Below are 72,089 nucleotides of genomic sequence, written 5' to 3' on the forward strand. Positions count from 1 at the left end.
ATCTTTATACCAATTGCTTCCAAAAACTCTTCATAGTTCGTCTGAGTCTCAAGCTGGTATTTCCCTGCAAATGCCATTCTGCTGACTGAGAACAGAGGAGCCGTGGAAAGAGTTTATGAGTCAACAAAGGAGGGGCAGACCTTTTTCAGCCTGCCTCTTCCTCTCCTGTGACATTTTGGGAGTTGCATGAAAAAAAAAAAATTTCGCAAGAGATGAGTGTCTTGCTGTGTTAAGTGAAGGGACGTCCTTGCTTTGGTTGGAATCCGGTTGTTCAACCATTTCATGATGGAGATCTGGGGAGCAAGTTAAAGCTTGCTTGGAGTTGTGAAAGTGGCAAAGCGGAACTGCTATGGTCATTTGGCACATCTCCACTTTGAGCGTTAGGTGACAGGATTTTACTATAGAGTGGGGGTTTGTCATGTTTTAAATTAAGCACTACATTAAGCACTGATGAGGATAATGGGTTGTGATTCCTTTTTGTGCATTGACTTACTGGCTGTTTGTAATGGGTTGATAAAAAAAACATCTATTAGTCATGAAAAAGAGCGAAGCAGTCCACCCCCCTATTTACAGCCACACGGTCACTTCGTTGTTGGCTTATTAAGTCAATATTGAATTATGATCAAAAAGGTTGAAGTTACGGTTGAGATTGATGATTGGTGGTGGATAAACCGTCAAACAATCATCCAATTCTAGTCAATTAACCAATTTTCAAAATATGTAACTGAATCAATGTTGTTTTGTGGTTGAATTCTAATGACTGAAATGTCAACGTTTAATCCTGTGTTGCTCAACGCTGGTCCTCACTGCCCTGCAAGTTTCAGGCATTTTCCTAATTCAGCACTCATGATTTCAATTGATGGCTGATAAACTGGGTTTTGTGAAACACAATCATCTGAAAACATGCAGGTCAATTTGACTTGAGGACCAGGGTTGTGAAAAACTGGTAATCAAGCACTATGTTGAGATCAGTGGATTGTTATTCCTTTCTGTACATTTTCTTGTCTGTAAATATTATAACTGACTGTGTGCGATTGTGTTGACACTTGCCTTTTGGTATGGGAGAGCATGTGGTGGATAAGGATGTTTAGGGCTAGCTGCTGCAGATGGGTTAAAATGACTTAAGTCATTTTAAGTCTTTTTTTTTTTTTTTTTTTGTGATGTGCTTCTACTCCAAAACAGCTAATTAACAGCCTTCTGCAGCAGTCAAGTACTGCAGAAGACTGTTAATCACCCACAGATCGTTTCTGGTGTGTTGGATACAACCGATTTCTTCCCTGAATTGCATCTTCAGCTGTTGATTCGCTCTGTTGGTTCAGAGTTCTGCATCCCGACCTTTGACAGGAACCTCATAAGCAGAAACAGTATTGTTAATAGCTCTCCAGTGACTTCCTGTTTGCGGTACAAAATGAAATGTATTTAAAATAATGTTTGTGAGACTGGTGAGGTCTAAGTGGAAAGAAACGGATCTGTATTTTAAAAAAGGTTTAGAAAATTATTATTTGAAGAGCCATTTTCAGTTACAGTACAGCTTCAAGTCTTTTAGTGTTTGACCAGTTTCACACAAATCAACAAAAATGTCTGCCCATTTTTCTTTAGTTCCTCCAGATCAGTCAGTTAATATACTTTGAAACTATACTGACTACTTCAGTATTGATATATTTCAGGTCAAAAAGATGCAAGATAATGAGTTGTGATTTCTTTTTGTGCATTGACTTACTTGTCCATCTGACTAGGACATGTTTTCCAAAATCTGGCTTTCTGTCCATTTAGCTTATATTGTACTCATCTGACCTTAGATTTCTTCAAAGATCTCTAAAGATTACTGCTACTTCACTTAAATCAATGCATATCATGTGTAAGACTGGTCTTGTCGAAGTACAGACACAAATCTTTTTGAAAATCTATGAGAATGCATAAAAATGCTAGTTACGAATGCTCTCCATCCAACGTGATTGAGCTTAGGCTATTTTACAAAATAAATTATTAAAATTTCAGTAGATTTTAACAACTTATAGAGACGTATCAAAATAGAAATGGAGCAAAACCTGGTATTTAGTCAAGACGACTGAAAACAAAAGCATACTTGACTTTCTTCGGAAAAAAAAAAAAAACTTCCCACTTTAGTTATTCACAACTTTTGTTGGCTTGTTATTAATGAGGCAATGAAACGATTGCTTGGTTGTCTGATCTGGAAAATGTGAAGGAGGGTGTTGATGTGTGTTCATCCACCAAATTACTTTTGATTTAAAGTTCCTCATGAGAAAAGTGTCTGACGGGGTTAAACTTTGTTCTTGTAGGGTATTCTTAGGGCTTGAACTTCCTGTTTTATGCGACAAGGAAATGTTTTTGTAGGAGGGAGAAGGGCGCCTCTCAGTGGCAACCTAGAAGAAGTACATCTATTGTGCTTTATTTATTCATTAAACTTTAACTTGAATTTTTCTAATAAAAAATGAGTTATGAATTATGTTAAGGTCATTAAACCACTAGTAGAAAGATAGCTTACTGGTTTTGAGCACACTGATTAAATGAGGACCTTCTCTGCAGAGTTTGTCAGATGAAATGAAATGATAAAATATTTTTGGAACTTTTATAGAACAAGAATATTTCATTTTGCCTTCTGTCCATTTTATTTGAGTCAAAATGAGGCATTACAGTACAACTAGTTTTTAAAGTCACACTCGTCCCGAAAACAACTTTTTTGCTGATAAACTGTTTAGATAGGTCATTTAGGGTTTTATCTTTGTTTCTGTTGCAAATTTGGATATTTTGATGCCATTTGTTTAGGGATAGGGTTACTTAGCCTAAAACTGTCTCACTTTATTGGCCTTCCTTGGTGGAACACTGTTTTCTATAGGAGTTACACAAGTCTGAACCGTGTACATGGTGGAATACAGAAAATAAAGAGAGTCTGGGGTTATTTTATGACAAACTATAACTCACATTCTGATCAAGTGTACGCTACTTTTGTATTTTGTGTGTTGTTGAAGAACAACACACAAACTATTTGACAAGGAGAGAAATAAAGTAGCTGGAAGGTCCACGATGATTCTGGAGGAGCTGCAAAAATCCACAGTTCAAAAGAATGTGTTGACATGACTTCTTGCCTTTAAGGAAGAGACTCAAGAAAAGGTGTTTTCTTGAAAGAAAGCCAATGGTTATCCTTAAAAAGGCACGTACACTCACAGAGTCTGGTGAGAAATATTTCAATAAATGCCCTGCTGATTGACTAGGAGTACATGATCTTCCCCATTACTCATGGTAAAGGCATCATCATAGTGTGGGAAAGTTGTTCTTCAGAATGAAAGCTGTCCAGAGTTGTTGCAACAATGAACAGCTGCAGGTACACTGCTGTACCTGCACTGGCTCTTGCTCTGAGTCAATACTCAGAATACAAAGATAAATGGAAACTTTTCTTTGGATATTTATTTGTTAAAAAAAAACAGTTTCACTGGTTAGTTTTGTGTTGGTTTATTATCATATGAAATTATCATATAAAATCTCAATAGAAACACACCAAGCTATTAAAAGTGACAAACTATTAAAATGTCTCTGGCGTGTAAATACTCGTATAAGGCCATAGTCATACCAAAGGTTCTCTCTCATGCACATGAATTTACTATTTGAGCATTTAAGCTTTTTCATTAGGAAAACTCAATGACACTTTTATTGAGTGGGTTAAATACATTTATTCTTTGTCAGCACAAATGTTTAGTTCACTTGTTGTAAGCTCTTTTCTCAGCTTTGGTTTGGGAACATTAATACTTGTGTATTTTACTGGTTTCTTACCTTCCATGACCCCTGGAGATCTGCCCAGACAAAAGATGGTGGCCAGGGCTCAGAGCAACTAATTACATGAAGGGGATAATTGGACAGCACCGCCAGCTCCCGTTGAAGAGGGAGAATTTGTATTTTCTTCCTCTTGTAGCTTTTTGTATTTGACTACAGATTTATATTCTAAGTTTAATTTAGACTTTGAATACAAATGATTCTTATGTTCTTCTGAACAAAGTTTCGTCTTTGTTCAGGGGAAACTCAGATTTAAAAAATGTTTCTAGCAAGAGTCATTACAGGTGGATTTGGTATGAAACAAAGAATCACTATGTGGAGAAACAACTCCTCCTGTGTTATCGTGTTTGATCTGTCCTCATTCGTTTGATGAGTTTTCCAGAGAATAATCATCTGACTCGTATCTTAATTAATTAAAACAAAAGTGCAAAGTTTATATGTTCAGTTTTAGTTTCAGAATGCATTTGTGATGACATAAATTTATGCTCATACTTTAAAAAATATTTGCCAGACTACCAAAAATTGTGAAGGTTGCTGTTACCTTTAAGTAAGAGTGTCTGCTACATCACCTTCAGTCTTAAAGTTACAAAATAACTTTTCCAAACATGATAAAAGTAAAAATTGCATTACAGATCCAAAGCTTTATGAATTTTGTCCAAGCCAATTTTTTTCCAGCTCTAATCCTGGAGGTTCAGTTTAACATCCATATTATTGCAAACATTACAGCTTTTGTCCAACAGAGAAATCAATATGTTGTTACACATCAAATTGGAATTGCATATTTTATTTTCTCCATCACATTTCTACAAACACACACAATATATTTGAAGATTGTGCGCACAGCAGAAAAATTCACACAATATTTTATTTTCACAAAATACCACAATACCAGACAACTGCAACAAGAAAGGTTGTCTAATGCCTCGTCGCTCTTTGTTTTACAAGAGGTTGCTTTGATTTTACAAATCAGGTTCAGTTTTTTTTTTTTACAGGAAAAATGATGAGTCAAAGCTAAAAGTGTTTCAAATGGTTTAGCTTAGGTTTCTCCAAAGTACATCTAAAACGACATGCAGTTCTCCTTTTGATTCAAGCAGGGGAGAAAAAAACAGGTGTATTTGAACATCTTAGTGGTCACTGCTCACTGAGAGAAACCTTTCACCAATTACAAACACAGAAATGAAGAGTAAATGAACAGATCAGCTCGTCAAACTAACCGCTGAAGACATGCCACCGACAGATGAAGCAACACAAACCATGTACAGTGAAACCTGCAAAGCCTGTAGTCCATTAATCTGTAAATCAGAAGCTGCCTGCAGTCACACCTTGTCATCAGGCATGATGATGTCCCTGTTGAGCCCTCGCTTGTTTTTAATGTTCCCAAAGGAGAAAGAAAACACACCTCCAGAGGTCCCCTCTGCCCGTTTCCCCTCTCTGCCGTCCCCTCTCCCGCCTCCCTGCTCGCAGTCTGCGGGGCTGCCGGGCAGCAGGTTGGGTGTGGAGGGCGCTGAGGTGGCGGCTCCCCAAATGTACAATGTTTCTCCCTCTGGGCATGGAGGAAGGCCCTGGCTCAGGTAGCTGGGGCTGGGGCTGGGGCTGGCAGAGGACGGCAGGGTGCGCTGACTCCCGTTCAGCCAGTTGGAGGTGTGATCCGTTGAGCTCTTCCGTGAGTTTCCAGAGGAGCGGAAGGTGGAGGAGCGGTAGTTGTACGTTCTCCAGCCGGGGCGTTTCTGCTGATGGCAGTGGCACCTCAGTATCCGGATGAAGGCCAGCTTGAACTCGCGGCTGTAACAGGGGTAAATAATGGGATTCAGGCAGCTGTTGAAGTAGCCCAGCCAAAAGATGACTTTGAAGAGGGTGTCAGGAGGCCGCAGATGCACATTAAAGGACCCTGAGGACAACAGATAAAAGGAGATGGATAAGTGGAAAACAGCAGACTATTTTGTACTGAAAATCTTATTCTCTACAGGCCAATCTTTTCTTCAAAAAGAACCTCAAAATAAATAATGACTCAGTGTTTTGGTTATTCAACATAAACACTCTTTTTATTGGTCTTAAATGAGTCAGACCAGTCTCATGCTTCTGGACACTTGGTGATAAAATCAGAGATGCAACACGGTTTTGTGCTGATGTTGACAACTCGGTGAACTGCAGTCAAACTGTACTCCTCCAGTTCAGATAAACCACTCCAACAAGGCTTTAGGTTGTTAAACTACACACAAACTTAACAGCATGATAAAATAATAATAATAATAATAATAATAATAATAATAATAATAATAATAATAAAAACAATCCCTAAGAATATTGTTACTTTCTTAGAAAAAGAAGGCAACCATAAGAAATAAACCATAAACATCAAGCATTTTGTGATGAAATGCTTAAAAAGGAAGAGTCCAGAGATTCATTTTATAAATTTTTTGTTTGCAAAAATTGCACACTTAAATGAAGAACTTTTATTCTAAACCTCTTTGACTGAAAATGCTGAGTCTCGATTATGTAAAATGACAAAGGCAGAAGACATAACTTAGTAAATAGGATAAAAACATAACTGGACTGAGTGTAACTCTTGATTTCATGTTTAGGATTGATCCATATTTATCCAGCAGGTGGCAGCATTGATTAAAACGTTTTGCACAGAGTGAGTCAAAACATCACCACTACGAAACATTAACCATCAAAAGACAGATTTTGTGTTTAGAAACACCGTTTATAAACGGGTTGTGTGCTTATCTAAATAAAACATTGTAAAATATTTTTTAAAAGTACAAAGATTGATGCAATCTTGGATTCCTCTTTAATTTTGTGGGAGAGTTTTATTTCTTTGAGACGCAATCATTAAATGAAATGGTTGGTTTTAAGGAGAGGTCATGAAGCTTAAAGGCCAGTGACACATAAACTAACACAGGTTAATGTTGCGTGTATCGCTCAGGAAGACAGTCCTGAGCGTAACGTGTTGAAGCAGGCTTATAATGTTTAAAAATTAACGACTTCTGCACTTGTATCAATCTACACTTGATGACACTCGTTCCCCGATGTGGTTGAGATTTAATAGACGAGAATAACAGACACAAGTGCAGAGGAGATGAGAGGAAGTAGATAACAAAAGTCCATTAATACGCACAGCAAGAGCAGGATTAGTGTGAAACAGAGACATTATGTGTTCGCATGCAGGCAGATATGAAGAGTTCTTAAATTAAAGCGACCCACGTTCTTACATTAATGTCATGCTCCCGGAGAGGCTGAAGACGCATCGCAATTTCAGGATTTCAAGTGTGAAATTAGTTCTGGTAATGTATGACAGACGGATGAAAGCGCCTCGGTTTGACTTTTATAGGAACATCGGAAAGACGGCTTGAATGATTCCTTTTAGTACTGCATGTTTTATGTGTCACTGACTCATGTTGAGTGATGAAGGTAAGGGGTCTGCACACACATGTTCACTGTTGTTCTGGATGTTAATCCCATAAACAAAATAAAAGTCTACCTTGAGTGTTTCGGAGGCTTATGAACCAGATAGAGTTGTCTTGGCCTCTTGAGCTGCCAGAGTCTTTTCTAAGCAGCTGGGATTTTCACATGATTTTTTTTTTCCTTTTCTGGAAACCCACTTAAATGTGACTGCATGACTGTGTGAGTGATGAGGATGACTGGGATCCAGAGTATGCCTCTGCAGAGAGAGCCTGTCTTTATCCATCTCAGTTTAGGCAGCAGATCCTCATATATTAGGAAGATGATGAGTGTTGTCATCGCAAGCCCTGAAGGATCAAATGTTAACGGAAACTTTTTTCATTGGTTCTCAAGAGCATTTAATGTCTGATTTCAGAGATCAATTTTTCCAGACTGGTGTGTTGGCTTCTCATTTACCCAAGTAGGCAGGAAATTAGCCCAAATTCGCCTCTAGTGTTTCTAATGAGGTGTGCAATGGAGCCAAATGACCGAAACAACAACAGAGCAAATGATTTTTCATCACTTAAATGTGGAACTCCAAAGGATCTTAAATCAGATTGCTAAACTCCTAGTTTATGAAACCACAAATAAAAAATGTTAAATATTCCACAGACGGCGCTGCAGTGGAGTAGTACTAAAACCTGTCACAGGTTCGAGTCCCTGCCTGTTTACCTGTTTTCTCTCTGATTCACAACCCGCTGTCCGGTCTGTCACGTAAGTCACTAAAGCTGAAAATGAAACTAAAAAACTAAAAAGAACAAATACACAAATATAAAATAAATGTAATAGTTTACTCTATTTTATTTAGCTGAATTTGATGTATCAAAGTAAAGGCCATAACAAAGCTATTTACTCGGATAACTACCTTGGCACGACACCAACCAGAATAGAATTGGATGTCAAATCATGCCCCTGTGAAAGCAAAACCGCCCCTGTTAAGTATTGAAAGACTAAGTGGACGGAGCCAAGAGACACTGAGAGCCTTGGCCAAGCGTGGGGATGAGTGGCGGGGTGGGCCGGGCTGTGGTCAGAACAAAAGAAGCTCTGTTGCCAACTTGGCACTTTGTCACAATAATTAGCAACTTTTCTGACCACTTTAGCAACTGAAACACCAGCATGAACAAAAAAGTAAAGTAAATAGATAAATAAATTAACAGTGATTGGCAAATAAAGCTCCCCATTTAAAAAAAAAAAATCACATTTATTTCATCCACGCCATCTGGCTTTATCCTCAGCTTTTTAATTATTGGTCCAAAGTTCTTGCTATTCTGTCAGATATTTTTGACAAGAAATTGGAGCTTGACCACTTGACTGCATTGTTTGGAGTTGCACCTCCACAGTCCACACTGTGAGTATCAGTCATTTAGTTATGACAGCACTTATTTAGTTTTAAATTAGGGATGCACTGATATTAAAAGTTCAGCTGATATCAATACACCAAAATAATATTGCTGCTATTTGCAGTAACTTACATTTAAAGATTTTACATATATTTTAATATTCTTTCAACATCTTGGGAAAAAAAAAAAGACCACACTGGTGACCTCACCACTGCTTTTCTGCTTCAGTTCCCCAAAATCCTGTCCTGACCAGTAGCATAACCAAACCAACACCAATCTCTTCTCACAAACCAGTAAGAAGACCAAAATAAACATTGCTTAATATTAGCCCAGTATTATTTGTCAAAACTATACAGACATGTTAAAAAATGACTTAACATCAGCTGGTAGTGTTAGTGTTAGTTGCAATGTATCACACATGCCTAATTTGAATGACACGTTTCTTAAGTAGAAACAGTTGGTGGATATAATAACTAAGGTTTTAGCTTATTTTAACAGTGGTAAAAATTATTTTTTTTTTTGCTTGTTTAAACTAAAAACAGATAATTTATGTTAAATATTTCGGTTTCACATGTTTGTGGAACATAGCGAAGCTGTGTTAGATTTATTTAAGACTATTTTGCATAAATTTCATTTTATCCCATGTTTGAATAAGAGGTAGAACATTTTGGCTTAAAGTTAATTGAAAGACAGTGATTTGTTGTAAAATTTCTTTTCTTAATTTATTCAAAACAAATTGCAAAACAAATGTTCTCACAGTGCAGACCAAGCAATCAGTCATAACTCTTTCTACTACAACACACACACAAAAAAAATAGACGTTTGGTGCATTGCATATCTGTGCCTGATCAAATTTGTTCGACATTATTTAGAAGGCAGACATTTGTTTACATCAGTTGTCACGGTTTGTGATGCATTACAAACTAAACACCAGCACTGCATCAACAAGGCAATGAGATCAAGAGGGATTTGTTCTGCCAGACAGGATTACGTGAAGGTGCAGATTTTTTGGGGAGGGATGAAAGATTTCTGGAACACAGCTGCATTTGTCTTCCTAAATCTGGCCTTCAAGCCAAAAGTGCAATCAGGGAAGCAAATGGTTTGACTATCAGGATGGTAACTCACAACATGATGGTCATAAAAACCAACATTCAGAAACAATCAGGGTTTGTAGAGATGTGGGAACACTCAGGAAGGGAGTGTGTGCAGCTACAACTGTAGTTTATTGAACAGGCCTTGATTGCATTTTGGTACGAGTTTGGTGCTATGAGAAACGTATTTATTTAATATTGTGAAATTCACATGAGCTTAACTTTTAACTAATACTGGCGTCATTGCGCCAGCATTTTACAGCTGAACAAGGAGATAGTATAGTCTTGAGGGATCTTTCTCCCTCTCCCCCACAAAAGTGAGCAAAAGACCAGTCACAACTAAGAGAAGTGTAGTAATAAAATCCTCCATTTAATGCTGTTCACAGTGGACAGCCATCAAACACACATCCTCCTAAGAGCAATTTACTGCTACCTTCAAGAAAGGTAGCATGACAATACGGGAACAGCTAAGCCAAAGTTAAGATCTCAATTTATTACAGACGGAGGAAAACATCCATCAGGCATTTCTTATGAGAGACTAATACATTTTTAAAAGAAAAGTTGTACCCACAGAGATAATTAAAGAAGGCTCGTTTCTTAACATAAAATGTTTCAACTTTAATGCATTTACTTAACAGAAGAATAAAACGTCCAACGCATCAACTAACAGCACGTCCTTTCATGCAGATTGTCTTGAGTTTAACAAAACAAAAATCCTGTGGTCGTTAAGAGCTTATGTTTTGATTCAAAAGTGGAGATAGCCTCTGGATTCCTTCATTTGCTGTTCGATTACAAACTACAAATGGACTAAAATAAACTCCACCCTATTTTTCATGTTTGAAGCCTTAAATGTACCTAAAATCATTAAGTTTACTTAAAACCCTTTAAAAATGTGTCTGCTTCATAATCTTAATAAGGACCATCAGTTTTGACGGATCAGACTGAAAGAAAACTGTAAATATTATTGGAAACATGATTGAGACATTTTAGAACATATCCAGGCTTCTTTGGCTAAAAGAAAATCCAAAGGATGAATGGATGGATAGTAAAACGGACATAAAATTGGTATTAATGTGTTTTTCTTTGCTTATCCAGACCCGGAAAAAGATCCTATACTTATGTACTACTTGCAGTTTTCTGGGCCTCTAGATAAAAATATGTGTTAATCTGCTGCTTAAGGCAACAAATACTGAAATATTTTTCTGTTACAACTTGCATTATAGAGGAGAAGTATTTAGACTCAAATCCAGGGAAATGACGCATTAGATGAAAGCAAAGCGAGGCACTCTGACTCCTCACTTCATTTAAAAGCCTTTCTGATGGCCTGAGACAAACTCGGATATGCTACCTTCCTCCCAGGAGGAGCTAATAAAAATCGTGGCCTCTATCAAGAATTAAGAGGTGGGCTAAGGCCGTCACGTTCATGGATCTCCGTTACACAAACACGGGGGATAAAGGGCAGGAAACACAGGATAACGGCAGAGTGGCCTGTAGCCACATTGGGAACATATTTGTTTGTTTAATTTCTATGTGAACTTGCTCCATTTTTGTCCTTTCAGGAGTGTTTATGTTCAGAGCCTATAGTATAGGAGGATGCGATGGGCTTGAGCTGCGAGACAATGGTATAAATATACAGCAGATAACTGCGGGAGGTTTGATGTGGGTGGTGGTCTCGGGTTCTTCTGTTAAGAGGAGCGCTCGCACCTCCTTCCTGAGGACAGGCACACACACACATCTCACTCCGAAACACAGGAACATCTCAACAAAACTCTGCATCCTGTTATTCTCACTAATTGGAAGGAGCGATGCCTATTCTCTGCCATGTGAGGCACACACACGCACACGCATGCACGCACACACAGAGTGTTTTTCTATCCTCACAAAGCTCTGCAATGACTTCCTTTCATTTTCATTCATTTCCATACCCTAAACGTAACCTAAACTCAATTCACACCTTAAGCCTAAACTCTAATCTAAAAACAGAACTTCTTCTTATTGGGCCCCTGGCTTTGGGCCCATAAGGAGTTGTGGGTCCTCACATGTAGTACTTGTTGGTAAAATGGGCCTTAGAAGGTGAGAAATGCTAAAACACGCGCACACACACACGCAAGCACCCACACACACACTCGCACACACCAACTTCTCCCTCTGAAACTCACAAATCTTGTTTCATAACGCCTATAAACTTGATTAATGTGTCTCAGATTGAAAGCACTGTGGCCCTCACACAGAGCTTTCAGTCAAACCACAGTGTTGGGATATTTTTAGGAAATCACACTGACAACCCAGAGACCCCTTGCCTTCACCTTCCTCCTGCCCCAGAGACCCTACTGCTCTTCTCTGCCACCTTTTTATACATCACTTTGACATGCTGCCCTCTCATTATTTTCCCTCTTCTAAAAAAATCCCATCTGTTAACCTGGTGCACTGCTGATCATCAGCCCAATCAGAAACACACAGAAAAAAACCCTCAATAAATTTCACTTTTTCATAAAGGAGGATACGCGAGTGCTGGTTTCTGCAACATTTCGCATTTGGACGGTACAGTTTACGGCACCTTTGCAGGATATTTGTGCTCGTTCTGGGTGTTAAGGAGCTGCATGAAAATATGTGTTAGGATGTAACACAGGCAGCCCACTGATCACTCCTCTTTGTCTGAGCCGTGAGGATGAGAAACAGGGAAAAAAAAAAAAACATTGAGATGCATGACAAATGTCTCCACTGATGGGTCTCTGTTTTGCAAATTAAGTATAATCTATTAAACTCTTAATGAATGCTGTTAAATCAGTGAGGGTAGAGTTTAACAGGGTGTATCAATGAGGATGAAATGGACATCATGAAGCCAAGTCATAGTAAACTGTTCCATGTCTATAAACGGAGCTGTTTTAAACATTTCTTGACAAAAATCTTCTGTTTATGAAGTTATTGAACCCATTGATGTGACGAGTCTTGCTCTTCTTGTCATTTGGACTGATTCACTGGAGGTAATATAGAGGAGAGAACATGAACGCACTCATCCATCACTCGAAGCAGCTGCTTCTTGATTGAACGATTATTCAACTATCACAATGACGAAACGTTCTCGTAGAAATCAAAGCTCAAGATGTTCGTATGCACGACGGAGGTACATTTTTCTTTCATGGAAGACTTTTAGTCTTCCATGCATTTTGTTGACTGTTGTAGATAACAGACACAAAGTGGTGCACAACTGCTGCCCAAATGTTTCGCGAACAAAAGCGGAACACGGTGGTGTGCATCGACTGATCCAGTAGATGTTAAAACTGCTGGATCGAAACACCTTAAGTTGTTTGGATCTTGTTGGAATTTTGACACAAATCTTCTTTGCAAAATAGAAAGCATCACGTAGGTTTAGGTCTGGGATTGACTGCAGCGAAATCATCCTATTGTAGATCTGGTTGGATGTATTAGGTTCTTATTATGTTGGATAAGAAGTTTCCAGTCTTCTTCAGCCACCAGCAGGTTTTTTTTCCAGCATGTCCTTTAGCTCCATCCATCCTCCCATCAGTCCCACCTGGAGGAAATCCATCCTGCTGTATGACGCATGAGGTCAAGATGCTCTGGAGCAAGTTTTCATCCATGAATGCAGCGATGTCTATGCACATCGCTACATTCATCTTTCCCTCTGTCCTGACTTGTCTGACAGTTCTGTTGCCCCTCCCTCACCTGTTTCTGTGGTCTCTCAGATATTCCTACATAAATCCAAACAATGTACTTTCCAAGTCAAAGCATGGAAACTAAAGGAGTGTTGCTTGTAATGCTTTTTTAAAAGTATGATATTGTACAGGCCAAGCAGGCAGTTGTGAGAGAAAACTAGATCCAGTCATCATGACCTTAATGATTAATTAAAATGTCTGTACTAGTATTCACACATCTGTCCTCACTTGATCCTAACCAATTGCTTAAATTGTGTAACTCTTGTATTTTAATATAACATATTCTTGATTTAAAGCATTAAAGTAATTTATGGACTTTAAGAAATTTGTAGAATTTGTGAAGCTTTTTTTTTTACTTTAAGATGCTCATCATCATATCCTTGCTGAAATAGCGTAAAAAAAGAGCTATGCATGTTTAGTATTATGATATAACGGCATAATAAACAATGGAAGCTCAGATGGAAATCTGTGCTTTTTATGCTTACAAGGCCACCTAACTCAGCTTCTGATAGCTCGATACAAAAACTATTTATTACTCTGAGAAACACTTGTTGGCTGCATGTCAGAAGTGATATGGCCTCATAGCAAAAATTAAAAAATGAATAGAGGAAAGTCAGGAAAATAGGAAGTCGCTGGTAAAAATTGGCAGACTGAACTTGTGCTTTAAAAATAAAAAAAAGATGAGAAACTGCTCAGATGTCGGTTGGAAAATAAAAATCAAGCATGAAAGAGGATGAAATCTATTGGCCAGCAAGAGGTGGAGAATGAGTGCTACTGGTAAGTTTTTAAAAATCTAAAATGCATTTTGTATTTGGACACCTTTTACAATTTTCTTTCTAAATATTGGAATCAAGTGCCTTCAGAAATCACAAAATTAGAGTCCATCGTGTGTAATATCATCTGTGTGCAAATCAAGTTCAACTACAAAGGCTTCTGATGGACACTAGAAAACATTAGTGAAGAAACGGCTTCATGAACACCAAAGAACTGAGTGGAAAGGTCAGGGGAGAGAGGTTCAAAACAGAGTTAGATTATAAAACATTAGCTAAAGCTTTGAGCATCTCACTGAGCACAGTTCAATGTAGTATCAAAAAATGGAAAGAGATTGTGACACCACAAACCTAAAGTGGAACAGCAGTTCATCGAAACTGACAGATCACACAAAATCAGGGAATCAGCCAAGAGATCTGTGTCAGAGAGTCACATGTCAAATCTGATGACAGGACAACTGTGAGTCTTGCACTTCACAAATCTATCCTTTATCAAAGAGAGGATAAAATCTGTCTTTACGCGTAAAAAAAAAAAAGCAGTGGCAGAAGCATTTTCTTCAACAAATACCTGATAAAAATGGGTTGAACAAAGTATTGCCCTCTACTTCGGCAAAAGACTTGAGACTGGCTTCTGCTTCAGCAGGTCAACGACCCCAAACATACAGCTAGAGACACAATGGAAATGTTAGATAAAAAGCCTTTTCATGGCTTAGAATGACTTAGTCAAAGTCCAGCCCTGAATCCTACAAGAAAATGTTCCAAATACTTGAAACTTATTGTTCCCAGAATCTCTCCAGACAGCTTGATCTGTTTTGCATCGAAGAATTGGGGAAAAAAATCTTCTGTCTCTATATGTGCAAAGCTGGTATAAGCATGTAACTGCAACAAGAGGTGGTTCTCAAACTTATTGACTCAGTGGAACTGAATACACATATATGCAACACTTTTAAGATTTGTATTTGCTAAAAATAACATGTGATATAATTTACATTTGATACATTTTTGCTGTAATACAAAATGTGGGAAAGTTTGACTATAAAATAAAAAAGATATAAACATTTATAGAAATGGATGGGCATGCTGAAGACTGGTAGTTGTAGCAAGGTAGACACAACATTGATTGCTAAGAAATGTAAAACACTTTTCTTACCTGAACCAAAAGAATGAAGAAAAACTATTTAAACAGAAATAAAAATAGAACACAACCACACTTTAACATAAAGTGTAATAAGGGTTTTTCTTAATTTCAGCCTCATCCTCAATAGTTTAGAAGGTTAATATAAAAGAAAATATTTCTTGTGCATACTTAGAGAACATAGACCTAAAAGTAGACCACAGCAGTCTGGAAAAGCTCTTACTGCTTTTAATTAACACATTTTGTGTATAAAACTGCTTCTGACCTGCAGAGCAAAGCATTTACCTTGAACCGCTGACTCTGCAGCTCCTCAGGTGGTTTATTTTGAGGAATTTTCTTATTCAATTTGTAATGTTTATTTCATGTTTTGAAATAATTTCTTAATGCTGGTAATCTAACATCAAGGAGCATATAAACATGTTTCAGCATGTTTAATCTGACATGTCAAGCCAAACAGCGGAGTGTAACGTTGTGGACTGTATGGCAAAAGAAAAATGTTAAGTGACTGGAGTTTTAAACATGTAAATGTAGTTTTACTCCCGTATAATTCCTCTCCATGTCTGTAATTAGATTATTGATATTCAGCATTTTCTTTTGCATACTGAGACACAGGAATGTGACATAAGCCAACGTTAAATCCGCGTTTGTTCTGAGACTGATTGAGTTTTTTGGGGCTGCTTTTGATCAGTAGTTGAAGGCTTGGAATACTGCTAACATTATAAGAAAACTTTGAACTGTTTTCTTACAGTCTTGATATAATTTGATTCAAGTTGAGAGCGTAAAAGGCAGCACAAAAGTTTAAAAACTCAGAACAATGAGTCAACCCTGGTTGTCTGCTTGCCATTTATGTTCAATAAACCATGGTATTTACAAAATCTGAGCCAGACAGGGCAGGGCAGTAATGACAGGGGGGGAAGGGGGATGGGGATCACATAGTCTATCCAGAGGCACTCAGGGGTTGTGACCTTTCAGACCTAAGGTCACTGCAGCTCTATCTGGAAGCATGCAGCCTTACTTTCATCTGTGCAGTCTGAAAATCTACAGAGATGGACAAGAGGGAGCCATGTCCAGCGTCACAGACAAAATCCTGAGAGAAATACATGAACACACATTCAACCCATGCATTTCATGTATGGCAACCACCCGCCACCCTGACACACACACACACACACACACACTGGAAGTCAGGTCAGCACACATGGCCTATTTGTGACAGCATGCAGTTGAAGAAAGCTGGGTTAATAACGTGTGAAAACGGAAATCCCACACTGTGGGTGGAAGCTAACAAACGCTCAGGGAGCAACAGGAGAAGAGTGCTGCCTGCGATCCTATCGGACTAGGAGAATTTTAATTCAGTCTCACCAGAGCCTTGAGGTGCACAGTCAAAGAGAAAAACAGTGGAGAAAATGGGAAAAAAATGCAAAGAAAGTGTGCACCTTCTAAAAGATTCAGTCATGGCAGAGAGCTTCCACTGAAGATGAATTGTAAAGACTTTTCTGTCAGGAAAGACTTGAACTTGCCTACTATAAACGTGCATTAAGAGGCATAGTGCTTTGTTTCAGTGTATCAGTATGCTATACATGGAGAAGGCGGCAGCATTGGGAGAGGAGAGGGGCTCCTTGGCAGTTTGTCCCATGCTGTTACATAAATGGGGCCTTCCGGCTGACCCCTCTCCCTGGAAATCTACACTTTCAAGGCTCCTAAATCTGCAGCCTCTCACCAAGAATACCTTCAAGCGACAATCTCTGCATCTTTGAGGATATCAGGCTCAAAGCCTGAGGCATGCACGCTCCCTCATCTGACCACGGCAGACAAACACACACAGAGGCAGCAATGCACAGAAGCAGCAATGCAGTGCCTTGAAAAAGAAACAAGCGCGTGACATTTTGTGACATTACAACCACTAATTTTTACATGTTTCTTTGGAAATTTATGTGGTAGATCAACACAAGTTAGTGCCATATCATAAAGTGGAAGGAAAATTAAACATGATGTCGGGAATCCAGCTGAACTACATGGAGAACAATTACTAAACTGCACACAAACGGGAATATAAAAATAACAAATGCCAGTATTAAGCTATTTCTGTGACAACTTCCAGGAATAGCAATGATCTTATGGAGCTGCAAAACTTAGCACGTATTGGTGTCTACTGTCTTTTGCTTTTGCTCCCAAAAACTGATTGTGATGGACACGCATGGACGTCTTGCTGGCCGAGTAAAAAACTGGATCTTCGAAGATACCTTTGATCCAGAGTATGGCCTGCTCTCTGTGTATCTAAGATTAGCTGCCCAAAACTGTCTAACAGATTTTCTACAGTAAGAATTTGACTCAAAGATGCTCCAAGAAGAACCCGTAGGATAAAAACATTTTTCTTTTTTTTTTGTTTATTGTGATTTACTTTTTTATGTTTGGCTGCCAATTTTTTATTAATGGCACACTAAGGCACATGGGACTAATAGGAGTTGCTGAGTAGCGCAGTAGCCAATTTTCTTACCACTCCTGCCATCCACGGTGAACATGTAGTTCTTTGTTAGGTTTGAAAGCTAATTTGCTAATATTCCACGTATTGTTATTTAATACCAAACCTCACTAGGCAGGACAGAAAGCCATGACTGACAGAAACTGTGAGATTTAAGATATGGATTCCTGATAATATCTGACTTATTCATTGAGATTGCAATTAACAATTTTCCTTGGCACTTATTGATAATTATTCATGACCAAACAAAACCTATTGTTGCACATTGGCATTCATTCATTTCTTTCTTACATATAAAAACTGTACACTTTTATTAAGCTCACCAAATAAACTCCCATGAGGTTTTGTCACTGGATTTCCCTCTATTTAAATCTATCTATCTTCCCTTAACTCTGATGGCTTTCCTGCCCCTGCTGAATAAAAAAGAATCCAACAGCATAATGCTGCCACCACCATGTTTCAGCATGGTGGTGGCGTGTTCTAGGTGATGTCTATTGCCGTTTTTCCTCCACATGCAGTTAATTTGCAAGCATAGGACAAAAAGTTTTACAAAACCTTCTTCAACATATTTGCTGTGTCCCCTACATGAATTGTGGCAAGCTTTAAATGGGACTTCTTGTGGCTTTCTTTTAACTTTCTTGCATTTATCTTTCCAGTATTCCATAAAATCCAGATGTGTGGAGTGCATGAATAATCTCTGCAAGTCCTCCAGAGTTAACATGGGCCTCCTGTCTATTTATCCAAATAATGTTCTGCTTGTATTTATCCATAGTTTAATACACCAAGACAGAGAATTAGGTCAGTATTTTTGCCATTAGTGACTTGTTAAGAGTTAGTACTGCTGGATGTGTGTAGCTATATTAGATTAAAAGGGAATAAATACAAACTAATGCCACAACCTATATGCAAAAAATAGGGGAAATATGCAGTGTATCCTTTTCTGTGTAATTCCCAAATATGTAGAGAGACTTGGTGGGTTTTTCTGACCTGCTCACCACATTTTTCCTTTCTTACATTGCTTAATTCCATTTGCAGTTTCTGAAACAGACCCGTTAGTGTCTCGGCAAGATTGACGAAAACTGAGCAGATCGGAGGCCACAACCGGATTAACTAACCGAGAGTTAATACAGCAAACGATAACAGGAATTGTTTGGATAATTTCAGTAGAAATTCCTCCTCAAATTCCTAAGTGTTTCATTACTTATTGAAGTCCCTAAATTAAACGGGTAAAATCCCATGAAGTCTGTGAGTTTGTAGATCATGTCCCACAGTTTGTAGAAATATTAAGTCTCAACAAAGCGGCCCTCCTCTCTGCCTGCAACTCCTCCCACAATGTATCTATAGACAACCAGAAATGCACTAATAAGGTTGTTTCTCCTGCTTAAAATGATTAGTTATTGTTATTGTTATAATATTATCCACATTTATGCACCACAGCATAAAATGAACCCCAGTTTGATTTTGTGGTGCTCAAAAAAATACATATTAGTACCTGCTGCTGTTTTATGCGTAAATAGTGAGAAATCTAAGTCCTGATGCTTGGAATATGGTTGGGGGAAAATCAGATGTTTTTCAGACCTGCTGGTCAGAAATCAGTGGGATTGTGGGAAAACCTTTGTAAAAAAATAGAATATTGCTGAAGTACATTTAAAAAAAATTAATAAAGAGAGAATATAGTTTGTGCTTTTAATACTTGTTTGAGCTCTTTGAGCATCAATTACTCAGTGCAGAGTTCCTTGCATGTAAAGACTTTTTTCTTCCACTTAATTTTCCAATAATATATTTGGACATCTCATTTTGTTTTCCCTAGTAATTTGAATTCATAATAATTATGTAATGTCTGAATGTATATGTGACCTCTGAGTTTGAGTTTTACTATTTGAATCCAGTTACTGAAATGCACTTTTGATGATATTCTATATTTTCTTGGGATACACCTGAATGTGCTTAATTTGGACATTTGTACATTTGTTAGTCTGATCTGTGTAGAGTTTTGTTGGGGCACCACAGCACTGAGCTGTTTTCAGAAACATCAGATTGTCCCTGTTTTCATTTTTTTAAAAGTTTTTAAATTATAGGATGTTCGGGATTGTGGCTGTATTTTTGCAAACGACTACCTGTCATCATAACCGAGTATAATAGAGCGCTTTGTCAGATGTGCCCTGCTGAACCTACCTATAGGGAGGGCCAGAAAGAAAGGCAGCCAACATAGGACGAACATCCCGACCACAACTCCCAAAGTTTTAGCTGCCTTCTTCTCCCGGGAAAATTTCAGGAGCTTCACAGTGAGGGAGCTCCTGGCCTGGTTCGCACGGCCTTTCCCGGTGCCCGGTGCGCCGGGGTCCTCGTGCACCTGGGAGCCCTTGTGGATCCTGAGGGTCAGCTCGCTGTTGTTCATCCTCTCCCGCATCACGCCCGCCTCCAGGTTCTTCGTGGTCCTCTTGGCCACGATGTAAACGCGGCAGTACATGGCCAGGATGACGGCGAGCGGGATGTAGAAGGAGCCGAGAGAGGAGAAGAGCGCGTAAAACGGCTCCTCTGTGATGAGGCACACCGTGTCGTCCGGCGCCGGCGGCTGCTTCCAGCCGAACAGAGGTCCGATGGAGATGACCACCGAGAGCACCCAGACCCCGAGCATGGCCAGCAGAGCCCGCCTCTCCGTCACAATACCCGGGTACTGCAGCGGGTGGCTCACTCCGATGTAGCGGTCGATGGATATTACGCACAGGCTCATGATGGACGCCGTACAGCACAGCACGTCCAGCGCAGCCCAGATGTCACAGAAGATCCGGCCGAACACCCAGTAGTCCAGGATCTCCAGGGTGGCAGAAACCGGCAGCACCGTTGTCCCCAGCAGCAGGTCGGCCATGGCCAGGTTAAGGATGAAGTAGTTGGTGGGGGTCCGCAGGTGCCTGTTGCACACCACGGACAGAATGACGAGGATGTTGCCCGCGATGGCAAAAACGATGAAAGCCCCCAGCACCAGGCCGAGCAGGGCGGCGCGGGTGAGGTCCAGCTCGCCGAACCCGGTGTGGTTCGTCCTGGAGCTGTTGGTGGAGTTGACCTGCATAGAGTTCCACTCGAGGTCCGAGGAACCATTTTTCCAAAAGTTTGTTACATCGTCAGTGCTCAAACTCATTTTGAGTCACGACGTGCTCCATAGCAGGCTTTCTATGACTGTGACTAAAGAGTCTGTACTGCGTGCAAGTGCTCAAACTTCCGCGTGGTTCTTTTAAAAAGTGCCGAACCATGAGTCCACATTAGTCCACTGCGCAGCCGATCTGTTCGCGGGCGATTCCTCTCCCTCCACATTCACGAGGAGAAGTGAGGGCTGTGGCAGGCACCTCCTGCCTCCTCTCCTCCTCTCCCACACACAGTGCTGCCACAAACTGACCAAACATACCCAAAGCGAGCCGACAGAGTGCGCATGACGCACAGCACAAGGAGAGGTGACTCTTCGTTATTTTAACCGTGCAACTCAGTCAAACAAATTTGTATGTCGCGATGCAAATTATTGTTTTGCGCTTTCAGGACAAAATTATTATTTGTTGCAACAGCTTCGCGATTTTATGGCTAGACCTGGACAACTTAGCGGCCTTTATGGTGGCAGTGACATGTACGGGAACACCCCTTTTCCCACCAGAAGAGGTTGCCGAATTGAACACATAAAGTGTTGCGCAAAATTCGCATTAACTCCCCCCTATCCTCCCCATGGTCAGATTAAAAGCAATCAGCTGCAAACGTTTTGGGATAAGTCTCCATACCAACTTTTTTAATCTAAAAACTAACATTTTTTTTTTTTTTTACCTTTTGTTCCAAAATAACAAAGACTTAGTCAAACTGACTAACTTGTAAATATGCATTTACATTTGAAACAATTCCCTAAAGTTTTAAAATTTCCTTCTGTTATTTGTACTGAATTTTAGATAAACACTCTCATTATTAATGTGATTATTTTTCCTTAGTCTAACACCAATTTGTGGTTACAGCACAAACCTACAGTGGCTCAAAGGATTCTGTGTTGCAGTGTTGCATGTTTGTTCAGGCAGAGCTGCAATACTTTCGATGACTAGAAAGAGAGTACATCTCAAAAATCCTAATTCAGGTTCGGCTCTGGACTTCATGGTGGGCAGCTCATGTGTGAAACTGCTTCCTGAACCCAGTTGTATCCCTATGAATCCCAGCATTGTCCTCAAGAGTGACAAGGTGCAATAAACAACCCGCTCACATTGTTGCAGAAGGAATTCGTATCCTCCGACTGCATCATTTGGGGTGAAATAACGTATTGTCGACTAAAACATTTCATTCTCTGCAGTGTTTTTCCAATAACAGACTCTTAACAGTATTCTCAATTATAGCCAAATAGTAGCTTATGACATGCAGGCACTATAACTCACAGCATGTGAATTTGTGATTGTTTTATTTGTGATTGTTTTATTGACAGTAAATGCAACATGAGCGGTTTGAAATGTGAAATTGATTTTTGCATGCTTACTTGTGTAGTCCTACGCAGCTGTTTGCTCCAGTTTGACTTCTCATTAGTCAGCAGGAATGATCAGCGTCTCTGCTATTGATTAGCTGTGGGATGTGCAAGCAATGAAGGGTCATCAGGAGGATGTGTGCCTGTGTGTGTGTGTGTGTGTGTGTGTGTGTGTGTGTGTGTGGGTGTGTGTGCGTGTGTGTGTGTGTGTGTGTGTGTAAGAGAGAGAGAGAAAGAAGGAGAAAACAGGATTGTAAAAGCGGGTTTGGCAACTTTTAGTGTGATGATGATAAGAAGGTCCAACAGAAATCGTCCTCTATGTTTATACCTCTTACTCTTTTCAGTCATTTGCTTCTCTCTCCTTGTTTTGTTCATTTACGTTACCCTTTTTTTTTGGTAAGTTAGTTTTCTTCTACTAATTAAACTCCACTAAGATACAATCTTTCTATTTCCTGTCTCCTGCATTAGGGTACAGCAAACCCCGCCATGCAGTCAGATCACTGGGGGATTGTGAGGCCAAAGTGTAGTGCAGAAAATGCAAAGAAATAGACAGAAAAGTCAGGACAACTTGCTTCATAATAACCAAGTGCGTCCTCATTGCTCTATATCAGAGGAGGCTAGGTTTTATAACTTGTGTTTTAGTTCTTATAAACAAAGACGTTATTCCGCGACGTTCTGTCAGCATCGTTAAGATAAGTTAATTAATCGCTTATGGCTTTTTATTTGAAAGAGGATTCGTAGCCAATAAGAATTTTTGTTCTAGCCAAATTTCCTCTTCCACAGAGTTGATATCTATCTTGCACATACCCAAAAAGTAATTAGTGTACTTCCTGACAATATTCAATAATATAATACAAATTAAAAAATAATTAGAAAGAATAAAATTGAGTTCCTCTTGATTGTGTCTGAGAGCTGGGTGGTTTTCCTGTTGTTGTCGTTCAGAAGCGTACAGTTCATCTTGAGTTTTGTGTGACATTGTCTTAATCAGTGGGCACACTTTGACTGATGACTTTGCACCACTAAACAACTCCCTGCCAACATTCCTCTTTTCTTAATTGCAGTGACGTTTTTCTTACTTTTGTTTTCATTACCACAGTCCATTTGGTTCACTATGTCTGTTAGAAAGGTGTTTGGCTGGATGGACAACCGATTATGATGTCAGGATTCTGGGTTGTTTGGAGTTGCATTAGTGTTTCGATTATTTCATTATTTCTCTATTTCTCTATTTCTTGATTAGGTCAACCTTGTTTTTATTTTACTTTAGTATAGTCCTTCCTCAGTGACTCTAGATTATTATGTCCCTTATCTTTTGTTAATGTTAGATTTATTATCTTAGTTACCCGGTTTGTGTACCCAGCCTGGGGTGCAGAACACTGGAAAAGACTGTTGGTAAAAACAGTTTGATTTGTGAAATGAACAAAATAATCTTTTTATTATTACACTACAAAAACAGCCATTTAAAATGCTCTTAGCAGTATTCATATTGAATGAAACTAATTACATTTCAGGGAATTCATTGATCAGTAGGAGACCTCAACATTTATCTGTGTTTCATTGCTGGAAGTCAGTATTTGATTATTTGAGCTGTGAGTATGGATTATGTCCTTGCTGCATGCATAAGTATGAACTTCCTAAAGATATCAAAAATTATGATCTATTAATTCAAAGTTTGGTTTCTTTGGCTAATATCTTTTCAATTTAGTGTGTAGAACTGTTAAAAATACATTTTGCAGGGAGAAAATAATATATACCGTTCTATAACTTGCACTTTGCAGACTGATAATGTACCAGATAAAAGTTGAATTTGCATAAAACCAAACTAATTAAAGGCTCTTCACTGCTTTTAAATGACATCTTCAACATTCTGAATATTTAAAAGACTCAACTAGGTCAGTGCTGTGAAAAAGACAAAAAAAAAAAAGTACAAAGTGTTGCTTTTAAGAAGAAGAGATAAGATTTTTATAATGTCACTTTAAATAAGTTCAAAGTTCTGGTGAACACAGATAGCTGCTTGCTGTCAGACTGTAAAGGTTTCCATGATGACTGGATTATTTCTGAATATCAGTCGATCTTATGGAAGATGGGATTAATTCGCTTGACGTTCATGTTCAGAACTCTGCAGTATGAGTCCTGCACTGTTTCTGCCAATCAATTACTCTAATCGTTATTTAAAGGTCAGCAAAGGATTAATTTAAAACCCTGACAGAGCTAATTAACAGAGTCAGCCTAAATGAGAGAGGCACTTTTTGATCTCAGGAATCCTGACTGCAGTTCATGTAATCTCTTATCCCTAATTCGAACTCCTTGGATGAGAATTAGATGTCCATTCTATCTCTTAGATCCACTTAGATATGACAATACTTCTTCATACATAAATCACTGGGAATTATACTTTTCTATAACTATGACAAAATTTTAGGACAGGGATCAAATGCATTTTTCTGCCCATTGCACCTGTCTTAATGCACTGATTTTCTTTTTTCAATAAACACGAATGCCTCTGCTGCTATGGGTTCAGAAAAATGCTACAAGAGGGATAAAACTATATCAGGGCTCTTTGTGCCCATGATATAGTTTACTTTTTACTTTTAAGTTAGACAAAATTGCATTAATTCACTTTTAATGTATTGTTCAGATTTTCAAAAAGCTCTGCTAAAATGACAGTCGGATTTTATCTCTGAAAAATCCAGATTTGACAGGTTTTCTTACTCTGGCATTGCCTTTGCCCAGGACATGACCGCAGACTGATGTTATCTGTTCTACTCACTGAAAACACATGTTCGGTATTATGTTTTTAAGAAAGTAAACAAGTACTGACTTGGTCACATTGAACAGACTGGACTGATTTAGGAGCAGAGCAGCGTAACATGAGAAAATTCCACGCACGCACACACATCCACACACGCATACTCACAGTCTCCAGTTTATGTTGCAGCTCAGGAGGCTGGTACCTGTACAATTTGTCTTGTGCTTATGTAACAGAGCAACATGTCTCTTGGACTCACTGTGGATGTTTTTAGCCCTGAATTTGGCAGATAAATGAAAGTGAAACCCACACATAATCCATATAGATACCAGCCCACTTGCTGAGTGGGCTGTTGTTGGGTGGTGTCGTCAACCCCTTTGCTAAATATGGATGACGTGTAATTTTCAGGGACCCACTTTACGCTGGATTACAGCTAGAAATTCAGAAATGTGTTTAATAGCTTTGGTTTAAAAGAAATGGCTGCAACAGCAACATGTCCAAAAAACAAAAAACAAAAAGCAAGGAGTGTTGTAACGTAATCCGTAAATACCACAAAGAAAGTTTAGTGAAAGCTTGAATTGGCAAAGTAAAACACACACAAACTAAGATGAGTTCTGATGAAAACGTCTGACAACATGTACAATCAGAAATGACGACAAACCAAAGGCGGGTGCTGTAATTGGTCAATTGAATCATGGTGAGCATACAGATGAAAGAAGCACTAACGAAGAACAACTGCTTCAAAGACTTAAAAACAACAGCAAGAGCCTGAAAAAACATGAACGACAAAAAATAAAATGCATATGATAAAAAAAAAATCATTGTGAAGGTGAAATCAGTGACGTAACATAAACCTCGTTGAGTCCCACTGCGGGAGAGCAGCTTTCACCTATGAGCTTAACGTTGCGTATCGATTTAAAACGTTATCTGGCCAGTGGATCGGGTAATTACCACTGTTGTCTCGCACAGCGATGTTTTTTGCATGAATGGTGCTCTGGGCAAGCTCCTCCTTCTGCTCCCCACACACAGCCAAACACAAATCAGCTCCTCTGGTTCACCACAAACTTGTTTAACATTCATGTCTGACCTGTCTCTATAATGAGTTTTTCAAACTTGTCTGAAACTCAGGTGGTCCTAAAGCTTGGAAAACATTGCAAAATATTTATTTTCATGTGCTTTGATGAACAGAGCAAAACTTTTAAAACTGTATATACTCCTTAAACACAAAATAATGACCCATTATGAAATCAAATGTGCATCAGACACCAGCTTTTTGAGAGCTGGTGCAAGTTTAGCTATTTCATTGTTTTAGAAATTACTTAGTTGTATTGTCTGGTTGTTCTTGTGTCAGTGGAGCTGTATCTTTTTAAGCGATCAGACATTAAACAATATTATAATATAGATCTCATATCTTTGGGAATAGCTTTATGTAGACTCAAGAATGATTTTCTCTCCAAAGTTTTTGCGGGACTTCAAATTAAAATATAATTAATGTTCTCAATGTGCACTATCATTTTAGCAAGGATGTGTTGACGAGATTGTAGCAGTAAATCTAGGTTGCACATTTTGATTGTTTTGCTTGTGAAACTCAAACTTATATTCCTGTTGCTTTGTGTTCAGTTTTCTGTTTGAACAGAGATATCTGTAAGAAATTGTACAACAGAAAAGAGGCATTCATTAATCTTCCCTTTCTGGATGCCATTCATCAGTTTGAAATGACATATTTTAGAGAAAGCAGAGTGGCAAGAAAATGGGAAAAGCAGAGAGAAACAAATCCAAAATGCATCATTAGCACTTTCCCTCCAGTCAGCGTTACTGTTGTGTCTGAATATTTAACAGATGTATGGTTGAGGTTGAGCTTCGGTGTCCTCCTCAGCCAAGAAGAGACGTTTTTGAAAGGTGACTTTGAATAATCACAACGGGGAACTCGGTTTGAAACCGAAATACAATTTTTTGCTGTGGTGTACAGCTCATTCAAAGGACAGTGCTAAATCTTGTGAGAAAGGAAGAACTGACTTTGATGGATTAAAAAGCAACAAATGGCATAAAGTCCAGAGTTTTGCTGCCTCTGTCTGTCAGATCATTATTTGAGTCCAAAAGCTGGTACTTTCCATCTCCTGCACAAAGCTTTCCATGTGTATCATACTTCCAGTCAGCAGAAATGGTCTCTTTCTCAAAATTTCCCTGCCATGGAAAAACAAGAAAGTTCCCATCTGGTTATCTTCAAAAAGGCAAAAGATTCACACCTTGACTGGTGAAACCACCTGTAATACATTTCAAAGGAACAACACAGCAGCCACACTGAGACCAGCAGGGTCTCTAATTCCTCCGTTTCTCTGGAATCAGACGTCTGGGCTTGCTGCCGAATGTTTCTTTTTCAGATAACGTGAAATATTTTGGCCAAAAAGTTCTCATATCTGTCTCTATCGATTGCCTCTTCAAATGGGAAACGGGGTTAAACTGTCCTTCTGGACTTTATTAAATATAAATATGAAGAAAAAGAAGCAAAATAGGAGAAATAATAATAAGTCTGCCATTTTAAAAATTCTGATTTATTTCTTGTATTTTTCTAAAAACAGAAATGACCAACCTGTTCACAGGGACAAGCTCCAGTATATCCAGAATAAGTGAGGGAGGACGAGACCTGAGGCTTAAGGGAGCTGAAAAATGGCAGAGATGTTTATTTCCTTCCTCTCACTACAAATGAAACTGCTGATTTGACTTTTACAAATTAAGCTCCACAAATCCTTATAGCTGGAAACAGATACCTGCAGACATAGTGGAAATGTTTTGTAGACCTGCATGATTTAATAAGCTTTTCTATGAATGCACGACACATCTACATCCCAGACTATTTAGCCGTGTATTTTCAGAATTTATGTGAAAGCAGAATCCATTTTATTACCTAATAGTGTCCTTGTCCAGTTTCCAAGGACAGGAGTGCTTCAAATCTTCCTGAATTTGGATTTTGTCTTTCTGTCTGACAGTGCCAGTAACTAACTTACATCCAAAATGAAGTCCAGACATTTTTTTAAAATTGTTTTTATGATCACGTCTATTATCTACAAGGATCCAAATGGATAAAATCAAGTTCTGCAGTTCATTGACACGGACCCCAAATTGAGCTATGTATTCACATATCACACAAATTTGTTCTGGAACCATCCATCCATTCATCCATTTGTCTTCTGCCTTCCTGAGGTCTGGTTATGAGGGCAGCAGGACCAGAATGTAATCCCAGGCCTTTCAGGGTCACAATATGATGCATTTCAACTCCTCTCAGGGGCAATTTCATTATTGTTTATCTCCACAATTCACCATTACAGCTGATAATCAATAACAATAAACTCATTATGGTTCAGAATGTGAGTGGAAATGCTTTTCTTCTGGCTAGAAAAACTGAATGGGTTGGAACTGAATGGCAACAACTAAGTAAAAAACAAGTTAGAGACGGAGTGAATTGACCAGGACCACAGTATCAGCAGAAATCATAGACCTATCTGAGAATCACTTTGCCTCGAACTCACTCTGCTTTTTAATGACTTTGCAAAGACGACCAGAATAAATTAGGTAGTTTTGGGCCCAGATTGATAATTGCTGTGTCATAAGAAGTCTACAGCTTCTTGTGTGTCTGGTTGTCATGCTATACCATCAGTCTTTCACTTGAGCTCCATGTCTCTGAAGCATTGAGTTCCACCGTTCTTTGCTCTCCTGTTATCACGTCTGCCCACATTGTCACGAGGACTACGGTTACACTTTTTCCCTCTTAATAAAAATAAATACTAATGGAAAACTAAATTCAATTAGTATTGAATTAAAGTGTTGAACACGTGAATGAGATTATTAAATGTGTTTGATAATCTGAAACATTTATATAGGACAAAAGTAAAAAATCTGTTAAGGGTAAAAACTTTTTCGCGTCGCCTTAATTATCAGTCAGTAATTCCGATCAAGACTTGATTGAAAACGCTGCTGGATGACTTCATCAGGAATGCTTACAGTTGCAAAATCTGGGTGTGAGCGCACATTGTTTGACAAAGACATAAAACTGGATGAGGGCAGAAGGGAGCGTGCTGAAGACTAATGCACGATGCTGCTGTTGCAAAAGGTACGTTCATCAGAGGGGATTCTTGGCTGATGATGCCTAAAGCTGGATATGGTTTGGCAGGAGCCCAGGCTGCACAGAGTGCTGCTGAGTGGACACTTTGGCAGCGAGAGGAGCCCCCCCACTATTAGATGATTGCCTCTGAGATTTTTATGAGCAATGGTGAGGCTTGTTATGTCTTCAAAAGTTTCTCCTGAAGTTCATAAGGATGATGAGCTCTTTGATCCTCTGCAGTGGAAATTTGTGAAACTGAATTGTGCATGCTTTATTACTTGGTTGGATTACATGTGGTGGACTTAAGTGATTGCTGGGCTTAAGGCTGTTTTATGAACAGGCAGTTCTATTTCTCTATACCCAGTTTCCAGTAAAGAACCGTGCCATTTCACCTTTACTACATAGACGTTTACAGACTGGATAATGTTCATCATGATTAAACTAATTGCATTGCACTAAGCTGCACATCAACACTGCTTCCAAATACCTGCCATTTACCGTAAGGCCTCCCGTTCCACCTGAGTGTAAAAGCAAAATGTCTTTTCTGAAAAATCTCTCTGTTTTAACAGCGAATGTGTGTCTGTGTGTGCACGTGCCGCACGATGTCTTAAGAGTGATTACCACTTTGAGTTAAGTTGTGATTAAAGAGCATTCATGCTGTCACTGAGAGATTGTAGAACAGATGTCTGTCAGAAGAGGTTTGTGGAACAAAGTCAGCTGACAAACTGGTATTGACATGAGAATAAGAACAGATCAGATGAATTATAGTGTTTAGGTCTGCTTTGTTTGTCCTCCTTTGATCGCAAAGCTTTAGCTGATGTGATTGGAGTCAATGTTGCAACAAATCAAAGTCTGCTGTGAGAAACGTGTTCTGTTCTCAGGTTTATCTGAGCTTTCAAATGGTCTGAAAATGACAATTAATGAGCAAAATTGGGAATGTTACATTGATTAGAAACTATTTATTTGTATGGAAGTACCAGAATTGTTTCTCAGATTTTCTGAACCTGAGATCAGAAAAGTCTGATCTGATTTGGGGTGCTGACGTTAGCCTGGGTTTCACATAAACATTTATAACTCCGTTTAGTTTAATTTAATTTTGCTCCATTTTAATTTGATCTTGAAGGCTTTAATTAAATTTTTTTATTTTGTTTTTATCCATTATTGTAGACTTCATCCTAAGTGCAAATGAATTTTGTTTTATTTAATTTATTTGTCTTTCTCTTCATTTCATTCTCATATATTTTGTTCACTGGTGTCTGATAAATTATTATTGTTCATTTTCAATTCACAAAAAATATACTGGTGCAGGATAAGAAATTTGATTATTAAAAAGTAAATTTACTGCAGTAATTCAGTTGACTGAGTTAAACACGTTGTACAGATTGAATCCACAGACTGATGTTCTCCAGCCTTTGTTTCTTTTAATTAAGATGATTTCCTGCTTACAACTAATAAAAAACAACGTGAAATAAAAATATTATATTAGGGTGTTGAAAACAGAACATTTTTAAGATGGAAATTTGGGAGTGATGGAAAAAATATTTTAACGCAAACCTAAAAGTTTATTTCCAAAAGGTCCTTTTTTGACCTAACAAATGAATTTGAACAGATGCTCCAGTTTACTGAGATGTGCCTGTATGTTATATAATGTATTTTTTTTTTAAAACTTTAATTACTTAGAATATTGTTAGTTTTCTTGCAACTTCTTTCAACTTCTGTAAATCAAATCACACTGGATTGGATGTCACATTCTCTTTGAATGAAATGCTATTGGTTAGATGGTTAAAAAGTATACATTGACCTTCAAACAATGTCTAAAATCAGTGTGGCATTTTTTGGATATTTTATACATCACTATTGTCATTTGGGACTTTGAGTCCAATTTATTTCGTCGACACTGAAGACGCCTGTCTTGCTGTGAGAAGTCGGAGGTTGTCCTCAAAATGAAGCGTGCTGGTTGATCCAGTCACACCTGTTCGGCTTCAAGTCTGCCAAACACCAAACATGTGCAATATTATCTCCACAGGAACCTTACAGACAGATAAATCGGACGCAGATTTTATCCACTTTGTATGCAAATATACTGCATTCAAACTACATGTTGCTTTGAGAAACAAAGAAATGTTTCCCTAAACTCACCGCCACATTCAGTCGCCTTTAGTAATGTGAACCAGATTTACAGTTTCAGATGTAAATTCATTGACCAAGAAGTTCAAAGTTCAGGTCCATATCCAATATAATATGCAAATGCTGTGAGGTTTTTTACTTATTAGAAAACTCTCCAAAGACCAAGCTAATTGATGCTTTGCAAAACAAATGAAACTTGACAAACTATTGAGGATAACAAGTTGTGCTTTCTTTCACAGATTTCAATGTTTTTCTTGCGTATCAGTAGTTTTTCAGTTTTAGAAAAGTTATTTACTGATTGAAATATATTAGATGTACAGCCAACTGTTTGACATTTTAATTTTTCTGTCTTCTCTAAAACTATTAATCTCGCTGGTATTTGGCCAAAGCTTATCTGGGTTTCATTGAGAAGAAGAAAAACAAAACTCACAAGTCTTGTTATTTTCTAAGCAGTCGTGTTTGCAGCAAATATTTTAACCATAATGGCGTAACAGTGGAACATTGGAAGAAATGTCACACCATCACAAAAAAATGTTGCTCTACAAGCGGATGGAATCTGCCAAGGGCCAGGAGGTGGAGTAAAATTAGAGGTCTTTAAAATCTCTTTGTTCAAAAACCTTTGTGCACATTTTTTCCTCTGTTGAGTAACTCTTATGCACAAATTAGAAACAACATTGGTGAAGTCTAAATAGGCAAAGAGGGCTGAACACGATACCAGATGTGAAACAGGGTTTTGGGAGCAACTACCCTGCAGATTGAAACCTTTTTTCATAAAATTTAATAAGATTATATGCAACATATTCACCAAAATCTCATTAGACATCTAACAACTACCCATGTCTTCTATTCCTTTTGTTTAAATGCTTAAACTACAAACAAAAGTTTGAGCACATACCTTTTGATCATCTTTGTCCATGTTGACTTTTTGTCAACATTCACGCAGTTTGGAGTATCACTGATTTTGATTACAACATGATGTTGTATATTGTCTGCTGTTAATGCTTCTGGAGCTGCCCAAGTGAACCAACCAGTAAGAATTGGTCAAATTATCTGACTATAGTGGAACTATAGTGGTCACATGGCCCTGGCTTCCCTGTAGCCTCTACCACTGTTGTGCTATTGGAATCCAAGGTACTTTTGGCATTCATTCTATATATCCTGATGATGTAACTCATCTGTGTGCACACAAAGGAGATTTTGGGTACGTTTGTGCCTGCTGCTTTTGGCAAGAGAGTCTGCACAAACGTTTTTACAAGTTACAGTGATGAATGTGACCAAAGAAATAACATTCTTCACAAAATGTCCGCTAGATCTTCAAAAACACCTAAAACTAAGGTCAGAATGTGAGTAACATGAGGAATACAGCCGTTCAGCGCTGATGTGAGAAATGTCTTAGACCCGAGGTGGGACTGCAACAGGCAATGCTATTCACATCGAAGCCAGAACTGACTCACTATAAAGTTGATCCTGAGCGTTGTCGATTGGTGCTTCGCTCCTCTGGTGTTACAATAAAGTCTCAACTTATGCTCACAAACTGAGCCATGTGCCTCATCATCTGGGCTGTTATGATCCCTAACCGGATCTGGCTTTTGGTGAAGTGACATGTTACTGACCATTAGTTCTTTCTTGGTTCAGTCCAATTTTCCATGCTTCACATCAATTTGACTCTTACTGGTTCCTGTAGTTGGAGATTGCTGTGACCAGGCGCTACATCCTCCAGGGATAAGGCATGGATGTGATGTCACAACCTCCTTTCCGTATGTTATTCTGCTGCAGTTTTTAGTGTGCCGTCAACGTATCGACACGCTGATGAAGCAAACAATTTTTGACCTTCAAATGTCGTACCAGTTTTCCTCTTAGTGGCAACACAACAAAGAACCATTGAAGCCTGGATTTCACTAGCATCAGACTCCTGAAGTTGTGCTGTGGTACCTGGCACCAAAATTGGCACCAGATTATTTTAAGTTTTGTAAGTTGCAAGGTTTGGATCAGAACTGATCCAAACCTCAAGTGGATCAAGTGGAAACTAAACATCATCTACAACTTGATGATCCTCAAAGGATTCTTCAAAAACTGCTCAGTTCATGACAGGGTGCATTATCAAGGTCAAACATATCACAACTATTTCAGCATGACAGTGATTGATCTGTATGCTCAGTCTTTCAGGGAAAAACAGATTGAACTAAATGTTCAACTATCTGTTCAGTCCTTCAGAAAAAGATTTAACATAGTTTGAAAATAATTCTTGGTTTGTAATGTTTCTGTCAATTTCCCAGAATTCACATAGCAGAAAGGTTTAAAAAATGTACTTAAGTTGGATATAAATCAACAAAGAAGAAACCAGCAAATGTAGGCAGACATTTCCAATGAGAAAACGAAGACAGATTAGGCCCGGTGTAAAAATGGTGAATCTCCAATGTCTCAGAAAATGGAACACTGTGACAGGAAGGTAACAGACAATCTGACAAGACGTTGAGAAGAGCAGTGAAAACAAAGAGAGGGAGGTGCAAGTGATGTTAATTAGCAGAATGAGGTGAGTGGGAGGACGCATTCAAGGCAGAGCAGGCATAAAGTTTGACAATGCTACTTGTCAAGTAATTCCAAAATAGATGGCAGGACTCATAGTTTTCCTATATTGTGCTTCCTGGTACCATTTTCTTCCACTGCTTTTTGTCCAGTTCAGCCATGCCTTATGTGGATTACAACTCAAAGGCCAGCCTTTGCTCCCCATGTAAAGTGTGCATTTATGAACCTGTTGTCAATTCACCACTATTTCATCCTTGTTTTCTTCCTTGAATCTTTTTTAAACCCCTGGCAAAGCAGAAATAACCTAAAAAGGCTGAAATTTAGAAGATGTTCCAACCTGGTCGTCTATATATTTATATATTATCATAGTTGCCAATTTTTCCAGCTTCTTACACATCAAATTTGAGAATAAAAGTTCCACTTTGTCACCAAATGACAAGTGTAATGATGACATAAACAGCCATCATCGTAAATCATTCTGTTGCCTGTTGTATTTTGTTTCTTTTGCAAAGCAGAAGCAAAGAGGCAGTCTGATTTTTGTGACCAAACTATCCCAGACACAGACTATCCACTCATTTCTAGACAAGAGGCTATTGAGTTTGTGTGTCGTTTGATGGCTAGTCAATGAGCAGAATGATCCCATTTTCTCAGAAGATCTCATTAAAGTTGTTCTAAATACATCCCTTTGCCTGGGGATTGGTATAAAACCCACCTGAACAAATAAATGTGAAAAAGTAGTTCTTTTGCTTGAGGCAAAAACGTGAAAACAGATAAGAAATTGCCCAATGGTTGTCTGATCAAATCGATTTCCTTTGCAAAAGATAAACATGTTTTCCTTCAGGTCAAGCTGCACTTTGCTCATCATACACTTTTCTGATCTCATCAAAATGTACTTAGATCTGTTAAAACTGAAACAATCCCCAGTCCGTCTAAATGATAAGCACACCATGATAAAAATCATAATATAAAATCTAAAAGAAGACCCTCTGAAATGTAAAAGCAAAAGTCAAGATAGGAAGTGTGGACAGTGAATTTCTGTATGGGAAGAAAAAATGTCTTCACATTTGTTTTGCTAGACTCAGCATGTGAAACTAAAATGGTACTTTGAAACCAGCAGGACATCGTTGATGACCTGACCTCAGCCTTCCACTCTATGTAGCCGCAGCAGCCCTCCACTGAAGAAACACAAGCTGTCGGTGTACAAAACTCGTGTTCTTTCATAAAAATGTGATCCCCTGCTGGGTTCGCGAGACTTAAATATACCCAGGACTAGCACAGCTGTGGTTTACATGGTATGTGCGTGAATCAAAGGTCATTACCTCTGAACGATTTTCCATCACATCCTCAAAAAACATGAACTGACATATCGGAGCTCTACAGTGTCGACGAGATCTGAGTCAACTTTTATTACACTGCAGTCATTTAATCTGAGGTGCATGTCTGGCATTAGTAGACCTTCACTACTTGTTCCATTTTCTGCTGCCTGGCCAAAGAAAAGAAACTGTTTGAGATTTTTCTTTTCTATGAAAATGTACAACATGTGCTTTACTATACCTTGTTAACAGCATGAAAAACGACAAATAAACATAACTGCTGAACAACTTTTGGTTGAAGGTCAGGGCAAAAGTTGTGGCAGGTGACAAAAAACTTGAGAAAAAAGAAAGAACTGAATAAGTTAGTGTAAAAAGAATTGTTTTTATTTTTGATATGTCCAATTTTTTCTTATGTGTCTTCTACTGAAACAGACAAATTATGGCTGATTATGTCATCATTACACTTGTCATTGGGTAACAAAGTTGATCCTTTATTTTTATGTTATTGGCCATTTTAGTCATGTATGTTACATCATCCATCTTTTTATATCAGCCAATTGTGGGATTCTTTTTGTTTATAAAGGAAAAACAATTTTTCCTCACTTTAGTTTTTCTGTAATTTCATAACAAAGTGGTGCATATATAATTTTGATACTTTTTCAAACAAAATATTTTGCAAATGCTTTTATCTCTCCAACTCTTTCACGTGATGAAAGAGTTTATTTTATTGCGATTTTATTTCATAGATCTAAACAGAGATCCTGAGATTGAAATCTCAAGCGGAAGAATCTTTACACAAAAAAACTGCAAAAAGGAAAAAAAAGCCAAATGTGATACCTTCCATTTGTAGTTTGACTCGGCAAATATTTGTTTTGCCTGCAAAAATTTAAATATGGCGGCAAACAAACACTGCTTATCAAACTGCACACATAATCCCCACAGTAAAGCATGGCAGTTGTAGCATCATGCTGTGGTCAAACTATTCTTTAGAGAGGTGGAGAAATTGGTCAGAGTTAATGGAATGTGGAGACTTTAGCACAGGGTGTTAATAGAAAAAATACTGCAGTGGAGGTTTAACGTCAAGCATGATTTGTGCAACTGTTGCTTAGGGGCTTGAATACAAATGCACACAGTAACATCCTCTTTTTTCCACTTCAAAAATATCTGCCACGTTGTATTGTTTAATCACAAAACAAAATCCCAAATATTACGCTGAAGTCTATGTTTCATCAAAAGTTTGATGGTTTGAAATATTTTACTTTATCTTTTGCACATTTTCAGTCTGAGCCTGAATAATTATTTCTGACAAAATCAAAAACAGTTAATAACAGAGATGTGTGAGAGGCTGATCAGTAGTTGGCCTTTTGAGATTTTCTTTCTTTTTTTTTTTTTGGCCAGGAATAAATCTGAAGAGGCTGTTCTGATGCTCCCTTTGTGCCTGCATAAAGGTCTCATCCCATGGAGTCTCAGAAGAGAAATGCTTTTATTGCTGGACAGTTTTATAATTTAGAAGGTATATTAATAGGATTACATGTTTTTACAGTCATAAATCCAAAGCCCTTTCCAGAACCTAAGAGTGACGTCCATCTTGAAAAGGTTAACATGAATTTACAACCAAAGGACATCACAAACCTCTGTAACAAACTGGAAAATATCAATCTCTTTGTTTTGGTTTGCTTATGTAATATGTGCAGGAACATGTGAACGCTTCACATAAACCTAAGCACCACAAAAGTTTGTTTGAGGCATTGTGATCATCTGAGTCTTCCAGGAGGACTTGCCAAAAGGGGAAAAAGTACATGAGTCTAAATAAACTTCACATGGAAGTTTGTAAATAAGTCCCAAAATAAGGCCTAACAGATAGCTCTCTTGACGCTGACCATGGCCAAAGTTCTGCGAGGAGGGACATATTTTCATCCTGAGAATTGTTCTATACTATGAAATGGTCAGGAAGCGAGGAGAAGCAGGGACTTTCTGCTAATGATTGAAAAATTGGTCTGGAGACGTTTAGACACAGAGAGGAAGATGGATGATCGGATTGCTGTTTGCTAAATTCCAAATGAGATGTGCAGAGAAGCATCCAAGTTTGAGGGAAAACTACTTTCAGGTGCTCGACCTCTCTGGTCATCAAACAATGATATCAAAACCACTTTTGTTTACTATCATTCATCACTTCCAGCGCTGTTTTTGTTACTGGTCTCACTCTAAGGGTTAGGTTATCCTGAACTGTCTCTATTGGTACGCTGCTATAAACTTGCGCCGCAGGAGGACAAATTGACCCACTTCCTCACTCTGTTACTTTCTGGTTCTACTCGAAAACTTGCATTTTTTCTGATATTTTAACTGTCAACTTTGTTTTCTGGGTTTTTTTTATTTTTCTTTTTTTATTATTATTTTTTGCTCCACAGAAGCTACACCAGGTCTGGCGTTCTGTTTGACTGTGACACCTTCCAGAATAAAGGCATCAGCTGAGACATGCTTCCAACAACTAAACATTTCTTCCCTCATGCTATTGATTTTTTAAATTTTCTTTAAAGCACTGGTTCATCAGTTTCTGTTTCTTTTCTATTTGCTTCGTCTCCTCAAACCCTCAGTTGATTGTAGCAGATGTCTGCCAGGCTTTCCTGTTGAAGAGGACATTTTCCTCTCCACTGTTGCGACATGCATGCTCAGTATGAGGTTAGATGTAAATTAATAACACAATGCAAGCGATTGTCCACTGTTGCTCTGTGTTCGTCCAGGAGGGTTGAATGCTTTTCAATCAAGTCAATAACTTAACCTTTTTTCTAAGGTTAGCTTAGAAAAAGTTAGAAAACTAATCTGAACTGAACTTGATGTAGAAAACACATGTACTTGTTGATAACTGAGATCAGTTATCTCAGTTATCACTGAACTGAAATTAGTGATTTTTGTGAAGTGCTGGAGACAAAGTGGAGTTCATGAACTTTATTGGAAACTTCTCAGTTTTGGATCTCTAAAATACAAATAGAGTCTTATGACCACTCTACTTTTGGCCATTCTTTTTTTTTACAAATTACTAAATGTTCTTTTGACAACACAAACAGCATAACCTGTTGGTTTTATATATATTTTTTGCTATCTCATCAGAAATGTTATGCATAAAGAGATTTTCTAATGCAAATCTAAAGACCACAATGCTACTGACTGACCACTGCGAACAACTAACTTGCCCTGAAAAAGTATTTACACCCCTTGATCTTGTCACATCTTATCAAATGACCACCTCAAAGTTAAATTTTATAGGAATTTTAGGGAATGGACCAACACAAAGTAGTTCATTGTTGTGGAGTGGAAGCAATTGTTGAGTAATTTTCTGTATCTTACAACAACAACAACGATCTGAAAGATGTGGCATGTGTTTGTGTAACCCCTCTGACTTGATGCTTTGTGGAGCCACTTTTGGAGGTATATCACTACCACATTTTCTCCTTCACACACTGATATTTTTGAACATCTTTTTCTGCAAAGACTTTCACACTCAGACTGAATGAAGAGTGTTTGTGAACATCAGTGTAATCACGCTGGATTTCCGTGAGCCAATTGCTGTGTATAGCTGTTTACAACAAAGAGCAGATTTTCCGTGTTGCAAACACATGGTTGCAATTAGGTTGGGACAGACACTAAACACACATAATGACATGGGCTTGTGTATGTATGTTTTATTTATTTGAGTTTGAGTGCATCCACTGCATGTGCGTGCAGAGTGAGTGAGGAGGCGTCAAGGAAAGATGTTGAATTGGACCACAGAACGTACATGCAGCACCTATTGGCAAACAAATACCGACGGATACAGGTGGTAATTAACAGCTTCAGTCAAGCCAATTGAGAAAGTCAATTATTTTCTCAGATTCTTTCCTAAGACTAAAATAAACTGATCAATTTGCAGCCTGAGTTGGTTCCCCAAATTGCTCCATTCTGTGGATAAATTGACATGTAAACATAATTTTTCATTGCTGAATATGGATTTACTTTTTTTGAAGAAATACCTGAAATTGTGTTAACTTAGTGATCATCAGAGATGAGTTTTTTCAAATGTCTGTCGTGTGCCCTTTGAAAACGCTCATATTAAAATGAGTGAAAGCATTTTAATTCCTCTAGGGTATTTTTGCTGCAGTGTTATTTGGCTTTAAAGCTGGACCAAAATGCAGACAGGAGCTCGGGATGACCGTGGTCACGACTGAATAATAAAAACAAAAAAAAACTAACAGCACAAGCAGAGCAGGACTTGGAGCACAGACAGAAAGGGAGAATCCAGTAATAAACAATGAAAAACTAGGAAGTTAAAATAAATAAGCAGGTTGGAAAATGCCAAGAGAATCATATGATCTCGTCAGAGATGTTAAACGGCTGAGGCAGGAGACAACGAGGGAGATGAACTAGGACACAAAAGGAACTTAAACTAAAAGGTAAAGAGCAACACATATCAAGAAATATAAATCAATATTCACATAGAACAGAACATGAGAAAATAAACACAAAGAACTGAACTAATATGGGACCATATTTTTAATAACAATGAACAATTAAAAGAACTGAAAATGGCAAGACCTTCACAAAATAAATCAACAAGGAAATAACCAAAACACAACACAAAAGGAAATGAAAATATAAACTCCCCAGGACTGTGTCGAACGCAGGAAAAACAAATGCAATTTGCTTAATTTGTATCTAAAGAAATAAATAACCTTTCAGACACTTCCACATTATTTTCAATGTTCCTCTGTAAAATATTTGCCTGCTCTCTATTTTTGCATGTGTGCTTTCAAAGCTTTATTTGCTAATTGGAGTCAAAAGGTGGCGTTCAATTACTGTTCAAGTAACGGATCAGTGCTCTGCATGATGGTGAATGAGTAGCATCTAATTTCAAGGAACATTAAAGTTGGCAGAAAGAACTGGTATAACTAGAAGCTAAATTTATTATCAAGATTTGAGAAATGAATAGATCGAATGCATATACAAGTAAAATGATACAGGTGTACAATTATGTAATAATAATAATAATAATAATTTAGAATAAATTTATTAACCTGGATTTTCTTTGTGACTGTATTTATGTTATTGTTGGTATCTGTTCTCCTGCACATCTTTGCTTTCATTACTTACACCTAAAGAGAAAAGATGAAAAAAAGATAATAGAAATTTGCCTATAAATATAGGAATTATTGACACAAAAATAAATGCATATTAGAAAAAGCAAATTCCCAACACCAGGCAAATTAAAGCTAACAATTTCTCAGGTCTAAAATAAACAACCAAACAAAAAATAAAATAAAACACAGCAAGACTCCTGACCTGTACAACAGCCAAGTTTTAAACCCAGTTCTCTGACATTCAGATCACAGTTTTGGTTAGATTTAAACAAAAAAGTAATTATTCTTTGCTTGACATACAGAAAATAGATTATAAGTTCAGGTTTCTATCAGCATTTTAATGAAAGATCTGTTTTTACGTATCTTAGAAGCATGTTGTTGGTTTCTTCTGTTTGCTATTTCTATTCTAATCCTTGTCTTGCCCCATACACCTGTTTCATTTTTATCTCCCCTCTGTTTTAGGGCTTTTTTGCAATCTGCCCTTTATTTTTAATTTCTCTTTCTAAAATCTGCCACTCTGAATTACAGCCCAAAAAATGTCGCTGTTTTAGTCCACAGCCTCTTTTACCCGCATTCCAAAAATGGTTCACGGCCCAAAAGACAGAATTAGGAATGAAACAAACTTTGACAAGTCATAGCAGAAATGTAAACAAGTGCTTCACTTTCAGGGGCCTTGTACTGTCAGGCTGTCAGTGGTCTGACAGTTACATTACATTTAATTGGTGTCACCTGCTCTTTTCTTTTATCTAAGATGTCAGTGAAAGAGAAGAACCCACTTACAGCAACTTAGCTCTGGAATTACACAAATGTTGTACCGGAGAATAAGAGCCACTGGCCTTCAGGCTGCTGACTGTGATCCAAAAGAACAATTCACTCTTGGATATTTCCATTTATAGAGAAACGCTTTCCTCTAAAGGGAAGAAAACTATATATCACGTTGCGCTTTTGAGAGGAAGAACAATATGAGGAAATTTGTCAACCACTTTCACACTTAAAATCAAAAGTATTTGTTGTAGATGTCCAGCAGTTTCTTTTTCTCATATTTTAAAAATGTGAGTATGCTGTAAATTATTAGCGCCACTGAAAAACTCAAGTGATGCGAGAAAAATGGTATAAAGTATCAAAAATAAGATTCTGAAGGAGGTTTGCCTTATTTAGATCTCAGCTAGTTTGCTGCAAGATGCTTAAATGAGTCTTTAAAACTCAAAAGTATCATCGCGGGACCGTCAGCGGGTTTTTGCTGCTGTTTGTATAAAAGTGCAGGCCTCTAGAATAAGAAAAAGACCCACAAGTTTAACTTCAGTGGCAGGTGGGCAAAGAAGAAACACTTGTCAATAAAGAAAAACTGCAGACTAAAGTTTGCCAAAGAAAATACAAAGACCAGGATTTCTGGGAGGATTTTCTTCATACAAATGATTTAGTTGGAAAATAAAAGGAGGCGAGATCCAAACACAGCCTCATGCTATCTGCTAAACTTAGAGGTGGATTTGTTATGATCAGGACATAAAGGATCAGGACATAAAGGATGGCAGTACAGCATGACCTTCTCATCGTCACAAGATCCACAATGAATTTTGCTCTTTATCAGAGGGTGCTGGAAGAAAATGTGACATTATCTGTAAATGACCTGGTGCAGCAGAAATTGATGCAGCTTCATGTCAATGATCCAGAGAAGACCAAATAAAGGAACCTGAAAAGAGGATCTTGATATACAGAGGACTGAAATTAAAATGGTGGCAATGTTCCCAGATTTATTTTGCCAGTTAGAAAAAGCAATTTGCACCACCTGTAGACACTTAATGGATGAGTAACTAATCCCAAAATAAAGTGTACTACAATGACCCACCTTGGTTCAGAAAGCTGTCTCAAATCTTAAAAGGATTTGACATCAGCTGTAATCTGGCTTTAAAGTTTAAGATCTTCATCCATTTTAACTCTCAGATCAGTGATGGTGGCTCAAACGTGGAACAAAAAGCTGGTGGAGGTCTCAGACTGAACACCTTTTGTTTTTCTGCTTCTTACATTTAATAGGTTTAAAGTAATAAAAGGCTATAATGCATTTAAACAGCGACTCTACTGAGATAAATCTGGGAGTTGTCTGAATAATTATGGAAAGAAACTGTATGTTTCTTGAAATTAGAGCCATGGAGTCACAGACATAGAGAGGAAAGAAGGGCGTCTAAAACGAATCCCTGTGGAGCAACACATTAAAAAGAAGCAGTGGGATGTAAAGGAAGAGTGGGATGTTAAAGCGACGGAGTTAGCCTCCATGGACATTTTATGGAGTGTCCTAATTTTTTATGACCAAGTTTTATAGGGACAGACAGCACTGGCTACAGGTGCTGTGAGTATATAAATTATACCTTTGCACACACATGCTCTTTCACTTTTCTCTTGCCAATCCCAAAACAGTGGTAGTAGTTGTTAGTTGTTGTGAGGGAGTTGTAATTATTCCCAGCCCCCAGCAGCTCGCAGCGACTGAAATTAGCAGACCAATTGCATCTGCTGTGCGGCACCATGTTGTTTACAATGTTTTCCTCGATGGCTTGTCTCTGTGAAGTTTGATAAATGTTTGCCTGGTTGATTGTAATCATTGAAATCTTTGGCCTTGATCCCTCAGAAGAGGCTCTTATCGCTCAGCGAGTTTTAAAATGCATTTTACAATCATAATTGTCATATTTCATGGATTTGGAATGGATTCCTGTGGTGTTCTTTTGGCAAATGAATACATTTTACTAGTTATTTATCGTACATTTTAAATTTATGTGATTGCTGGTGAAATAATAAAACCTCAGGGGAAGTGAGCTTTGGTTCCCCCAGGAGCAAGCGATCCTGAAATAGCATCCGGCCCTGAAGTACGGAAATTCTTATGCTTGTTAAGCATCTGTTCAGGACATGAAACCGAACAAGAGCAAATTATGACTGATGTTGAAGATGAATTAGAATCTGTCTCTGCCCAAACCATGGAGGAAAGCACAAACTAATGCAGCTCAACATAATAGAAGATGACTATAAAAAAAGTTAAACTTTTCACAAAACAAGAATATGTTAAATTTTGTCCTTTTTTAAATGTTTTTATGTGGAAAGAGACCACCGTTTTTGATGAAGGAGGAGATAAATGTACTCCTGCTCAAGCCTTGCTAACAAACACGTTTAACATCAAAGTCACTCAGGAGCATTTCACAAATACACATGCAGACTGAAATCAAATGTCTGCAGAACTAATAAAGAAAAAATCACCTGCAGAAAGATTCAAATAAGCTTAGTTGCAATATTTTTCTTTTCTTATTTATATTTATATCGCCAGCTGTGGTCCATGACCCGAGGCCATCTGGCGACTTGTCCGGAGGGTAATCCAAACAAGTACACGGTCAGACTGGTATGTACTGAGCTTCTGTTCTTATTTGTCTCTTCCTGTCTTCTTTGTGAGACACAACCAAACTGCAGCGGCCAGCTTCCCATGTGAAAGCAGATCAGGTCTGCCAAGAAGGTTGTGGCTGTCTCACCATCTAGTGGGTCTGCAGTTATCTGGATCAACATTTATAACTCCCAACTGTACATTTGTTTGTACAGATACCCAAACTGGACCCCAGAGTTCAGTTCCAGTTGTTGTGCTTGAAGCGTCCCACCTGTTCACACAAATGTAGAAATCAGAACAACCTTCTGACTCAGGTTTCTGACATGATGCCCTGAAGGCAGATGAGGAAATGTGAGGGTGATATCAACCTCCATGCCAGCATCTTGGAAAAGCATTAGTAGTGTCCAACATCCAGCTGCAATCACAGATGCATATTTGCTTTAAGGACGATCCCATCCAGTCACCAGCCATTTAACCAAAGAAAACACAATAAATATTGTAGCACCAAAAAGCTAACGTTAGCTTAAATGTATCACATTTGCTTCAGTGATCACTTTGAAACCAGACTTAGACACAAACAACATACTTAAAATTGGAGTCACACAATCATAAATGCCACTAACAACCAAACAAATAAAGAGGCCATATGAATACATCTTGGCAATTACAGCTTGCTGTCTCTGAGATTTACAGGTTTTATCCATTAAACAACAACAACATATGTATGAAATCAAGACAAAGAGCAGCCTGAAACCTGCTTTTCTCTGCGCTCTCTACATTTACTCCAATATTGTAAGGTCAGTGAAGCCACTGAATGGACATAAGGACTGATTATTGAGAGCATTAAAGCCCTGCTGCCTGTGTAAACAATCTGTGCTTAGAGAAGGCACCATTGACCCATTAGACCAACGCTGCAGCAGCCGGGAAGGAAAACTTTGTTTGGGGAACATGCAGCGTGCCATTTATCACACATTTCTTCCACTTTTGTGTACAACATTATATTGTTTAAAAAGCGAGCAAGAGAAATGCTTTGTGATTCACAGCAGAGCTTCCCAGGGAAACTTCATGGTACACAGGAAGCATAATGATAATTACATTGACTCATATTGTTATGGTGGATCTGAACTCCTTAAGGACATTAGTGTGATTTGAAGGAACAAGAAAAAAACATAATAAACTTTCATAAAAATGAAAAATATTTGCTCATAGTTTATGACCCAGAAGACGCAATGAGAGCCTACCATAAAGCAGTAATGGCGTTCCCATCAAACGCTAATCACACATCCAGAGTCGAGCGTTAAGGTTATAACTTATCAGCTGACAGCTTTTTGTTTGAAGCTGCCATTCAAATTATAAGCTTCTTTACATTTTCTTTACAATAGTGCTTCATCAAATGAACTGGAGATAAAGGACAGCTCGGTGTGCAGCTGGAAAAGTTTTTACCTTATTGGAAAATATTTGTTTTGGTAGCATGGATCTGTTTGTCTGCCATGTCTCTGTTTTTCTTCATCAGGTAGTTTTGGACACAAAATACAAAAATGTGTCCAAAACTGCACGTCTCATTCAGTTATGAGATGTGCAGCTCTGGGTCTCCACAATTGATTAAATGCACACAGGGGGACAAATTTGCTGGTGCCTCTCTGTCAATGACTGAAAAAATCCACAATGCTCAATGAAAGCTGACAAAAGTAAATAAAAAGTACTAAAATTAATCAGTGAAAATCAGACAATCACCACAAGCAAATACTTTCTGTAACTTTCGATGAAACTGTTCATGTGAAATTTGGCCCTCTCCTCTTGGCAACCAGCTCCAGTTGTTTCGGGTGTGAAGGATGCCTTCTCCAGACAGCAAGTTTAAGCTCTCTATACAGATGTCTGGTTTTGTCTCATCTGTCCAAAGGACATTCTCCCATGTTGCTGGTTGTAAATATCCCTGTATGGGTGAGTTGATTGATGTAGAAGTTATCCTCCAAGTCCATCTGCCTCATGACTGAATCAACAAAACCCTCTGAGTTCCCTGCAGGATCAACCCTGCATCGTCTCTCAGCAAAATTATGTCAGGCTCCTACTAAAACCACAATGTGTCCCTAACTTTAACAGTGCACAATTGAAATGTCCAACTCTGACCAAATAATTAGTGATCTGCCAAATGAATTAACTTTAGAATTTTAACAGATGAATAAAATCAGTTTAGATGTGTGTTATGAAATTTTCAAATCTCTGCAACAGTGAAGTGCAGAGTGAAATGAGATAAATTACTTCTATAGATACATAAATACTGCATTTACATATGCAGGTAATTTTGAATTGTGCAACACAACGAACACATATGATGAACATATAAATAAAAAACGAATAGATTTAGATTTCAAGCTTCCCATTTTGCTGGAACATTGGCAGAGCAAATTTCATCTGTAAAAATAATACAGATGAAAGTACAGAGCAAATTGCTCCCTGCATAGAGTGGAGTGGCTGGCATCAAAGCCTTCACAATTATCTAAACACGTTAGTTCATAAAACAGAACAGGAAATGTTAACAATGCCCACAGCTGTGATAAACAGCTCACCTGGCACCGTTCCCTGAACCAATCTTCATATCCAGCTCTACTGCAGATCCTATAGAGGCTTGTTCAATATCTGTGCTATGGTAGCAATATGACAGGACACTGATCATATTTTTAGCCTTTCCCACATGAAAAAAATAAAAACAACAAATCTCACATGTAGAAGATTGATGTGGCCACATGATCAATTAGGCAGGCATTAGACGATTGAAATGATTTCATGTGAACTTTATGTTATGGGTTATAATGTCAGAAACAAAACTATCCATATAAATTACACAGAATCACAGCTAAAATATAGGACTTTGTATTACTTATATTTTTGGTGAACTAAAGTCTTTAGATTAAACATATTGTGTAGTAATTACTGACTACAGACAGTGTTATGAGCAGAGTTTTGTTCACATTCACTGAAGTGGATGAGTCACTTTTTATAAGTCCAAAGTTAAAAAGTTAGTTTTAAAAGGAGAAGCTGCTCACTTGGGCAATATTGAAAAAAATCTATTTGTGCAATTACAGAGTTTTACAATTAAAGGGGCAGTATATTTCAGGGCCAAGCAAGATTTTGTTTTAGGTCTTATGTGGTTTAGTTTATTAACATGATGCCTTGATTCATGTGATCATGTGAAGTAGAAGGAACATCATACAGGGTTTTCAACATTTTCCACTAATTCAAATGAAAAAAAGTGGAGTGTGCAGGTTCTGTTCATTCTGAGGTGTGCCTGCACCAACTTTATTTATCTACACAAATTTGTGTGTCAAATGCTATTTTTTCAAGAAAGTATCGAAATGATTGCATCAGAAATTAGTTAATTTTGTGTGTGTGGAAAAAACAAGAAAATAAATATATTTTACTATTTTCAACTCGGTTTGTAGATTACCCTCTTGTAACCCCGAAAGAAAAAATTTAAAGTGCCAGTAAAAATAAGGTGCAGTGCTCATCCTGCAGCAGCGTGATCTGGTTGTCAGCATGCATACAAATGAGAGAGCTAGCTACTCTACGTGCAAATGCAACATGTGCTTCTCTCCCAGGAGAAGTTTATATTTGGAGTTTATCTCCCGAAATATACTGAAAAAAAATGCGCCTCTAAATTTTGGCAATCTACTAAAAGAATTTTTCCACAGCTGTCTCAGTTCATTTGTCTCGACCGTCCTGTTCAGCTGCCACAATCCATAGCTGCCATTTATGTAAACATACTGCACTGGTATAGCAGGGGCATTTAGTTTGATGAAGAAAGCCTTTTTCATCCTGAAATATAAACATTACACTCCAAATGACCCACTAACTAGATTCTTTTCAAGCTTTTGGCCATGCCTTGTCAACGTCAAAGCAACGCCTGTGGCCTTTCTGTTGACTTAAAGATATGGCCGTTATTAGTGTTGAACAGTTTCATCAACAACAAGCTCAGAAAACACAGTTGACTGAGCAACATCCCCAGATAACAACACTGTCTTGGATTTCAAACAAAGGGCAGCCTCGTCTTCCAGAAATTAATTTCCTATATAGTGAAATTGCTTCTCAGTGCGACTGCAACGCAATCATTTGCTCCATTATGTTCACCAGCATTCTCAACAATACAATAACAACATGATGGCTCAGGTTAAGAAGAGAATGCTTGAATGTGAATTAATATTTCACCATTCAAGTCATGTGCCTGGTCTGCTGAACTTGATGAGATAGATCCTAAAATATGTGCATTACCTATGTGAAAACAATAATAACTTAATTGTTTGTGCTTTGAAACTAGGATATGAGGGAGATTAAATCAACATTCTCCCTATATTTCCTGTTTAAAAAGGGGAAAGAGTGCAGGAGCAAATAGAAGCTAAAGTCTACCTCACAGGAGACCTTCGGTGTAGGCTGAGAATATATAGGTAGTCCAGCATGTTATAGCTTGTGGCAGAAAATGGTGCTAGAATATCTGCTAGAAGTATAAGCTGGAAGGTTCTCAGTCCAAGTGGGAGACACTGCCAAAGCTGATGAAAAATGACATGATAAAGGTCCTGTGGGACCTCCAGGTTCATGTTGCAAAACTCAGCTTATGTTCTGAAAAACGTCATCTACAAGAAGCAACATGAGAAGAAATGAGGATTCAGGCTTATTAGTGCCAAACGGGGAGCCTGACTCCCCGTTTGGCACTAACTGGGAGTCAGGCTCCCAGTTAGTGCCAAACTAACTGGGAGCCTGGCTCAGAGAGTCAGGCTCAGAGAGTTTGGCCTGAGGAGCGTAGTCAAAGGAACATCTAAAATGCCCTGCATTGTATTATAGTTGCACAGTAAATACAATATTTTCTTGATGCACTAGCAAATGCAACCAATCTTTCACTTATACAGTTCCTTTCATAGTGTTTAAACTCCGTAAATCTTAAAGTTATGCCACAAATTCTCAACAAGATTTTTGTCTGACTTTAATCCATTGCAGCTCCTGCTGTAACATCTCTGTCCTGCTGGAAGGTGAACCTCCATCACGCTGTGCATCATAGTACCTGCTTTTACATGTACTTTGATTAAATTACACACATATGGACTCCATTTAAAAGCACATTTTCAGCAACAAGGCAGTACAACGCCACCTATTAGGTAGCCTCCTACACTGGATTTTAATTGAAGGTTTTTGAGTAAAGGGGTCAAATTCAAATATATGTAACACTTTTCAAATATTGATTAATAAAACATGTTGAAAACCAAGCAGCATTTACCTTCCATTACATTCTGTAGTACTTTATGTTGTTCTATTACATTAAATTGTAGTAAAATAGAATAGAATGGGACAAAACGGGACTGTACAGTCGACTTGGGCTTATGCACCATATTACAGCAAATACAGTGTTTAATACTCTGCTGAATAAAGCTCCCTTTCTACTCAAATCTCCCCTTAGACAGGTTGCATTTAGATCAGATACCTGTCTGGCTTGTATATGGGCTCTCACTGGCACCGTATGTTTGGGGGGGCTCGACCTTTTCTTGATTTTGACAGAAAACAATGGATGCCTCTGTTTTGCTCGGCCTGTAAGTGGGGTCCATGTTTGTGGCCAAATTTCTGAAAAACAACAGCGTGAGTGAGGCAGTGACTCAATCTTCCTGTTTCTCCAATACCTCCTTGGCGAAGGCCCCCAGAGCTGCATTATATAGAATCCAGCATAAATGTACAGCAAATCCTTAACAAAAGGATTATTTAGTTATTTTTCTGCCATTCAGCGATGGACTTGCTTTTAATCATCATCCTGCTACAAACAACAACTTTTTTTTTTTTCTACTGGATCTTTTTGTGTTTTTGATATAGCTACAAGGTTTTGTCTAAAGAAATACCCAGTGATTCTATGTGTCTCTGTGTTAATCTGTGATGGACTTGGGACCTGTCCAGAGTCAACTCTGTCTCCTATCCAATGACCTCTGGAAATAGGCATCAGACCTCTACAGGCGGCGGATGTATGCAAGCATGTATGGATCTTCATGGATGTCAGATATTAATATACTGTGAGCTACAGACATGACCTCAAGAGGTAATTTTGATTTGAAAAAAATTACAATACATATCCTTTCATATACTACCCTGACTTCACTTTAAGGAGAAATTCTGATTTTATCACTCTGTCACACCCAATGATGCTGCCTCTATGCAATTTAAGCTTCTGCAATTACAATATTATCTGTATTCAGAAATATAAGTGCGACATCGAGCCCACTTCTGGAAGTGCAAGAAGAAGATGCACCACTTGAGCATCACTTTCCACTTCGAGTCTTTCTAACTCCTGTGTTTTCTGAGGACTTTTCAGGTTACAATGACCCATAAATGACTGAACCATTCAGGTGGATGTTTTAAGGATGGTCAGAGGATTTATTCAGGGCATTTTCTGAAAACAGTTTTTTAAAGGTGCTGTATTTATGCTTTTTATGTGTGAGGTGAACATCAATGGGGAAATATGCTTATGATTTGTTCCCCACTTATTTTTTTTCTCGTATTATTATTATTATTATTATTATTATTATTATTATTATTATTATTATTATTATTATTATGCCTGTTTTGTTTTAATTTCTGAAAAGCAGCATGCATACACCTAAAAAAAGGTTTCTTGTAATTAAATATGAATCTAACGGTTTTCCCAGTGGAAGAATCATGAGCTGCAAAGTGTCTCGGTTTCCATGTGTCACAGATTCAATTGTAAATATAAAAATAAATTCTGGCCATAAAAAAATGGAGTAAAAAGTAAATCAAATGCACTGCACCACACCAAGAACACAGCAGAGCAGAGCGAGACTTGTGAAGGATTAGGTTGTAAAACAACGTCTCCAGCTTCAGTCACTTATTGAGCGCACCATCCACTGATTTTAAGGACTCAAGGATTCTTACTGTCATACCATTTCACAATTACTGGTTTGTGGTGCGAAATTTGCACTCAGGTCCCAGATCAAGACGCTTAATACTTTTTAAAACCTTTTTGTTGTTATAGATGTTAGCTCTGAGAAGAAGCCTATGCATGAAAAACAACTTGTGTGTCTCTGAGTCAGTGTGATCTCAATCTTTAAAGGAACAATCAATGACTTGTTTGCTCTCTTTGGGGCAGCAGGGCTTGTTGACGTATTTCCTCAAATGCTGATAAAGCAAACATGCTGTCAGCAACTTACTACATAAAGATGAAGCTGGGTTGGTGTTTCTGGCACAATGATGAGTATCTCTCACCTTTAACCTTTACTTGTGCTTTCTTCTTACACCCAGAGGCCTGTGAAATACTCCTGATTGATTAATTCCTAATTTGGAAACCAGCTTCTACTTAATTATGTCTGAGCAGGTAGGGTTTGGTTAGTTTTTTTATATTAAAATGCCTGCTTTAGCTTGAGAATGACAAATAAAGTAGAGGCAGCAAGTTATACCTCTCCCTAACTTCGAAACATGAACGATGAAATCGTTCACATAATGAAAGTTATTGAAAGCAACAGACAGTTGAAAAGTTTTTCAGCTGCAGAATAGCTGATCAGATTCATGTTAAGATTCACTTTGAAACTTCAGAAGAATATTTGTGAAGCAATGGAGCTAAAAATGTGAGCAGAAAGAAACAACGGGGGAGAAAACTGAATAACAGCAATAATTTTCTATGATTTTGTCTTTATTTATATACTGAACTAACATTAAGCTTAATACATGATGCACTTGGAGTAATATTGAAGTTTGATGTTAAGGTGCGAAACCCCGACCAAAATGTAATCATAATATTCAAAGATGACCAGATTTTCACAAAGAAACAAGAATACATGAATATGATTCACTAATATTTGAAGTATGTCTACTCTCCCATATTTGTATTGCGGTCCAACTTTAAACAACTCAAATGCAAACTGTCAGATCTCTAAAAAATGAGACATTCAATAAGTATCACTGAGTTTTCTTCTGGCTAATAGTCTTATGTTTTACTGACATAAAAAGTTAACTATGATAGGAATGCTTCATCAAAGGCTCCATAACATTTTGGTTCAATGGTCTGTGTGTTATACGTTTAAAGACTTATACAGATTTGCCCTTTTTTCCTCACCGGTAATTATGAGTTATGCACAGTTGATGCAACTTGACAGTTCATAGTTTAACAATTGACCCTTAGCCGTTTACTGAAGCAGGGACCACAGATCACAACCCATCAATGGTCCACACGCTTCCACAGGGACATATTAAAGTTCAAACATAATTAAGACATAATACTCTCCATAAAATAACATAAAACTAATTGTTTCTAATTGTTATTTGGCTTATTCAGAGGTTTCCAGAGCAGCATGTAGCTCTAAAATCCCATCTACCAAAGTTTTTAATGACTACATTTTTTAAAAATGGAGTTCTTAATTAGAAAGGGTAGTTTTCACATTTGTTTTAGTGCAAAATCTGTGCATAGAGATGAAACTACACACATACAGTTTATTAAAAAAACAAAAACAAAAAAACTCACCTCATTGACATTAATTCAAATGACACATTTACTTTTTTAGTTCAAAGAAAACCAAAATTATTTATATTTCCAAAATGCCAGCACTATCAGATGTATATTTTTAGAGATTTATTATTTTTTTAATCAAAGTATGGACAGAATGAATCATGCTTTAGGAAATGCTTTAGTTGCATCTATTTTTTAAAGCAGTTCTTGGCTGCACCAAAGAGTTTGACTTTGCAGATTCTTTAAATATTTGTTGAAACTTGGTAAGATAATAACAAAGTTGTGACTTTCATTAGCAGGTCCCTAAAAGAAATACCTGTTTTAATAGCAGTAGAAGTTAACATAAGCCATTGGTGAAGTGCTAATGTTCACTTTAAAAATATTTTGTATTATGTTATGCAAGTTCAGCCAATGGACTAGAAGCTGTGGCTCAATTACATCTCAGATTCTTCGATCGTCCTGTCATGTCGGAAAGCTTTGAAAGCTACACTTCGCTTCACTTTTTTGCCTTTTCATTTGTCATTAATTCCTGCCTGAAGTGGACTGACGTCTAAGCATTTATATTTCTGAGACACAATTTATTCTGAAAAATAGCAAAATTCAACACTTGTGGTGTATAAAACTTTTTTTTTTTTACACTTGAAACACAGATATTGTCTAATAACAATGCAGTGCTGGTTATAAGGCAATGAACAGAAGAGTTGGATGTAAATGATAAAGTGGTGAGAAGCAGAGAGCTGGGAAGAGATTTACCAAACACTTTGCTAGTTCGACTGGAAGACAAACAGAGAGACGATGTTTTGTCTGCTCCACTTCCTGCAATGAGTTTTTAAAACAGGAAAAGGATGAAAGTCCTGCTCAGAAATAATTAGACGATATATTTCCTCATTAAAGTTAAGCCAGTAAAGTTATAATGAAAAAAGTGATTGTGAATAGATATAGTTGAGGAAAAGAAACTTTAATGTAAGACATGACAGCAACAAAAACTGGCAAAAAATTGGCTTGAAAATTTAAAATATGTCATTTAAAAACACCAATCAGATATAACATTTTGATTTTTATTGTTAATGTTGTTAGACAAAAACAAAATTGGATTATTAGATGTGACATGACCGACTGCTTTGCTAAGTTGACCCTAAAGTGTTAAATCACAGCTCATTTAATTTAGCTTCTTCCCTGGGGAAATCAAAGTGTTGGGTCTTCTTCTATACTGTGTGTTTACACAAGTTTGTTTTTGCTGGAAATGAACATTTTGTTATCATTACATAAAGCAGCTATCATACATCCTCATACGACAGTTTTAAGAATTTTTTAAATCACTTCAGAAACTTCAGCCCCAGAAGATTAGAGCTTATAGGATTTACAGAAAACCAGTGATGAGTGAACACTTTACCTGACAGGATGATTTAGAAGCGACTCACCGTCCTGTGTGTCGCTTTATTTGCTGATGCTGCTGCTTTTTCCCCCACATTGCTGCCGTTATGTACAAAGTGAAACAAACGACAGCTTTTATCCAGTTCCGTCACACTTCAGTTATGTTAGATGCTTTTAGCTGACCGGGGCAAAAAAAAAAAAAAAAAATGCACATTTTCTCACTGTCCCAAAGACAGGGGACTTATTGTGAAAACCTGAAGAACAGAGGTATTCTGGATACTTCCTACAGAAAACAGGGGTAACTCAATTCATCACTGTAATTGACTAATCAAACCTGCGTCCAGCCAGAAAGGTTTAAATCGAAGCGAGATTAATGTGTTTGCCAGGTACGTGGTGCCAAACGCCAGAGCTTTTAATTTCGCACCGACTGCACTAATTTAGCCCGGCTGTTTACCAAGTTAATATATCCTTAGCACGTTTATAAAATGACGAATGAGCCTCTTTTTTTTGTAACTGTCTGACCTTAATTTAATCTAAACTGTTTAACACTGTTTAACAAATTCATGTCTTTATCCTTAATACTAGGAAGATTAGACAAAATAAAAAAAACAAAAGGTGCAAAAAACTGCAGCACTGGGAATCTTGTTCAAAACAATTAATTAGTTCATTTTTATTTAGTAAATTTCTCATCAGATTTGCTTTTAGAAAACATAATCATAATAAAAAACAACATTTTTTACTACTTTTAAATATATAAACCAGAGGTGACAATAACCATAAACTGTTTCAGATTTTCATTTTATTTTGTGCTAGAGAACAGAATACAGTGAATTAATATGATGATATGAAATGCTAGAGTAGCAACTCTGACATACATACAATTAGTGATAAAAATGAAGCGAGTAAGAATAGTACTCTTCCAGCTACTTAGACCTCATCCAGAACAAACAGCAATACAGTAGAAGCTCACATAACAATACTCCTTACTGGAAAGGCTTCTGGTGACTTTGGCTGAAGAGGAGATTTTGAGGAGAAATTATGAGCACAAGATGTTCGTGTTCAATCTTCATACTGTTGTATAAAAAATAAAACTTTTGAGGAGGGAAGAGACAATATTTTTTTCTGATTTTTTTTACAATTATGGTTTTCTAATGTCCTCTGCTAAGAAGAGAGAGAAGTAAAGCTGGAGGAACAGACAATCATTTGGGTTTAGGACTGATATTTTTTTGTGTGTATGGAAAATGTTTTGTCAGCTCAAAAGTCTTCACATTCCTCCCTCAAACAGCCAACTTGGTCTGAGTTACTTAGCCTAATTGAAATGCCAAATGCATCTGTGAGAAACTCTGACACTCCCATCAGACTCCAAGCCAAGTGAGCTGCACTGCTGCAGCGACAGTGTCTCCAAGGAGACTGCGGAGTGACAAAACAAGTGCCTCCATGTTTCGGAGGCGTCTGCAGCCTGTAGCCTGTAGCCTGGGAGGAATTTTACTAAAAGTTCATTCATGTTTTAGCCTTTGTAGACTTTACAGTAAATCATAAAGGCAAAAAACAAAGACATAGGGAGGACTCACAACACACACATGGTCTTTAATAAACTACTGCAACTCTTGGCAGGACAGGAAGCTTTAAATCATTTTCAGTCACCAAATATTCAGCTCTATTTTAGGTCCTGAGCAGAGACAGAGAGATATGGAGATATTTGTAAAGGCTTTTGAATTGCTGTTTTAGACTATTATAACTGTAAACAAATAACTTCTTGATCCCTTGTACAGAAACATGATCAAACTGCAACATGGTGAGGGAATATAAACAAACTCCTGCAGGGGACTTCACAGGCTTCCATAGATTTGACAAGGAGGCATATTTAATCTAATCAAACTTTTCTTTCAAATGATGCTGCTGCAGTCGATCTGAAAAGATTCACTGCATTCAATGCTTTTTGCATATTTTCATCAGCCATGCCAGCAACTGTTGAAGTTTGTATATGCTGTCTTTTGCTACTAGCATTTTGAAGAGCTGAATTTCTTTCTTAACTGTTAAAGAACAAAAAAAACAAAAACAAAAAACACATTTTCTTTAATTGTCCAAAAACGTTTCAGTAAGAAATTGGTTGCACTATATTTATTTTGACACAATGAAGCAGTTGCCATTAAAAATACATTCACCTTAAAGTACCTTGAAATTCAGGTCACATTATTTTGACTGCATGTTATATAAAATCTGGTGGAATGTCACATTTGCCCTCTCAGGTGGGCTTTTTGGTTATTTTTTTAATACTCCCTGGCTCATTGTCTTCTTTCCAGTTCCTAATTATGTTCAGCAGTGCAGGTGGTGTGTTTCCTTCCTATCTTTGTTTAGCTTTTCCATATGAATCCAATAATCGGGGATTTCTGACTGCAGATGGATGATGTACTCTTTGGACGGGAGAGCTGGAAGTGCAAAAAACGTGCAGATCGGGAATTCCTGAAATTCCTGAAAGTAGGTAAATTAATGAAGAGTAGATTCCTCCTGTGGCCTTGACTCCATAATAATAATAGCACTAGCTACAATGTGAGAGTTCACAAAACTCTTAAGACTAACAATGCTTGAGTGACATGAAGTCACTGTGAGACATTTAATTTCCTAAGAGTCGCAAGAAAAATGTCAGAGAAACCCTTTCCTGTTTAAGTGTCCTCGAAATGAGCCACTCTACTGATTGGATTGTTTTTCTTAAAAATGCTTTTGACTCTTCCAGGGAAAGTGCCTGAAGGGGATTGTCCAACTAAATAATTTAAAATAACAAAGTGACATGTTTTATAGCATGTAGATTCATAGTCAGGAATTGTTTATTGGTCTCTTTAAATATTAAAATGTTTTGCCAACAGTCATCACGAAAAAATGTTTGCTACTTACATGATCCTGATAACTACTTATAGAAAGATTTTTTTATAGCTAAGCCAGAGAGCCACAGATTCTTCAACTATGCCAAAAATATTATATCCAGCACCCAATAAATATAATTATATTTTAGATTAGATTTAGATTTAACTTTTCAATTATGTGTTAACACTCAGTCAACAATATGACCAGACGATACACTGATGATGTTCTAACCCAACTTTCTCTCTTTTGATTGCTGTAAGTTGTTTTGTATCTCATTCTCCATTAAATCACTTAATTCCCATCTCTACTGGCCTGCATTTCGGTTCCAAACGTCACTAAAACTATGACAGCGTCTTCGGTAGGAGCACACCCCTCATGTCATTACATCCACAACATGCAACAGGGACATGCCTTAAATGAAACGTTACAGATAAATGAGTGTTGATAGTTATAACACGGAACATATTTTTGGAGCTGTTGTCTCCGCTGAGCTAGAAATGGTCTTCCCTCTTGTTAAATATCTCATCGAATTCAAGTTATAACCACTGGAGCAAACATTTCTAGTGGACATTAATTAATTGACACTTTTAACTATGACCACCACTACAAAACTATTAAAATACAATTATTAACTTAAAGTGCTCAACAAATGTGTCACATCATCAGGCTGATTAAGCACAAACACACTGCATATCCGGAGAAAACTCTGTTTATTCTTCAAACTGTCAGAGACGCTGCGTGTGCTTAAATCGAACAGAGGAGAACAAATGGACTGTCAATCAAATCCTGTTATTTACATGGAAAATAATCTTTCAGCACAGCTCTTCCAATGCCAGTGCATGTTGTTTGATACATTAAATAATAAAATGACAACTGATTAAATTTACAAGCTGAGATGTTTAACAATACTGAAAATATCTTTATTTTTCCAAGCACTTTAACCTGTGTGTTCTGTTTGTTTCCTATACACTTTCATGTTTTCTGATTGCATTTTCCCAATTTTTCCTCTTTTGCTTTACATTTGCCATCATATTATGGCAAATAATATATTATCAATATTATCTTTAGCATGTAAAATGTTGTTATTGCTTTAGTTCACTAAAATATTGTATAATTTTCTTTCTCTTCTTTCATTCAAACTCATTGCATCTGCACCTCACTCACTGCTATGTTTGCTGAAACTGAAATCTCGAGTGTGGGCGCGCTCCACTTGACATGCAATACCATCAATTTGCACATTGTTAATGAACAATGAAGCAAAAGCAGAAACACCATGACCGCAACTCTCACCCTGCAGATCCCTGACAGAAAAAGATCTGAAGGTCTTGTGTTGTAATGTTCAAATACAGTGAATTATGAATAAAAGCTTTTTGTGAGAACTAAGTGGAAAGCCACTCAAATTAAATGCTATGTGTTGAATAACATCATTAAAGAAAAGCACTCCCACAGCATGACACAACCACCACCAATTATCATAATGCATGTGTTTTCCACCATGTATAACATGTTGCATGTTGGTCAAGAAGTTCAATTTTAGTCTCTTCTGACCAGAAGACTTTCTTCCACATATCTGCAGTGCGCCTTGTATGGCTGGTACAAAATGCAAATTAGATTTCTTCTTTCTTTAAACTATAAATAAATAAATAACTTTTCCATAAAAGCCAGTTTTGAAAGGTGTAAATTTGATAGTTTTCCTGTCAACATTTTCTCCTGATTGAGATGTGAATCTGAATTTCAGCTGCAATGTCATGGATTGAACATCATAACATGACCAAAGCTAGAAATCCTAATTTATGAACTTCTGACTTATATATGCTATAAATTTCTCAAAGTAAAACTGTGTGAAAACATGCACATGCCAGAATATTCAAATATTTCTTTGAGGAAACTGTTGAACACATGCATCATTTTCTCTCAACCCAAGCAAAGATATTAAAAATTGTTGGAAAATGATAAACTGTTCAAGAGGTTTTTGCTATTTTTGTCAAACGCTATATTTTCTTCCAGGGCATTCTTTAAAAAATAAAGCTATGTGTGAGAAGTTGGTCTCCTCTTTAAGGTTCTGGGAATGGATATGACCGCTTTCATCTCTACGCTGTGCTTCTGGCCTGAAGGTTTACAGTTATATGTGTTTGTTCTTCTTTGAATGACCTTTAACACACGTGTCATAACCATCACAACGGCCAAAAAGCCTGTGTGAACATGCGCCGCAGAAATGTTCTCATGATCTTTGACACCGGCAGTGTTTAGCGCAGAGGACTTGCGGCATGGCGTTGATTCATAACGTCGATTATGAGCGGGGCTCTTTGTCTCGCAGCTATGCTGAGGTGGTCTGACAGGAAAAAACACTGATAGAAGCTGCAGGCAATAAGTCAGCAGTAGGACAACTGATTTTTTTTTTTTTTTTGTGAGCTTCATTTTGAGTTTTTTGGGTTCTTCTTATATTTTAATCTAGTCCATAACAGCTTTCACTGAACAGTTGGATATTTATCCAATATGGACATATTGACCAGTGGTTTCCTCAACTACTTCTGGTCCCGTGTTAGGATCAGGGGTGGCCAGGCCATGTGAGAAATAAAGAGAGAAGCTTCTTGTCCCAGAGGACAGGAAAAGTTGGATCTGAATGAGGCCTGGGTCAGGAGAGATTCTTCCCTTCTGTACATCCTGATATACTTCCTTTAAGCATATGTTTATGCTTGCACACTTTTTCCTCCATCGATTCTGCAGGATAAGATTAAACTCTTGCGAATGTTCCTGGTGGAAATGATGTAGGCTCTGTCTCAGCATCATGTGGCTTTGTCGTGATTTATTTTTTCACATTTGTTATACTGTGCCGCTGGACAGATGTCCAGTGATGAATATTATCAAGCAGTAAGTCAGTGACCCACAAAAGATTGTGTGTGTGGGAACAAACTCCTGCGACTGTTTCTCCCATAATGATGCTGTGGTGAGTGACAGCAACAGCAACGGGAGTCATGTTGGCTTCCCAACTCAATGGATGTGGGAGGGAGAATAGGAGCAAATACAGACTGGGAATGTTCAGAGTAACTTTACAAGATGCATTTCTGTCTGGGTCAGATCTTTTGACCCAAATTCTGGGCCATCTTTTCCACCCATGGCTGTAGTTTGTGTTTCACTTCTGTCCTCGTTCCTGTTCTCTGTCACACTTACCAAATGTTTCACACAGGTCAGAATGAAACCGTCTCTCCATCCGCTTTAATCTTCTCCGTGGCTCTTCTTCTTCTCGGGGTGTTTGGAGGCGTTTCCGCTCCCAAACTCACCATGAGCTCTGCTCTCCCCAGCGGGATATTAATAGGAGAGTGGAGTGGGACACGGAGATACACTCCCAGGAGGGATGATGGGTGGGAAGTAAAAAGTGGGAAAAGGGCCAATCTGCACATTCACCAGTAGCTGTAAATCCATCATGCATGAGTTGCGGACACACACACAAAGATTAGAGCTGGTTCTTGTGGAGAAAATTAGAAATAAATCAGTTGAGAAAATACAAAGTGCACTTTATACAAAGTACAAATTCATGTTCACTTTTCCCATAAAGGCTCTTAAAATAACTTTCTGTCTTGGGGTTAACATTTGTTTCAGTCTAATTAATTGGTTTAAAAAATGGAAAACAGGAAACTATAAAACTTTCACTTCGCTGTTATTTGCTGAATTAATTGAACTTCTGTGATACGTAAGTTTTCTAATTTCATGGCTTTAAAGTCATAATGTCAAAAATTTATCAGAGTAATGAACTGAGAGCTGATGCACCAGATTTGGAAAAAGGTGCTACGTTGGAGGCAACATCAGTCATCCATCCATTTATTTTCTACACCTGCGTATCCTTGCAGGATTTCTGTGAAACTGCGAGTTTACTCTTTTTTATGAAGTGTAAGGGAAAGAATATCACGTTAGTAATTTATGTTAATTGAATTCAGCTTGTTGATGTACCATAAATTCTCAAACAATTCAACATCTCATGGCATTATTAAAGAATACCAAAGCATACACACAAAAATCAAGATTAATTTCTATGTCAAAGAAAAACGGTTATTCACAGCGGAAACTCCTTTGGTGACTTGACGAAGGACAGCAACGCAACTAAAAAGGTACACTCTGAAGCATCCACGAGGTTCCTTCAGTTCTGATCACGAGTTGCAGATTCATCAGTGAAACATTGTTGTTAAGATGATCACAGCAGAAGGTCTGGTAAAGACACAGGGACTACGAGCCTCTCCACAGACCTGTGTGGTGGTGGAGTTGTTGTGGGAAGCTTCCTGACGAACGCAACATGTGCAGAAATATGAGGTCACTTCCTTTGTTTGCCGGTACGTATATTTTCAAGGTAGGTGATTTCTTTCACTCATCCCGAAACGTTGCAAGTCTCTGTTCAAAAAGTTTTTCTTTCTGTCCACAGAAGACTGCCGAGTCCTTTATTTGAGGAGTGAGACCCTTTGGGTTTTTCATGCGTTTGTGTAGTTGTTTTGTTTTCCCAAGGCCTGTTTCACTGAACTAACTGCATATTACTGTGCAACAGTATAACTTTTTTATATTATGACTGTTTTATACTGTAGCACAGGGTAAACCAATTTCTTTTGTTAGGCTTAAAATTCAAACTAATTTTGCACTTGGAAAATATCCTCCTCATTTACTCCAGCTGCAATTGAATGCTATCCAGTATGAAGCACAAAGAGTTTCATCGATGTCTTGTTGTTTCAAGTAATTTTCCTCTGTCCTTATGGGACCTCTTTGGTTCGATGCTGCAAAGTCTGATGGCTGCTGTTGTGTCCTGTGAGGCTACAACTCCAAACCATTGTTCAGAACTGAAGAAGGTTAACGAGAGGTTAAACATCTTCAAGAATCAATTAAACAAGCAAACAAAAAAAAACTATTTCCTCTTTATTCATTTTATATTTGCCGTATTAAACTAAGACGGAGGTTTAGAGTATAATACTGGATTTATTCTCATGAATATGCTTTCAGAAAAGATTCAACTTTTGTTCCATTTATTGACATGCAGCGTGGTAGTAAAGTAGTCGTAATAGTAAAGCTAACTACAGGAAGCACACATTACATTTTTTTAGAAAAAATAAAATAAATTAAAGAGAAGCGTTACTTTTTAATCTGATGTTTTGTTAACTCTGTCTTCATGAAGACAGACTCACCTAAGTGGGTCTGAAGCTGCTCAGACAAAGAGCTCAGAGAATGTGACAATTTATTTGTCTTCTCAAGTAAATTGTTCCAGTGTCATGTTTTTGCTTTTGGTTGCAAGGTGTCACATTTGTTTCAGGCCTGTTGATGTCTCATTTTGTTCAAATACTCCAAAATAGCTCTTTCTTCATGCTGTGAAGAGCTATGCACTGTATCAGCATTTTGCTCAGGGAGGATGTTTAGAAATCAAGAGGAAGCACTATACTTTGAAGCAAGACGCTTGTATTTGCATCCTGTAACTTGACCGTGATTGTCACACTTTTGTTTACAATGTTTTGCACTCGTTTTTGTTTTCTTTAAGTATAGTTATCTTGACTTAACCAAACTTCCTAAGGTTAAGACAACATTATGGCAGGAAGCACAGTGGTCTTTTTAGAAAAACCGCTCTGCTTCAGATGCTGAAAACTTCTTTAGCAGTCTAAAAGACTGAGTTGCACAGTCTGCTAACCTGCTCTTTTCAATGTGAAGACCTCATCGACAATGACAACAGATCATACCAGTAATTCATGGGAGAACAATTTTGTTTTTCTGTATTTGATTTTTTTTCTTATTGAGACAACAATTTACACGTTCCAAAAACTATAACAATACCAGTGCACAATAGCAACAAAGAAACAAAGTAAGAACAGCAACTGGGAGTTAAAGGGTGATTGATTTAGCACAAACTGCAGACAGATTGAGTGGAAGACTTTTGACTTGCTTAGGATCCTTTTTCTCTTTCCAAAAAGAACATCCCTGTAGTTGCATTGGGATTTTCAAATTCAAATCTCTTCTATTTGCACTTTTATTCAAAAAATAGTGGCAGTCAAATTTTAAAACAACTTACTGATCTACAATTGATCCAAGTGTCAGCTAATGTTTAGGTATTTTGTAGAAATAGAAGCTGCTTTATAAATATGTATATATTTATTGCTTTAGGAGTGACAGACACTAAGGTGAAATTATAATTTTTTCCACTTTTTTTTTATTTCAACCTTTAACTGCCACCTTCAAAATGCTTATATGTTAGTCAATGGCTCCATGACACCGTTGTCCTCCTGACTGTTATCAAAGTGAAAGCAAATATAAATCAAATATTCACTTAACAATATTTGGTTAATTTCCTTTACATGAGAAGTTATGTCAATTAAGAAATACTCCTTAATTATACAAGAGCAAAGAAATGTTATTGTGATGTGCCTTGTATCATCACTTTGCTTGAATTGAAGTTATTTAACTTTGCTAACCTTCGTATAAATATTTTTATTTTCCATTTCCAACTGTCCCATATCAGGGATCTACTTGATATAGGACAAGTTGGATAAATACACAATCACATCAAGTTGATATGAAGTCAGTCGGGTCAGAAAACGTCATACTGACATGCATGTGGTTAATTGTGTGGTTGTTACTCTTTAAATCCCTGTTTGCTTAATACAAAGGCAGCTGATACAGCAATTACCAACCTCTACTGGGTGATTTTGACAAAAGACACTGAGTGACCTCAGTGGTATCATTTCCCCTTTTCTGTTTGTTTCCAGTTTAATCTGACATCTGCAAAAGTCTACCAGACTTTTGTCAATGCCTCCATCTTGGCTTCAGACCAACTATTCTGCTCTAAAGTCCATTTTTAAACTTTTATCTTCAAAGCATTTTGACAGTGACTCCAATCCCTGGTAAAAATCAACTATCTTGGTTTCTTTTTATAGTAGAGAATTTTATAAACAAATGGTTTATGTGTATGAGTAGTGAAAATAAATTGGAACGTTATTTATAATGCTATTGCATTAGATTTTCCAAGTACAAAAGTCACTGGGAAACTGACAATGAAAAAGTAGTGTTTTTTTATGTAAGAAAAATGTTGCCATTAAAGTTAAAAATAAACTGTCCTTATTTACATAGTTGAATATTTTTCCACATTTTAATGAAAGCATAAAACAACTGGTACAAGGCAAACATTTTTAAACTCTAATGAAACCATGTGCAGCTGGTGATGCAAAACCCTAAAGGTCTAAAAATAATAGATCTTGCCTAATTGATTCTAATCCTTCAACTTTTGTCATATTTTGTCACAAAAAAAAACAAAAATGAGGATATGTTTAATTTGGATTCTATGTGATGAATCAACACAAACCTTTATATATATATATATATATATATATATATATATATATATATATATATATATATATATATATATATATATATAAATATATATATATATATATATATAACTTGAATTGAAGTTATTTAACTTTGCTAACCTTCGTATAAATATTTTTATTTTCCATTTCCAACTGTCCCACAAAAACAAAGAAGCCTAAAGACACTAACACCTTCAGGACATGGATATAGACAGAGCAAGCTTCTGGGTGAAGTGACGGTGTTCAGGTGGGGTTGGTTGCTGACAGTAAGATCAAGTTACTATTTTTGTTTGTTTCCACTCCTTACCAGTCGGTGGCAGTAATTCTGCCTGTAATTGTTTTTCAGCCAATGAAAGTAAGTAAGAAGAAAACTAACTCTACCAATTACATACACCAAACAGAAATAAAATCTATAGTGAAAGTAGAAATGTGTTTAATCTGACAAAGTAGCAAAGGCAAAAGAAACTTGTAAGGATGCAAACAATTTTTGTCAGCACTTGATATGGCTTTTGGACATGCCTAATGGTGATCCATGACAAAGCAAAAGAAAATGTTGATGTTTTTTTAGTTTCTTTTTTTATTTTCTGTATATAAATCAAACCTGGAAACAGAAATGGCCACTGCAGCAGCAGCTTTGTGATCTCAGGACCAGAACTCAGTGGTGGATGACAGAGATGAAGGCAGGATGTGAGGAAAGACTTGACAGAGGTGAGAGGAGGGTAGGAAATGACTGACAAAGACAAAATATTTTTCTCACGCTTCTCTGCTTATACATATACACACACATACATACTGACACTTTCTTTACATTAATAATGCAAATAACAATGAGATTTCAACGTTTCTTACATACTGTGATGTGAATTTAAACACCGCTGGGAGACACTGACTAAAAAAAATGTGAAAAAGCTTAGAGCAAACTCTCTTAGGAGAAAAAGAAAAATGAGGCCAGAAATGGTAACTATCGGTGAGTTTTGGCAAAATAAATGAACAAATTCCAACAGTGGACTGTGCTAAACTTTGTCTTCGTAATTTGCTTCCTCTGAACCTTTGAGACACTACACCACGTCATCTCAGACGACAACACTGTAAAGATTGGATATTTGCAAAGTTATTATACAGATCAAGATCATGACAATGTAGAGGGGAACAGCATTCTTTAATTTCCAGTAGTCAAGCTGCTCAGAAAGGAAATGAGTTCTGTGTCCCAGAGGTGAATATAAGATTGACCCCAGAAAAAAAGCCAGAGATCAGCGTCATCCCCAGCAAAACTGACATGAGCTAAAAATCCTTTCAGACAGGAGAGTTTATCTCTTGCTGTTTCTGTTTTTTTTTTTTCTTTTCTCAACAGAAACATAAAAAGTCATACTGCAGTTTGTAAATGCACACTAGGACAAAGACCTTAATTTTTAGAGACATGTCCTTTAATCTGATTAAACTCAGGTGGAAATGTTTGGTCATTGTAACCATCGTTACATATGGAGGAAAAAAAGAGACCCTAGTACCATCTTAACCATGAAGTATGGTAGTGGCAGCATCATGTTTTGGGGCTTAATGTAGATCCAATCACGAGGAACGAACATTATGTAGAAATAATGAAGCAACATCTAAAGACATTAACCATGAGTGGTGATGAAGTGGCTTAAGTACAATGTTTTGGTGTGGCCATCACAGCTCACTGATCCCAAACCTACAGCAAACATTGTGCTAAATCAATAAATACTTTTGAAAAGCAATGCATAAAGAGATTTATGTTGCTACTTCCATATTTGCAAAATAAAGAGAAGATAAACTTGGCGTCTAGACAAAAGCACAGTGAGAGTGTGAAAAATCGCAATATATTTATGAGGCCACTTTTCATTGATTGAAGCGTTTGTTTAGGAAGCAGAATAAGATAGAACCGTAATGAAAGTGACAGTCAAGAGCTTCTTTAAAATACCAGTTGTCTCGATCTGTTCAAAACAAACAGAAACAACAAGGCGGTGTATTCTGCAATCAGTCCTGACAGAATGAAAGCTGTTCGGCTTGTTTGTCATTCTTATGGGGTGTGCTGAACCTGCTAAGCATTTTTCATTTTTAGCAATAAAGCAGACAAAAACAGGAGAAGCAACATTTGGAAGGATGACTAGAAGCTTGACAATCAAGAGATAAAATCTGTGTTAATGTGAACATCAACAGGGCGGGCCGGGCTTCAAAAAATCTCTTATTTTACCAGCAATGACAACGTCAAACTAAATCAAACTAAATAACTATATAAAAACAATGTAAGCACTTTCCATCACAAAAGTAGCAGTATTTATGATAATTTTCAAATATTAAAGCAGTTTCTTTGAAACCTGATTGTGTAAAATAAGTTGCTCATACATCATGTTTCCTCAGAGTCTGTGTCATCGCATGTTGGTATTTGAAGCTTCCCTTTCTGAATATATTGACAGCTGCATCAGCATTTTTGATCACTGCTGATTTTCTTCTGGTTATTCGCAGCAGATTTAGGCTGACTTTAAGTGGAATTATTCCAAATGTATTGCAGCAGATGCGATTGATTGTGGTCCTAGGATTTCTTGCTCTTATGAAGAATTAAGATCTAAATGCATACAGGAGCAGTATTGATTTCCTTCCTTATTTCTTTGAACTAAAGACGGAACTTCACGATTTGGCTAAAAAAGGACAGTCTGAATGCATGTGGTGGCAGAAATACCTGGTAGCCTCTCTTAAGGATATACTTGTACAATACTCCACACTGATGTGTGGTCTGTTGATTCCGTTCCTTGTCATCCTGATCCAAGGTAAGTGAATATTTTGGGGGTTATTTTTAGCTGATATTATTTACTCGTTGGCTGAACGGTACGTGTGTGTTTCTATGTTTGGTCTATCATTGCCGTCTCTTTTCAGTGTCATCCTGCACTCTTACGGTCACTGGCTACATTGGACAGGATGTCACTCTGCCCTGCAGTTATGATGTCCGAGCTAACGGTGTCCTCAGTGTCTGCTGGGGACACGGGCCGGTGCCCACATCCAAATGTAGCAACACAATCCTCTCAACGGATTATAAGAATGTGACTTTCAGAGAGTCCCCTAGGTACCAGCTGCTGAGCCAGGTCATGCAGGGTGACGTTTCTTTGACCATCATTAAAGCTCAGAAAACAGATTCTGGGACCTACGGCTGCAGGGTGGAGATTCCTGGATGGTTCAATGACCAAAAGAACAACGTACACCTGACTATTGAAGAAGGTAATGCTCACTAAATGGGACATCACAAAGTAATTTATATGATGTTTGCTATCTTATGTGATGGCATAGAAGGAATATCAGTCTGTCCAGGCAACGTATGAGAAGCACAGTAGAGGATATTATACAAAGTTTGATCCCTCACACATTTCTCACACAAAATACAACCTTTAGCCCTCTTTTATATTAAAACAACTTCCTCCCTGCAAATGTAACCAGTTTAAGAGCTCACCACTTCCACTGGTCATAGTTGAGTCATCCTGTTGAAACCTAAATAAAATGTAGAAGCAGATGTGTAAAAAATATATGCTATATGCAGCATTGACAGATAAATATAACCTGTTGCTAAGAAGATGCATGTTGCTTCTAACACTTGTGCTATGAGAAGAACATATCATATCATTTTGACTGTAACTGTTTCAACTTGAGCTAAATAGGACATTTTGTTTGTTTTCAGCTCCTGTGGAAGAGCTTGACATCCAAAGCTCAACACAGGCTGTCACTGTGACAGTAAGCAAATGTAAGTGGTCCTTCTCTGTACTAAAAGAAAACACAAGTGCATGTTTTTACTCAAAATATGAGCATGTTTTTATTCAGAATAAAACTTTTCTACCAGTTCATTGAACATAAAGTGATAATTGTTTATTTGATTAATTGTGATGATTATGGCTGATGGCTAAAATAATCCAGTTTTCTTTGTGAAGATTGCCTCCTTGACAGCTTCCATATAAAGGGTGTTCAAACATCAATGGAAAGTTGAGTGGACAGAAGAAATGCGGTAGAAATAGGTGCACAACCAACATGGGTACAAATGTTGCATCACCATGTGGTTTGAATCATCCAGAAAACATGAAAGGACCACACTGAACATTCAGGTCTCCACTGAGGGCCACTAGGAACAATCTTCCCTCTATGCAGGATCTGTATGGGGTTAAAAGAAGGGAAGCGATAATCTATGCAGACCCCACACATCCTGTATACAAACTGTTTAGCCGTTTGCCTTCAAGTCAACATTACAGAGCGCTATTTTAAGAAAATAGCTGCCAGAGACAGGTTCTTCCACTAAACTGTCTCTCTGATGAACACTTGACATCCAGATTAATACCATGCGTGTTTGCAATAATTCAGCCTCGCCTTCTTTTGTAAAAACACTCCTTATATACGTATTTACAAGAAAACAATGTTAAAAAATACAGATTATGATTCTTTAAATTTTAAGTCTGGCAGATTATTTGCTTTCATTAGATGAATGAAAAAATATGTTTAACTTTTATATTGGAGAGATCAAATTAATAAATACATTTTATTTCTCTACAGGCTCAGAAATAGCAAAAATTCAAAGTGCAACAAGTCAGGTAGGTAAATGTTATCAAAACAGATACGTCAATAGCAAATTTTTAATAAGCACAATAGGAATCTTAAGTGAGAAAAATAAACTCCAGAATTGTTTTATTTAAGTTTTGTTTAAATTTGTTCTTCAGTTTATAACATTGGCAAAAAAAAAGTGAAAAATGAAATGGTAAAAACAAATATTTTTTTTGTTTGAAAAAATATTCTTATTTTATGAGCTAAAAATGAATGGGAGAAATCCAAACTATAATTAATTTATATTTGTTCCTGTCTCCTATGATAAGGTTAATTTTTCACGCCATGAAATTTTCAAAGCCTTCTTTGAAGCAAAGAACATCGGGAGGATTGCAGTTATTTTCTTCCTCACCCTAATCCTAATCCTCATCCTCATCTTCGGTAAGTGTGCAGCGTTTTATAGATTGTGACTCATCCATCTGCTGTCCGGATTCATTTTAAAATAATCCTTCTGCTTCAGACCAAAAATATGTCTAATCACGGCATTTCTCCTAACCAGGGAGGAAGGTCCTCATGAGGAGGACGACGCCTCAGCAGCTCAACACCATCACAGCTGAAAATATTTACGATACCTTATGACTAAATGATGCTCTGCATGTTTTAAATCTCCCCATTTTATTTTGTAACAATTTCTCAGCTACTATAAATTCAATGAAAAAGGTTTCTCAATAGTAAACATTAATCTCACTAAAATAGCGTAAGATAAATGTTAATTAATCTGCTTGAATTTATTTGTGTCTGACATGAAACGACTGTGATGGTTTACAGTTGTGGGCACAGTGCCACCTACTGGACAAACTACCAAACTACATGCCGTTATAAACAGGTGATGTGCTTTTGTACTTCATGTCGTCTTTTTTTCTTCTTTGTTTACATATTAAAACAATGATTTCTGGAATTACATCAATTAACTATATTTTGAATAAACAATGGTGTAACTCGAATTAACTGTATGCAGAAAAATGTGATAATTGACATATATATTTAGTATGTGTGGTTCAAAGGCTGTAAATTATCACTTATTTTGTCTGTGGACTTTTGATTAGTGGTTCGGTTTTAAGCCTTTGCTGTATTTTTGCTTGAGAGCAATATAAATGATGCTTCATTGCGTAGCTCTCCATGAGCAAACAGGATTCAGAAACAGCGTTGGAAGAGGGACCACACTTGTAAAAGAGGAAGCTGCCACAGGCTGCTGAATAGTAAGAAGTCCTTGGCTCATTAAGTGGCCACCCTGTGTTTTTAACACTGTTTGTAATTAACGGTAACAACTTGAGTAAAGTTTTGTTTATGTAAACTTGAATCAAACTTGTCTTTCTAATTGATTCATGCACAAAAAAAAGAAAGTTTTTTCAGTTTTTTCCATCTTCTGATTGGATCATTAACCAGGAAAGATTTAATCATCTATCCTGGAAGGGCAGCTATTCTCCACCAATCATGATAACAGAACCACTTCCTCATTACCTAAAGTGAGCAATAGATGTGGATAGGCACCATTGTGCAGCTTAAAAAAGATTGTAAAGCTTAAACTGCATTGTCTTGAGATACTGAGCAGATTTGCTTTAATATATTCAGAAACCAGCCATTAAATGGTTGTTTGTACTGGGGGCATTTAATCTTGATTAGTATCTGGCTGTGGAAAGGTTATCAGGGTTCAGACAGTAAACAGAACTGCAGGAGAAAACACAAGTCTCAACCTCTGTGCCTTCTTTCCCATTTGTAGGTGGAAATTTACACTATAATAAAATAATTAAAATGAGAGATATCATTATTGTAGTTTCGTTAGGAGTAAGCTTGATTAAAGTAAGATAATGCCTTTTATGTTATTTCTACAACATGTCAAGCTTTGTGCATGATTTCCAGACCCAGTGTCACATGCTCATAAGATTATAACATCTGCGGTCCTTCATGTTTTAAAGAATAAGGGAATGAGCTTTAAAAGACATTTGATCATGTGAGCCAGCGTTAGTAGGTGATTTGTAAACTCCATTGCTGTGGATGGAGAAGCTATGAACCACCTGAGAGGTCCTGAAACGTATCAATACTTCCATAGTCATAAAATTAGGTCTGTTTGATGACATGATGTTAATGATGTTGCCTTGCAGCGATAAAGTTCTGGCTTCAAATCCCAACTCAGAGTCTTCCTGCAGAACGCTTGCTTACGTGAGCTCTCCTTGAGTAAAGTACTAACAGTTCAAAATAATTAAGATTAATAACAAAATGATCTTCCGAGTAGATATGTTCCGTGTGGACAAAAATGATAAATTCCAAAACTTGTTTCCAAGTAATGACTGGTGTAAGTGCATTTTTTTATCTTTCGTTTCAATAACATGTCAATTCCTTTGTTTCTTTTTCAGTTCCTGTTTTTATATATTTTTAATATCATCAAGTTGCAAATTTCCTTGCAATGTTCTGACTGGGATTCTTCTCACCCACTGACCTTTGGAGATAGACCCAACATGATTAATACTCCTCTTAGAAAAAAGATTTCAAATAACATTTTCATTTCACCAACATTTATTCTGAAGGCAAGTTATGGTAAAGTTTTGGAGTGGAACCACAATGAAATCTTATTGAGAATCAATTAGGGTCACATCAAGGAGGCTTTCCAACCTCAAAGAAATGACCTTCATCGTCACAGATTCATCATCTTAATACCAATGTAAACAAATTGGTCTGTATTTGTGAGAGTTGGTGACTGTGAAGATTGTTTTCCTTTCATTTTGAGAGTAATTTTCTGAATTTGTTAAAAAATGTAAATGAAAAGGGAAAACTTTTTTCCAAATTGATTCACCATCTACGTTATTGTGTTTTGATAGATGCCTGTGACATTTTCTGTTGACTTTGTTGAATAAAAACATATTTTGAATCCAAATCTGCCATGAATTACGTGATCTAGCAAATATTGCCTGGATTTTGCGAACAGATGGATGAAAGTTTTAATTTGTATGACAAAGCCTCCTTAATTCTGTTTTGGTTTTATAATCCCATCAAAAGTAAAAGTCTGTTGTGTGATCTTCTGAACCCTTCCAGGATTAAATTAATCTCTTACCCAATCACAACTCCTCTGTAACCATGAACAGAAATATCCACATTGCAAATTATTGAATTATTAAGTGAATAAATTATTTTGTTAATGAAACTGTGTAAATTGTCACATTTACACAGTGTATTATTGTCATAGTGTATTAGTTCTGAGAAACTTCTTAAATATGCTTGTTCAGTCATAACAATTGAACCAAAGGCTAAAAATATACTTTTTTCTGCCATAAATTTTGAGAGTATATTGAACCTTTCTGTTCTCATGCTTCAGAGGAAGTTTTTTTTTTTTTTTTTCTGGGGTTACAAAACACCCGAAGAGACCCAAATGTTTACTCAGCAGTTCAAAACTATGCAAGAGACCGTGGCTTTGGGTAAACCAGAGTTTCTATCTTCACTCGTGTCACAGAGGACACATTGGGTTCATCCCTGCAACAGGCTGTTTGTAGTTTGGGTTGTAGAATTTTTTTCTGACTTGTTGAATAGTTATTGCTCAGAGTTATAATAAATACATAAATAAAATTGACGCAGACATAAACGAACAGAACCAACAGTTGCGGAAAGATTATTTCTTTCATTACTCAGATTACGAGCCTTAAAGCTCAGAGGGGAAACCTGGGATTTTAAGATCCTCTCTTTTTAAAAATATTCCCATTTGTTGCTCTTAGTTGCTGTGTGAACTGTTCACATTTATCATCGATTGAATGAAATAAAAATGAAATAAAATAATGTAATGACAAGATGAAATCTGATAAAATGTTCAAATAAAACATAACATGGATTTTTTTAAATATTTGGAGTAATTTCCCTTTGATGTATTTTGATTCTTTTTCTCCTTACAGACCGAAATACACATTTGCAACCAACTTTGTCTTTCTCAATGATGTCACAAGGTGCAGGATCAATATATAATCTGACTTGCA

General features: G+C 37.4%; 3 protein-coding genes across 5 annotated transcripts in view; 1 reads left to right on the plus strand and 2 right to left on the minus strand.

The window, feature by feature from the left end:
- Positions 1-104, minus strand: part of LOC129362489 (gastrotropin-like) — a 1,243-nt gene extending 1,139 nt beyond the window's left edge. Inside the window, exon 1 of the mRNA XM_055034027.1 lies at positions 11-104. Coding sequence (XP_054890002.1) covers positions 11-77 — 67 coding nt within the window. The 5' untranslated portion in view covers positions 78-104. The remainder of the gene's footprint in view (positions 1-10) is intronic.
- Positions 105-4,552: 4,448 nt separating this feature from the next.
- LOC129362475 (alpha-1A adrenergic receptor-like) lies at positions 4,553-21,293 on the minus strand. Its single transcript, XM_055034001.1, has 2 exons — positions 19,901-21,293; positions 4,553-5,677 (listed from the first exon to the last, which is right to left on the minus strand). Exons 1-2 carry the CDS (start codon positions 20,862-20,864, stop codon positions 5,106-5,108), a joined length of 1,536 nt encoding a protein of 511 aa, XP_054889976.1. The 5' UTR covers positions 20,865-21,293; the 3' UTR covers positions 4,553-5,105.
- A 42,858-nt stretch (positions 21,294-64,151) lies between these two features.
- Positions 64,152-69,424, plus strand: LOC129362487 (hepatitis A virus cellular receptor 1 homolog). 3 transcript variants are annotated; one of them, XM_055034023.1, is made up of 7 exons: positions 65,993-66,323; positions 66,430-66,768; positions 67,223-67,285; positions 68,083-68,120; positions 68,400-68,416; positions 68,453-68,511; positions 68,630-69,424. In XM_055034023.1, exons 1-7 carry the CDS (start codon positions 66,218-66,220, stop codon positions 68,707-68,709), a joined length of 702 nt encoding a protein of 233 aa, XP_054889998.1. In that variant the 5' UTR covers positions 65,993-66,217; the 3' UTR covers positions 68,710-69,424. The 3 variants fall into 3 exon arrangements, with proteins under 3 accessions (XP_054890000.1, XP_054889998.1, XP_054889997.1); XM_055034025.1 differs by lacking the exon at positions 65,993-66,323 and adding an exon at positions 64,152-64,245 and having other exon boundaries at positions 68,400-68,511; XM_055034022.1 differs by having other exon boundaries at positions 68,400-68,511.
- Positions 69,425-72,089: the final 2,665 nt, after the last annotated feature.

The sequence above is a fragment of the Poeciliopsis prolifica genome, unplaced genomic scaffold, assembly GCF_027474105.1.
Source record: "Poeciliopsis prolifica strain line A6 unplaced genomic scaffold, Auburn_PproV2 SCAFFOLD009, whole genome shotgun sequence".
Lineage (NCBI taxonomy): Eukaryota > Metazoa > Chordata > Actinopteri > Cyprinodontiformes > Poeciliidae > Poeciliopsis > Poeciliopsis prolifica.

Excerpts from the sequence above, each read along its gene's own strand:
- LOC129362475 (XM_055034001.1), bottom strand. The coding sequence starts at position 20,864 with ATGAGTTTGAGCACTGACGATGTAACAAACTTTTGGAAAAATGGTTCC. Across the intron at positions 5,678-19,900 it reads CTTTCTGGCCCTCCCTATAG|GGTCCTTTAATGTGCATCTG; the intron begins GTAGGTTCAGCA and ends TGTTGTCCTCAG.
- LOC129362487 (XM_055034022.1), top strand. The coding sequence starts at position 66,218 with ATGTGGTGGCAGAAATACCTGGTAGCCTCTCTTAAGGATATACTTGTA. Across the intron at positions 66,324-66,429 it reads CCTTGTCATCCTGATCCAAG|TGTCATCCTGCACTCTTACG; the intron begins GTAAGTGAATAT and ends GTCTCTTTTCAG. Across the intron at positions 67,286-68,082 it reads CACTGTGACAGTAAGCAAAT|GCTCAGAAATAGCAAAAATT; the intron begins GTAAGTGGTCCT and ends ATTTCTCTACAG.